General features: G+C 60.5%; 3 protein-coding genes and 2 long non-coding RNA genes across 9 annotated transcripts; 4 read left to right on the plus strand and 1 right to left on the minus strand.

Annotated features, from left to right (window-relative positions):
- Positions 1–273: 273 nt before the first annotated feature.
- On the minus strand, positions 274–10,712 carry ALG12 (ALG12 alpha-1,6-mannosyltransferase). 3 transcript variants are annotated; one of them, XM_023631730.2, is made up of 10 exons: positions 10,572–10,712; positions 7,543–7,758; positions 7,331–7,463; positions 6,010–6,183; positions 4,864–5,058; positions 4,264–4,367; positions 3,485–3,708; positions 1,318–1,487; positions 1,150–1,225; positions 274–1,017 (listed from the first exon to the last, which is right to left on the minus strand). In XM_023631730.2, exons 2-10 carry the CDS (start codon positions 7,708–7,710, stop codon positions 771–773), a joined length of 1,491 nt encoding a protein of 496 aa, XP_023487498.1. In that variant the 5' UTR covers positions 7,711–7,758; positions 10,572–10,712; the 3' UTR covers positions 274–770. The 3 variants fall into 3 exon arrangements, with proteins under 3 accessions (XP_023487498.1, XP_070110174.1, XP_070110175.1); XM_070254073.1 differs by lacking the exon at positions 10,572–10,712 and adding an exon at positions 8,314–8,556; XM_070254074.1 differs by lacking the exons at positions 1,150–1,225; positions 1,318–1,487 and having other exon boundaries at positions 10,572–10,698.
- CRELD2 (cysteine rich with EGF like domains 2) lies at positions 9,488–19,487 on the plus strand. Of its 2 annotated transcripts, XM_070254075.1 has the most exons (12): positions 9,488–9,653; positions 10,103–10,218; positions 10,295–11,210; positions 11,406–11,488; positions 12,037–12,147; positions 12,486–12,577; positions 13,494–13,670; positions 14,453–14,548; positions 15,858–15,941; positions 17,008–17,103; positions 17,762–17,908; positions 19,200–19,487. In XM_070254075.1, exons 3-12 carry the CDS (start codon positions 11,070–11,072, stop codon positions 19,247–19,249), a joined length of 1,077 nt encoding a protein of 358 aa, XP_070110176.1. In that variant the 5' UTR covers positions 9,488–9,653; positions 10,103–10,218; positions 10,295–11,069; the 3' UTR covers positions 19,250–19,487. The 2 variants fall into 2 exon arrangements, with proteins under 2 accessions (XP_070110176.1, XP_023487499.2); XM_023631731.2 differs by lacking the exon at positions 9,488–9,653 and having other exon boundaries at positions 10,175–11,210.
- Positions 19,488–24,672: 5,185 nt separating this feature from the next.
- Positions 24,673–30,584, plus strand: LOC111771038 (uncharacterized). Its single transcript, XR_011433588.1, has 2 exons — positions 24,673–24,818; positions 27,103–30,584. It is a non-coding gene; the product is annotated as an uncharacterized lncRNA (long non-coding RNA).
- A 496-nt stretch (positions 30,585–31,080) lies between these two features.
- LOC102149277 (uncharacterized) lies at positions 31,081–33,493 on the plus strand. 2 transcript variants are annotated; one of them, XR_011433587.1, is made up of 4 exons: positions 31,081–31,263; positions 32,381–32,764; positions 32,875–33,131; positions 33,214–33,493. It is a non-coding gene; the product is annotated as an uncharacterized lncRNA (long non-coding RNA). The 2 variants fall into 2 exon arrangements; XR_011433586.1 differs by lacking the exon at positions 31,081–31,263 and having other exon boundaries at positions 32,135–32,764.
- Positions 33,494–50,136: 16,643 nt separating this feature from the next.
- On the plus strand, positions 50,137–53,925 carry PIM3 (Pim-3 proto-oncogene, serine/threonine kinase). The gene is made up of 6 exons (XM_023631147.2): positions 50,137–50,792; positions 51,016–51,125; positions 51,221–51,271; positions 51,366–51,735; positions 52,539–52,715; positions 52,798–53,925. The coding sequence occupies exons 1-6, from the start codon at positions 50,708–50,710 to the stop codon at positions 52,983–52,985; spliced, it is 981 nt and encodes a 326-aa protein (XP_023486915.2). The 5' UTR covers positions 50,137–50,707; the 3' UTR covers positions 52,986–53,925.
- The last annotated feature ends 13,418 nt before the right edge of the window (positions 53,926–67,343 follow it).

Below are 67,343 nucleotides of genomic sequence, written 5' to 3' on the forward strand. Positions count from 1 at the left end.
CACTCTTGAATGGCTCAGCAGAAAACAGCCTGTCTTTATGCACATGCAGGTTATGTGTGCATGCGTGTAGTATGTGTACACGTGTGCATGTTGTGGGTACATGTGGTATGTGTGTGTGTGCAGCCTCACCCAGTTCTCTGCGTTGTCTTCAGTGCCTGCTGGTACTTAATAAATGCTTGCTCAGTGAAGCGTAAAAGTACCAAAATTATCACTTAAAAATAAAACCTAGGTGAAGGCAGTCTCTGGAAATATCACAGATCATAAGATCGCTAATAACACATTAAAACATTTTTATTCTCATTCCTTTTTGAACACGTTTATCTTCCAAAATGTCATCTGCCATGGAAATGGTGTGCCTGTGACTACGAAAGAGGGCACATCCTGCAGCTTGGGACGAGTGTGGGGATGCACCCAGCAGCAGCTGAGGCTCACAAAGATGGGACTTCCCCAGCGGGTGCCACTTTAGGTGCCCCCAGAGGCCACGGGCAGCAAAGGTGGCATGCCACCAGAGCAGCTCCACAGAACAAGGCCTGCTGTCCTTGCCGCCGCGAGCAGCGCATGGTCCACACAAAAAGGATCTTGTTGCCCACCGTCCCCCTTGGCAGTGGCACTGGCCCCTTGCTCTCACCAGCGGAGTGCAGCATGGACGTGGGGCCCGCCGCCCAGGTGTCTGCGGAGGGGCCCACCTGCTCCCCAGGGCATGTCCGTGGCTCTTCGGTTGTCTCTCTGAACCGTGTCACCTGTCACGGCGCTGCGGAGCGCCAACATTCTCAGAGGGGCTTTGGTCCCCTCCCTGGGAGGAGTCTCTCCAGAAGCACCAGCTTTGTCTGCAGTTTGACGTCGAAGGGAGGCAGTTTGGTCACATTCAGACTCACACCGGTGGTGCCCGAGACGCTGGCCAGGACCCGGTGCGTGTCCCTGTAGAGGGCCAGGTGCCCGGGGGCTGCCTCCATGAGGAGGTGCGTGTAGGCCAGCATGTGCCCCGACCCAGGCTGCACATCTTCCCTCTTCTCGTACCTGCAAGACAAGAGCACAGTCATGCACCTGTGGCCCCTGCGCCAGCCCCTGGCTCCGGGGTACCAAAGGGAGCCTGTGCTCGGCCTCTAGGAGAAGCACCGCCACCTGCAGTCACGTCATAGCGGAGCATACCTCCAGGCGCTGTTGACTTCCAAAAACCGAGACACGCCTGTCTGTGCAGCAGCCACGTCGATGTGCAGAACGACACCTATGGAAAACCACGTCTGCTTGGTTAGAACCGCGAGCCGGGTGCCTCTGGCCAGAGCTGCAGCTGGTCCCTGCACAGCCCCGAGCACCCACCTGTTTGGGGGGGCACCAGCTCGTGCAGCCTCTGCATCGCCACGCCACCGGGATAGTTGAAGTGGGACACGTACAGGGCCGTGGCCGAGTACGTGGCATTCACCATAAGGTGCCCAATCACAAGGAGGGACCCCACTTTATACAGCCAAGACTTCTTATAATTATTCAGTCTGGAAAAAAAACAATCCATTTCACAGAAAGGGTATGGCGGCAATTAAGTGGAGGATACATCATCAGGCACATATACCTGTTCCTCCCCTCCCCGCACTGCAACGAGCACATCACCCAATACATCACCATCAGAGACAGCGGGTAAAGGGCTACCTTGAAATTTTTCTCTGTGAAATTCTACCCAGATGCCAATTTAAAGTTTATATGAGACTTTCAAACGTCCCGAGTTGCTCCTTGGATCAGAGAATGGCCTGTGGGACAAACCCCATGCACTGCCCTCTTTGTAAGTGACACCAACGGGACACAGTTGGCTTTGCGCCTCAACGGCAGAGGTGGAGGCTGCGACAGAGACCGTGCAGCTGCAGAGACAAGAATATTCACTATCTGGCCCTTCACAGGAAGGTTTGCTGGCCCCTGAAAACTCAGGATGGACCCTTGACCAAACTCATCAGGCCCCACTGAGCCCTTCTCCACCAGGCCCCAGCCTTGGCCTCGGGGGACTGCAGACCCTCAGCACAAAGGATCTCGCCCACCCGACACTAAGACACTGGAGCAAACTCAAAGCTGCACCCCTAGGGTGGCCCCAGCCCCTGAGTGCCTGCCGGAGAAAGCTCCAGGCTGCCAGGAGAATTTACCACATGTTCCCCCCAAAACCTGGGGATGGGCAGGTGGCCTTGGACCCCTCCAGAGCAATGATTTTAGAAAGCTCATGATTAGAATCCTTTCTCTGCCCTTTAAGATGCAAATCTACCACCCAAATCCCTTTCAGTCAGGGAGACTAGCAGAGCGGAGCCTGGTGAGAGCAGCGGGAACAGGCTTTATTCGGTAACAAACCACTGAGTAGAGAAGAGGGTCCTGCGTGAGCTGCGCTCGGCTTCCCTGAAGCACAAGACAGGGGACTCCTGGCCAGGCTGCTGGGGGAGGGGAGGGGCAGGGCCTGACGGCCCCCTGGGCCTGCTCCTTGCCCACCCGGGGAGACGCAGACAAACTCTGGTTCTTAGGGCAGGAGGCAGGGGAGCAGGGCCCTTTGCTCCCTCAGGGACAGAGCAGGGTTAGCCCCCAAACGTTGGCCTTTCAGAGACAGCTCTTCCCGGGTCCTGGAGGAAAGGGTCAGTCTGCCTGCCGCTCTGGGTCAGGGTCTGTCTACATGGCTCAGAGCACCCGGCCGTCCCTGGGCCGGGAGGAAGCCCCAGGCAAAAACACAGCAGCAGGGAGCTGGGGACAAGCTGTGAGTTCCTTCACCCGTGTCCCAGGGCAGCACAGTGACAAGCTGCCTCCCGCCCTTAACAGGTGTCCTTGGGAAAGTGAGGGCCATGAAGGGGTGACCTGCCCTCCTCCTGGCTCACAGGCTGCCTCAGGGCGCCTCTCCCACCTGCGTCCCTTGCGCCCCCAGCCCAGCCAAGGGGCTGGCCTTGGCCTCCTGTTCCCACCACAGGCAGTGACCATCCTGCCTCAGCCCCAGGCCTGCTCCCTGGTGAGCTGCAGCCCCACTCCCACCACCCCGCACAGCCCAGGGGCACCCTCCTCAGGGCTACCCGCGCCCCCTTCATTCTACTGCTGGGCAGTCTCCCTGCCTCCCTGCTTCCCTGCCCCACACCACTGCCTTTGTGCCCCCGAGCCTCGGCCTCCACTTGCAGCTCCTCTTCCTCACTCGGCTAGTCACCCTCAGAACCTCCCTGCCCTGCACCACGGCTACCTCCTAAGTGTCCTTCTCCTGAGTGACTGAGCCCTGGACAATTAGCACAGCTGTGTGCAGACTGGCCCAAGACACACGTCCCAGAAACCAAAGACCAGACAGAAAAGCAGAACCATGGGTTGGCAGGTGGCCAGTCCCATCCTGGCCTCGGCCCAGCGGCTTCACCGTCTCCACGGCCAGGCTGCCCTCTTTCAACACAGTGCCCACAGACACGTGCGTCTGCCTTAAAAATCTCCCCCTTTACGAATCAGTAAACCCGTGTCCCCTGAAAGCGAGGAGCATCGCGGAGGGAGCACTCACAGGCAGGCGCAGCCCCGGGCGGCCGCGATGTTGAGCACGGGGAAGACATAGATGACGAAGCGCAGCTCCTTGTGCGGGAGGAGCGAGTACAGGGCCACGAAGCCCAGCGCCGGCAGCAGCAGCGCCACGGCCCTCCTGTCCAGGAGGCCCAGGGGCACGAAGAGCAGGCTGCAGCCCAGGCCACGCGGCAGGGCCGAATAGAAGTACCACAGCAGTGGGGAGGTCGGAGCGGGTTAAGGAGCCACACGGCCACCCCTCAGCCAAGCCCGGGCAACCGAGACAAGCCCTGACAGCTGCCCCGGCCTGCGGCCTCGGCCCACGGTGACGCCCTTCCCACGCGGACAGAGGCCAGGGTTCCGCATCAGCACCGAGGCTGCACTGCTCCTCTCCCGGTCCCTTCTTTTTTCACTGTAAAAAGCATCGCCCTGGGGTGCACTGGGGACTCATGATGCTATTCTTCCTATTTGTGTCTATGTTTAAATGTTCTACAATAAAACGTTTAAAAAAGCCTATTACCATGAGGACTGCAAGAGAAGTTGGGGCTACGAAAGCAAGGTGGTGTTTCCAGAGGGGACAGACTGCTGGGTGGGGGGACCTGCCTGCCACGTCTCCCGGGCAGGCTTGGTCCTGGTGCCACAGCCGCTGCAGCAGCTCCACCCCGTGCTCCTGTCCCTCGAGCGCACACCTCCCGTCAGGGGCGACACCTGGGAGGAAGGCAGCTCCTCGCGCCTCCGGCTGTCCTGCCCCACGACCACCTTACAGAGACACCTGAAGGATACGCCCCAGTTGGAACTTTTGTTCAGGACGGTGTTGTACCAAAGCACTTTTCCTTCCGGCCACACAAGATACCGCCAAAAATAGGAGTCCACAGCAACCGTCAGTCCTAGTAAGATAAAATAAAGAGTTCCTCAGGAGGGAACACGGCCACCTGAAAAGCTCAGACTTCAAGGCTGCTGGGTGAAGGGCAGCCCCAAGTCCCAGGTCCCAGGTAACCGTCCCCACAAAGCAGCCCTGTCGGCACAGAGGCCAGGAGCCACCAGCAGCTTCACATGAAGGAGCTGAGACATCGGGGTCCCCGCCCCCTAAATAAGCACCTTCACGCCGGTCCCCTCACGAGCACCGGTCCCCTCATGAGCCGGGCGCAGGGGCCGGCTGAGCTGCAGGAGGAGACCGGCGCACGGAGGCCCTGGCAGCCGGGGGGCGCTCAGGAGGAACAGCAAGGAGAACCACGTTAAGAGGTTTCAATACTGCTAAAAGTTAAAGTAATTTTATTTAATGAGAAAGAAAAACCAAAAAAACTCCCGAATTTCTCTTCATCTTTGTAAAATGAGACAAAGCACAGCCTCCGGGCAGGATGGCCCCTGGCGACTCCGACTCACCCAGGCAGAGACCCCCGGCCGGCACGGCGCAGCGCAGCGCCTTCCCCACGGAGAGCCGCCCCGTGCTCAGCAGCAGCAGCAGCACGAGGCCCAGGAACAGGCTCAGCTCAGCTCTGAAGACGAGGATGGCAAAGGCCGAGAGCCGGACGAAGCGGGCCCCCTTCTGCTGCAGCCAGGCCGTGAGGGCCAGCAGGACTGCAGGACACAGGGCGGCAAGAGTAGGCTGATTACCTTCTCAGTACAAAAGCAACACAGAACCCTCCAGAAGACAGCAAACACCACCAAGAACCAGATCCCCCACACGGGGCCTGGGCTCCATTGTAGACGCCGCCCACCCCCGCCGGCCACAGGCCCGCGGCCCACACTGTCACACAGCTTGGGGCCACTTCCAGTGGGCCTAACTGTGCCAGACCCCAGACGCCTGAGTCCTGCTTCCTATCTCCTCCGGAGCCTCAGGCTCCACACGCCCAGTGCCAACCCTGGCCACCCTCCACTCTTCCCTGGCCATTCCCAGGCACTTGGCACGGCCTCTGAGCTCCACTTGGGGTTCATCTGGAATGGCGCCCTGCTTGCCATGTTCCCCGCCACGTCCCACAGAGGTTGCTTCCCCGGGCTTGGTGAGGGCCAGGCCACACCTCTGCCCCAGTTGGCACAGACCCCCAGGCCCACGCCATCTGCAGCCTCCCCTCCTACCTACACTTGGCCTCCCTGTGGCTCCCAGAGCAGGGCGGCTCTCTGCCTGGGGCGCCTGACAACACCTGACAGAGCTGCCCCCATCTGACCCACATGAGGCTTTTTCCTCCCAGCACTCACTGTCCTCAGACCAGGGCCACTCCCACTCGGCCCAGCCACTGCAGGTCCTGCACGAGGGAAACCCTCCCAGGGGACCTGTGAAACAGACTCGTGCCCACCTGGCATTTGCTGGAAAGGACACCTCAACGCAGCACTGAGAAGAGATCCCCCTTCCTGCCAAGGCTACCCTGGCGCTGAGTGTTTGAGACACTCAGTGGAAAGCAGCTTTCTCCAGGCAGGCACACCTTGGATGGATACCCACTCACCTGTCCCCAGGCCGGTGTGCCCTGAGCCCAGCGAGAGGCATGGGGGGCCAGCACTGGGTCCAACAGACACGGCTCGGCGGCTACGTACCCACAGGCAGAGCCAGCACGTTGGGGAGTGTCCGCGTGCAGTAGAACATCAGGTGGAACTGCGTGGCCGTCACCCAGCAGAACATGGCGGCTACCGTGGCCCCAAACTGCCGTCTCACTTCTTTTTGTAAAGTCCAGAGTGCAAAAATCACACCGAGTCCGAGGACGGCTCTGACTAAACAAAGACGGCAACACACGTGCAACCATCAGTGTGGACAGAAGCTGGGGCAAAGTGGGTCTTTGAAATGGTGGCTTGCAGTGGTCAGTTAATGACTAGGTGACAGAAAAACAGCCCTGAGACAGGGAGTCCTCTTTGGCATTAAAAATGGACTGGACATGGCAAACCGACAGCCTGGACCCCAGGCCCCTGACTCTAAAGCTTCGCTGTGAGCGCACGGCCCAGGGCAGTGGGCAGTGTCCGTGCGACAGCGCGACGAGTCCGGCACTAACATCAGGGGCCCCACCACACGGCTGTGACAGCTCCGGGGCCACATTTACCGAGGGCCTGATGGTCAGACGTGGCCCAATCTCCTGTCTGGGGCTCCAAGGCCCCACACGACCGGTACAGCCTGTTCCGCTGCCCCCGCGATGGGGGATTTCCATTTCCTAATCTGCCCTTTCAAGCAGCAGAACCACTTCTCCCCAGGAATGCGTACTTTCTCAAAGCTCTCCGTATGGGCCAGACCAACGAGCTACGTGAATGTGTCTGAGTCGGCTGGGGGAATCAGAATACAGTCTGGGTAGAGATGCAATAAAAATTTACTGAAATGGAAAGACGGTGATTGTTGGCTAAAAAATGAGGTTGCAGAGCAATATGTGCAGAATGTTCTAAATTTGGTTTTAAAAAATATTCACGTAGGCACAGAGAAAGGTCCAGAAGGATTTGCACAAAGGCCTATCTGTAGCAACCTCTGGGAGGTGGGAATGTGAGGCCTCCCCAGCAGATGTGCGGCTCTGGAATAATAAAGCCCTGCTCGGGTGCATGCAGCCAACCAGGCAGGGCTGGTGGCTCCCCTGCAGCCCAAGCGTGGCCCCGTGGGAGGTGCCTCACTCCTGCCTCATTCCTCCTGTGCCAGCCTGGGGAGGAAGGCACCATTGTAAGAGCAGAAGCAAGAGGCGCTCAGCTACGCGTCCCAGGTCACAGCCCAGAAAGGGCCGATGTCTGACCTCAACCTGTGCTCTGTACCACCCCGCTGAGTGGCCAGGGACAGCCAAGATCCCAACAGATGGATGTTCCTAGAGGAGGTAACTCAACCTGGTTGACTGAGCTCATCGATTACACCGTGGTTCTTCATTTTGTCCTCAGGTGAAGAACCCCTTACCTACTAGCTGAGAGTAAAACTTGGACACTTCTAACAGCGAGAGCACACACACGGCAGGGCTGGAGAGAACCGCAATCACCACCGGCCCGAGGAACGTCCTGGGCACCACTCCGGGGAACTCGAGATGGTCATACTGCAGGGAGAAAGGAGGGTCAGCCAGAGAGGCCCTCAGGAGTCGGGGTAGATGCGCGGTCCTGGACACACGTCCTCACCTTCTCCACGTCCAGCTGGTGGTAAAGCAGGTCATGCACGGCCTGCAGGCTGAAGCTCTCCTCCACTTTGGCATAGGGGCAGGTGACGAGGTGGACAGCGGCTACAGCAACCAGCAGCACCAGCAGCCGGCGCTGCCTGCCCACACCGGATGGCCTCTTCCCGGCCATTCTGCGCTTCAGCTTCACGTGCCTTCGTCGACTGTCAGCACCGCCACTCTGCAAGCATTTTGAAAGAATGAAAACGTAGATCCTCAAGTTTCCAAAATCACCCTTGCATTAGCATCTGGGAGACGTGGGTGAAGGGTAAGTGAGAGTTCTTTGAACTACTGTCATAACTTCCATAAATCCGAAAACACATCAAAATAGAAAGTTCAGAGGAAAATCATGCTTGAGAAGCTTTCGTATTTTAACCAGCTATCTTATGCTTTAGGTGGCATAAACATTCCTCCAGGAAGAAAGACTTTAGTTGCAGAACCCTGAGATAAGTCCGTGCAGCCAGGCCCTGGGCCGTCCTGGCCTCTGGAGCACAGGAGGGCGGCCCCTGCATCTGAGAAGCTCAAATCTGGTAGGAGAGTTGGGTAAAACCTGAACTGGCCCCCATGGTACTGGCTGAGAGCCTGGACCGGAGGCTGTGAGGTAGGAGGGTGGGAGGGATGCACCTGGAGGATGAGAGGGGCAGGTGCAGGAAGGCAGGACGTGGGACGCAGGGCTCAGGGCAGCCAGCGAGGTCCCTGTGCTCAGGGACGGTGGGCTGGGGCTGTGGATGCCTACCCTGCTGTGTCCTGAACTTCACCCTGGGAGCCCCAGGATGGCGCCACGATGGTCATGAACATGAATACGTGGGTGACAACAAGCACGAGTGTGTCCTTGAGGGGTTCAGATACATGTGCCTGCGATGGATCTCCCAAATGCCAACACGACGATCTGGGGGGAACCCTGTTACGAAGCTTCCTGAGAAAACCCCGGCAGTGTCCAGTCCACTTCCTGCTCACGAAAGACCTAGATCTTTCCATCCTGGAGGGGGAGGAAAGATGGCAAACTTGTCTTCGTGTTCCTGGCTTCTCTTAAAACAGGTTTGACTTTATTTGATAGAAGGGGCAGAGGAGAGAGCCATGGTGCTTACTGCTTGTTAAAAGTACCTTTTGATTAGAGGGAGATTTAAGAAGTCTGTACTCTCCCAAGATGGCAAGTGAAGGAGAACCTGCAGGTCAGAAGGAGCAGGACTCCCGTCTGATACAGTGGGGGAGGTGGGGGCAGCTTTAATAATTAAGAATTACCAAAATAATACGCGGTTCCCCTTAGAAGTCACCTAACTTTTTTCCTTCCCAAATATAAAAAACACTGGATGGAGACAGGTGCTTCTAGCTTATTTGTCTTCCTCTTTCTAAAACGTAAGCTCCTCGAGGACGGGACTTTTCTGTTTGTTTCTTCCCCACCACTGTAACCTCAGCAAGGAGGACGCACTCTGGGCATTACAGGAGGCGCTTGCACGTGCTGAAGGAAAGGTACGTTTGCCTGTCTCCCCTGCTGGGCTCCGGCCTGTCCCGACTCCCCACTCACTGCTGCATCAGCAGAGCCTGGTGCACAGCAGGTGCTCAACAAACTAGCTGAAGAACAAAGTATGTAAAAACTTAAGCATGGATCTCACGCCAGCTTACGTTTTCATTAAAAATACGTTAAAGCTTTAGTTTCCAGTGAAGCCAAAGAGGCCACGGAACATTCATACACTACTCTCTGTTCCTCTTACTGTCATGAAGGAAAAAAAAAAAGAGTTTTAAGAAATAGGAAGCATCTACACAGCTAAGCCGTTGAAGCAGCTGCACAGTGCTGCTTGGCAGGAACCCGACACGGGCTCACAGCTGTCCCCAGTCAGCTGAGAACAGGCCTGTCCCCACACACCCCACTCGATGCCTCTGCCCAGAGGAGTTCCCCTGCAGGAAAATCCACACTCTTATCTCACAAGCTGTGGGGTGAAAAAGTATGTGCAGAACTCGGAGCCCCCTCCTGGCCCCGGGGATTCTCACTCAGATAAGGGTGTGCTCTTGCTGACACTGAGGGCAGAGACCAACCGGCAGAGCAGCTCAACCTGGAAGGCAAGGGCCCCAACGGGGGTAAGCAGAATGCTTCTCCAGGACGACGGGAAGACAACAGGGCATAAGCAAGTACAGAACCCACGGTCACCCCACCACTGGGGCTCGAGAGGGCCAGGGGACATTTCTCTACACCCGTCCAGCCCTGCTTGCAGGTGTTCGGATTGTTAATCTGAGGCATCAAACAGGCCAGACTCAAAACAGGTAGTTTACAGAGGGCGGCATCTCAGACCAGGGAATGGCCTACAGAGGCCTCCTGTCCCCAGCGATTCAGAGTCTAGGCCTCGACTGAAACTGGTCAAAGCAGACGTTCACACTATTAATCCCCTGGCTGGAAACACAGGGGATCTGGCACAAATTGGGCGGCTAAAGGCCAGGGAAAAGCGGGCGTCATTGTACTCCTTCCTTTGGCAGCTATGTCCTCTTAGACTCTACATAACGCTCCTCTTACTTCTCCTGATGCAAACCAGGACTCCCTGCCCACCCACCGCCTCGGGCACGTGGGCAAATGCAGATTCCTGGGCCCCAAAGAGACAGATCACGCCCCAGGTGAGCAGCCCGGCCCCACATGAAGAGCCCACCCCATGTGAGAAGCCCGGCCCCAGGTAAGAAGTTTGGCCGCCAGGTGAACAGCCCGGCCCCAGGTGAGGAGCCCACCCCAGGTGAGAAGCCCGGCCCCAGGTAAGAAGTTTGGCCGCCAGGTGAACAGCCCAGCCCCAGGTAAGAAGCCTGGCCCCCAGGTAAGCTGCCCGGCCCCAGGTGAGGAGCGCAACCCCCAGGGGAGCAACCCGGAGGCCTTCCCGCGTAGACACGCTCCGTGAGGCCGGAGGAGCGCTGCGGAAGCGCTGGTTTGGGGTCCCCGCCGTCCGCCCCGCGAGCCAGGGTCGTCCCCTCCCGCCGCCCGCCCCGAGAGCCCTGGACGCGGCTGCGCGCGCTGACCTCCCGGCCCCGGCTCCGTCCCTCGGAGCGCGGCCGCCCGGGCCGCCCTTGGCCGGAAGTGAGGTAACGGAAGCCGAGAACGGAGGCGGAGCCCTTGCCCGAACCTAACACGGCCGCCTGGCCTAGCCATCGCAGCGGGCGCGCCCCTGCCCGGAGTAAAGATGGCCGCAGCGGGCCGCGCGCGAGGTGCGCTCGGATCTCCACGCCCCCGGCCCCACCCCCTCGCGGCGGGACGCTGACCCGGGGCCTTCCTATTGGTCGCTTCTCGTGGCGAGCCTGGATTGGGCCCCGTGGAAAAGGGGAGGGTCCCGCTGACCAATAGCGGCGCTAGGGCTGGCGGGGGCGGGGCCCCGGCCGACGCCGTCAAGTATCCCCGGGAACGGCCGGCGCGGCGGAGCCGGTGGGCGCGCGGAGGCCGGAGCGCTAGCCGGTTCTCGCTGGGCCTCGGCCCGTGCCCGCGCGGGTGCGTCCTCGCAGCGCTGCCCGCCTCGGCCCGCCATGCGCCCGCCGGCCCCGGCCGCGCTGGGGCTGCTGCTGCTGCTGCTGCTGCTGCTGCTGCTGCTGCCGCCGCCCGATCAGGCCGCCAAGAAGCCGACGCCCTGCCAGCGCTGCCGGGAGCTGGTGGACAAGTTCAAACAGGTGGGCCGGGGACCCGCGGACCTGGGGCGGGGGGCTGGGGACACGAAGCTGGGGGGCGGGGGGTGGGGGGCCGGGGGCGCGGACCTAGGGTCATTCCCTCGATGGACAGCGGCATCCCTCCGTAGACCAATCACCCTCGCGATGGATGGGGTAGGGGCAGCAGCGCTGAGCCCCCTGCCCACCGTCTCTCCACAGGGCATGGTGGACACAGCGAAGAAGAACTTCGGCGGTGGGAACACGGCTTGGGAGGAAAAGACGCTGTCCAAGTATGAATTCAGGTGGGCGCCCGCCCCTGCTCTGAGAGCCCCAGCGGCCTGCCTTTAGTACTTGATGTGTTCCTGTGAACCTTGTCACCCACCCTGATGACAGAAGGGTCCCTTTGGTGCGGTCACCTGTCCTCTGGCCTGGGACTAGTGCACTGGCCCCTAACTGATCTTTTGGCTTCCACACTTGTCCCTACATCCACTCTCCAAACAAAAGTCACGGTGGTCTTTTTAAAAAACACGCTGGAAGGTGAGTCCCCCCCACCTGAAATGTTGCTGGCTTCCCCTACAGGTGGGATTACCCCCTCCCCCTCTGCCCGGAGCTCCGGCTCCTCCTGCCCTGCTTCAGCTTTCCGCTGGTGGACCCCACACCTGACCACCCCCCTCTCTGAGTTTAATTCTCTGCATAGCACTGGCTACCCCATCCCCAGTTGATGTGTTTGTTGAGAGTCTTTTTTACACTAAGTGGCACCAGGTGGGGCCCCAGGACATCCCTGTAGCGTGCACTGACCACCAGGCACGTTCCCCCCCGCCTTGCAGTACTGACGGACCTTCTGTTTCAGTGAGGTCCGCCTCCTGGAGATCATGGAGAGCCTGTGTGGCAGCAGCGACTTCGAGTGCAACAGGCTGGTGGAGGAGCAGGAGGAGCACCTGGAGGCCTGGTGGCTCCGGCTGTGAGTGCCCACAGACCCGCAGCTCTTCCCGAGCCTTCACTGAAACCATCACAAATAGTTTCTTATCTTTTAACTTATAATTTTAAAATAACTTCGGACTTGGAAAAGTTACAAGAATGGCACAAGCGTTTCCACGTACGTGCCTGCCTCCTTAGCCACGTGTCACCATCTGTTGTTAGCATACTGCCACAGAGCAAGGCAGCCAGCCAGGGAGGTTCCCACCTACACTGCTGTAGCCCAGCCCTTAGCATACGCGGGAGCACGTGTGATAGTAGATGGCTTTTGTTTTGAACAAATCTGTCCTGTGAGATTTAACGAATGCTTTTTTAAATCCCTAGGAAGAAGGAGCACCCTGACTTATTTGAATGGTTTTGTGTGAAAACGCTGCAAGTTTGCTGTTATCCGGGGACTTACGGGCCAGACTGCCTAGGTATGTCTCTCTCAGGGAGATCTCGAGTGTGCCACGTGGTCCCCGTTATCTCTGTCGTGGGTCTGGGTGGGCAGAGCACAGGCGGGAACTGGGGCCGTGGGCTCCACAGAGCCTGGCGCTGCCTCCGCGCCGTGGGGCTGCGGCGCCACAGCTGCCTTCCCGCCTTGGGGACCTTCTCCGTGGGCCATACAGCTCTGCGCATCTGATCCCAACGTGCTTCTAATTCAGGGGTCCACAGACCCACGGCAGCCCTCACCCACCTGCCCAGGCGTTGCCCTCTGAGTACGGGGAGGTGGCTTCCGTGGCCCCCAGCACAGCTCTGCCTTCAGAGTAGCAAAGGCCGTCTGTGAAAGGCCGGCGGGGGGGCAGTGGGTGTCAGGCTGGACGCATGGCATTCAGCCTTAATAGGGGAAGCAGGCTCTTCCGTGAAGAGGTAGGCGCTGAAAGTGAAGCCATAGTTTGCTGTCGGGGCATTACCAAGGGTATTCACATTGACCAGCGGGGTCAAGTGGCACAGTTTTCAGGTTCAGACCCCCTCACTGGTCCGAGCACCTCCTGCCTGCCTCTTGGCTTTCCCACTGGTGTGTGGCCACAGCAGGATATTCTCACTCTTCCAAGCACCCCATGTGTGAGCATCTTTGTCCCATGTTTCAGGGAAGGCTCCCATGCAGGTGATCCACTGGGCCTGCAAACCCCAGCAAGTCAGCTTCCCAGATACCCTCACAGCCTCGCATGCCCCTCAGATAGATCCTACTTGTTCCAGGGGCAAAGTAGGGCTTGGGTCTTGGTGAGAAATCCGAAGCTGTTTTGATGGTGAATGAGTCGAGTGAGTGAAGAGGCATTTGCTCTGTGTGAAAACATGCCCCTGGCCACCTGCTGGGGTGCACTCTGAGTGGTGGGTTTATGTTCCCCACAGCATGCCAGGGCGGTTCCGAGAGACCCTGCAGTGGGAACGGCCACTGCAGTGGAGATGGCAGCCGACAGGGGGACGGGTCCTGCCAGTGCCACATAGGGTACCAGGGAGTGCTGTGCACCGACTGCACAGACGGCTACTTCAGCTCACTGAGGAATGAGACGCACAGCATCTGCACAGGTACCACGGATGCTGGCATCCAGGGCTCTGTCCTGGTCCGTGAGGCATGCAGAGGCAGCCTTTCCCGGAGCTGCCTGCACAGATGGGACGGGGGACCCATTGCCTTCTTACCCCAGACCTTCTGGGAGCTTAGGAGGCCCAGGGGACACTGGCCCTTGTAAAACATGTGAGGGGAAACAAGACCATGGGTGGTCTCGCTCTCGTCCCTAAACAACCCCCAGAGGGAAGAGGAGTTGCTCTTCTCCTGACGTCCTGGAGGACTCGGGGTCGGCAGTGCCGTTTGTCCACACTTGTGGTTCTCTGTGACCTGGCACCTGGAGTGTCCAGACACAAGACTGCCCACCCCCGTGGCTCTCCCGGCAGGACAGTGGCCCCTGAGTGCCCTGCTGGTCAGTGTCCTTGGGTGCGTACGGCGTGCAGCACGCATGGGTTGTGACCGCCACGTGCACATCAGGCTGGGTGTGGGCTCAGCGTTTGGGAGCCGCCTTTGCCAGATTATGAGAAGCCCCTTGGAGTCCTCATTTGCTAAGAATTTTTATCATGAATGGGCATGGAAAGCCCACGTATTGTGTTTCTTAAGCCTGGGAATATTATGAATCACACGAATGGATTTTTTCTGTTGAGCGAATCTTGCTTTGCTGGGATTTTTTGCTTGTTTGCTTTCAATTCTTGTTTTTACCTTGTTGAATGTAAACCCCTAATTTCTGCAGTGACCTTTGTGTCACGTTCATTACTGAGGATGGCATGCACACGTTTTGACGGATGTCGCCTCTGCCTTCCAGCTTGTGATGAGTCGTGTAAGACGTGCACTGGCCCAACCAACAGAGACTGTGCCCAGTGCGAAGTGGGCTGGGTGCGCGAGGACGGCGCCTGCGTGGGTAAGGTGGCGGGGCTCCTCTGTGTGGGGGGGACGTGTCAGTCCCCTTCGTGTCCTCCTCCCCTCCCTCCTCCCCACTCCCTCGGGGGTCTGCGTGGCCCCTGCCATGCTCAGCCCCCGCCCCGGGCTCCCTTCAACAGCCCCGTCCCAGGCTGTCTTCACAGTCTCACTGTGCAGGCCTAGGCTTACACTCATGTGACCTCGCCCAGGGGCTGGTTGCTGAGTGCGGCCCGCAGCTTTCAAGAAGGATCCTGTGTGGTTTCCATCTTGCCCTCTGCAGCCTGAGCCCTGGGCTGGGAAGGCGGACGCCGCACCAGCCGTCCTTGCTGTCAGGTGGCCCAGGGTAGTTTGTTGGCTCAGGCCCCAGGAGGGAAACCTGGGATGTGCCCAGTCATGTCTCCTGGTGCCCTGGTTTCATAAAATAGAAGGATGGGGAGTGGAGGGCTTCTGGCCGGCAAGCAGGCCGGTGGAGACTCCAGAGCGGGCAGCCTCTGACTGGGGTGGTGACAGGGATGAGTGGCACAGGCAAGGTGCAGGCAGGTCCTGCTGGTGTGCAGTCACAGGCTGGGAAACTGAGGCACAGACCTCTCCTTGACCTGGACAGTCTCACAGGTGAGCCCAGCAGCCATGCTAGTCTGGCTCAGCTGCAGAGAGGAGGCACCTGCCCTGGGTGCCGTGCGGACTTGAGGCTCTGGCCCCGGCGCCGTGTGTGCAGTCCTCTGCGTCCATCCCCACCCAGCAGCCCATCGTTTCCTTTGAGCTCCAGTCTGTCTGTGAGCTTACAAACGCAGCCCTGCCGCGTCTCAGAGCCCCAGAACCGCGGGCTGTCGGGGGCCCTGGGGAGGGTCTAGCACTGGCTGAGGTGCTTTTCTGCAGGCCCAGGTGTTGGCAGGCAGGTGGGAGGGTGGCAGGTGGAGGCCGGGCTCCCTCCCACCACGGCATCAGTTTTGGTTTCACCCTTCACAGCTGCTTGGCCTCAGGCAAATCAGGGCCTCAGCCTTGGGCCCCGGGCCCCACCTTGAGTGGTGGGCAGCAGCCCTCCATGACCTGGACTTGAGGTTTGTGTGAGGCTCTGTGGAAGCACAGGGCGCTCACGCATCGGCCCTCGGTCCCTCACAGCACCCTGGGCACTAAGCATCCCGCGTCCCCACCCCTGCACACAAGAGGCCTTTAAGGACGACCAGCAAAACATGTCCTCCACACAGTGGTCACTGTCCTCTCCAGGCCGGCCCTGGCCACGGGTGTGTCAGGCCACCAACTGTCACCTCAGAGGTGGTGGGGCCGCTCACGGCTGTGCTGTTGTGTTCCAGATGTGGACGAGTGCGCGGCGGAGCCACCCCCCTGCGGCGAGAAGCAATACTGCCAGAATGCCAACGGCTCGTTCGTGTGCGAAGGTGCCTGGGCCCGGCACCCCGAGCACCTCTGCAGTCATGCCTTGGTTCCTTTTCTTCCCTTTGAACGTTGTTGGTGCTTTGTCAGCATGACTGCTGTATATTCTGCCTACTTAGAAATATCCTAGTGGCAGCACAAGTGATATTTGCTGCGGAAAAAGCAGAAAATGCAAATAGGTTGAAAAGAAGATAATAACAAAATCCCTTGGTTCCCCAGAGAGGGCACCTCTGCTCATGTTGTTAACACACTCCCGTGGACTCCTTGATGCTCTCGTCAGTTTGACGTGACGCCTTGTTGCCTGTTTTTTCATACAATGATGTTGTGACCATCTTTGTACATCACATTTTTTTACATCACATTAGTGATTTGGAGCATGCCGTTACTCCATAGTTATCCTCAACAGTCCATGCTGTTGGATATTTAAATTACACTAATTTTTCCACAGTTATACACTTCAAATATCCTTGAAGGTAAAGCTTTTCACATTCTTCATTATTTGCTTTTATTAGTTTCCAAATTACTCCAAATCCCATTCACACGAATGTGGATGTTAGGGCCACACCCCTACAGGAAGGCTGTGCCGGCTCCTCTGCCAGCAGTGCGGGCGCCTCTCCCATGTCTGCGCCCACACCGGGGGCTCTCAATGCCTGTGGCGTCTGCAGTGGTCGCTTTGACGATGAGGTCTTAGGCCAGTCGCAGCCCACGTTTCTCTCTTGTTACTTTTACTGAGCTCCTCGCAGCTGAGTGAAGCAGTGTCGCCAAGCTTGAGGTGGGTTTTGTTTTGAGAAAGGCTGCCGTACCCGGTTTTCACTTCCACAAACGGGTTTATAGCGGGATTGCTTTACATAGCGCCCCTTCCGCTCTATTGCTGTCTTGCAACTCTTGAGGAGCATGTCTGCTGCATAAATTTAGGCACATCGTCCTTTGCCAGAAGACAGAGGTGGGTGAAAAGAACATACTGTCTGCAGCCCCCCATGATTGGCTCAGGGAACACGCGCGTTTCAGATCCCTTTGTGCTCAAGGGGAGGTGCTCTGCTGTCATCATCATCTTTCCCCTCTTGTTTCCAGAATGTGACTCCACCTGTGTGGGCTGCACGGGGAAAGGTCCAGGACAGTGTAAAGAGTGCATCCCTGGCTACACTAAAGAAAGCGGCCAGTGTACAGGTCAGTGTGCTGCACTAAGGCAGAACCTTCCAGAGGGACCACGATGTGAATGGCCACATGAAGAGGTGGGGGGGGGGACAGGGCACTGGGCTCAAACGCTTCCTGCAGACCCTGCTTCTCTAGCTTCTCAAGCTCCTGGGAGTCTCAAGAGACACAGAAGCAGCAGGTGGGGTCGAGTGTCTGCCCCAGCTGGCCCCCAGGTGTGCCTGGTGCTGGTGACGCTGGAGCAGGTGCCCGCGGCCTCGTGCCCTGGTCCAGCCTCATGTGCCCAGGCCTCCCACCTCCCGCCCACCTTTCCCTGTCAGGTCCTGGGCAACGGGGCCCCAGGGCTGGCCGTCGGGGCCTCTGTGGTGGAGGCCAGGCTGCAAGCTGCTTGGTGAGAGGCAGCGAATCTGCTGATGCCCCATGGCATGGGTGTCCACTGCGCTTCCCGCCTTCATGCATCCTGGACTGTCCTCTCCGCTTCTCTGCCTGTCCAGGGCCTGACTCCAGAGACGTGTGTTACATTCCCCATCTCGCTCCTTTCTCTGATGTGACGTGTATGGTCTTTGTGCTTTCTGTACGTGCGTATTTTGTGAGTGAGTGACTCTCATGATCCATGACACGTGTGTGTTTGCTAAATGAGGTGATTTGTTACAGTGGAGTATTTTTATCTCAGATATAGATGAGTGCTCACTTGCAGAAAAAGCGTGTGTGAGAGAAAATGAAAACTGCTACAATACCCCCGGGAGTTATGTGTGCGTGTGTCCTGAAGGCTTCGAAGAAACAGAAGACGCTTGTGTGCAGACGCAGACAGCGGGGGACGGTGAGTGGTCGGCTCTCCTGCCTCTGGCACAGAGGGAAGATTCTCGATGGGGCCTGCCCTCCCTCTGCAGTGGGGTTTGCCTGCACTGGGAACCCCCGAGAGAAGAAATTCACACAAGAAGTGGCCTGGGGATTCCGGGAAGACGAGAGGGTAAAACTGCTCCTGGGACAAAGTCCTGACAGGGGCCACGGCCCAGAAGGTGGGGAGACGGCAAGCAGTCACTGAGATGTAAGGGTCAGCCACCCAGATGGCTGCAGAGAAACAGACGTGGGGGGAGGTCAGGATGGCAGGAAGGCCTGCAGGTTGTCTCTGTGCTAGCTTCCTGGGCGGCTCCAACAACAGAAAGGTGCTGTCTCACAGGCTGGAGGCCAGAAGTCTGGGATCCGGTGTCACAGGGCCTGGCTCCCTCTGAGACCTGGAGGGAGCGCCCTTCCCTGCTTCCTCCAGCTTCCAGTGGCTGCCAGCTTGGAGCTCCTTGGCTTGCAGCCACATGTCTCCAGTCTCTGTCTGTGTCCAAATTTCCCTCTTAAAGGACACCAGCCATTGGAGGACAGCCCACCCCAATGACCTCATCTCAACTTGATCATCTGCAAAGACCCTATTTCCAAATAGAGTCACGTTCACAGGCCCTGGGGGTTGGGTGCCATCTTTTTGGGAAATAATTCTTCCCATGATAGTCTCATAGAAGAATATGGGGGGTGTGAAAGGCAATGCTCAAAAAGACAATGGCTAAGAATCTTCCAGAATGAAAAAGACGTGGCTCATATTCCAGAAGCTCCCTGAGTCTGAGCAGGATAAAGAAGCAAATCCACGTCAAGATGTGCTGTAGTAAACCATGTAACACCACAGACAAACGGTCGGCGGAGAGTGAGGACATGGCAGAGGATGGGACGTGGCCAAGCGTCACCTGGCTGCTCCTGGGCCTCCACCCGCCCTTTGCCCCCACGTTTCCTGGGGTGGCCCTTCCTCACCCACCCCTCATCTTCACTCAGGCTCTTGTCTCACCAGGTTGGCTCAGGGCGCCTCACCAGCCCCCAACCTCCCACCTTCCACACCCGGTGCTGTGTGGCAGCTCTGAAATGCCATCTGGCCGCGTCACCTGGGTGGACACCCCTAGCTGTGGGGGGCCTGGGGCCACAGTGTCTATAGGGAGCCTGGGTGCCGTCCCCAGGGCCCTGGGTGAGCAGTCCACCCCCTGCACTGCGTTGTCCCAGTGGAAATGTCGTGGCCATGTCCTCAGGGCCTTTTGTCCTGGGAATTTACTGAGTGACCTGCATTTGTTTTCTGACAGAAGTCACACAAGAAAGCCCAACAGAGCTGCCCTCCCGAGAGGATCTATGACGCGCGTCCAGCGTCAGGAGCCAGACCTGCCCCTTAAGTTATTGAGACTAACATCCTGGAAACGTGACCCTGCCCCCATTCCTCAGGGGACCGCTGGAGGGAGAAGCTGCCTTTGAAGAGGTCACTGCTCATTTGGCCCTTTAAAAACTGCATTTTTTGGTTGTTCTTAAGCAGATTTGTCTATTTTCATACCATTCTTTCTAATAAAATTGACCATTGAAGGCAGCCAGGCACAGAACACGTGTTGGGTCTCACTGGAAAAGGCTGGATGCTTTAAAGTGGAGTTTGCTCGTTCAGCTAGCACCTGTGGGGCAAGAGCCAGGAGATGCATGCGACAGGGACGCTGAGGCAGACGCAGCCCTGCCGTCCCTGGTGGGGCTCCCTTCCCCACCTCCCCGGAGCAGTCCCACCTCCCTTGCAAGTTCACTCAAAGTCTTGACCGGCCTCTAGAGTGAGTGTTGTCGAGGGACCCACACAGAGTAAGGGACCCTTGGGTGGGAGACAACCATGTTGAAGGGTTGAGCTGGAGATAAAAGTCAGCTGTAAACCTCAGGGCCAGTTCCTCACGTAGGAATGAAGTGCCAGGAAGAAGACAGGCTGTGGGGTTGAGGCCATGGCGACTGAGCCACCGGGTGGCGCTGTCTCCCTGTGCATGGAGGCGTCACCTGGGTGGCTGCTCCGCCTCCACTGGGGCTCTGTGGGCGCCAGCGGCCCCTCCCCCACACAGGTGGCATCAGTAGGTGTCCCCAGGGGCCAGGCAGTCACCTGACGGGCGGGGGCAGACCTTGCCTTTTTGGACACTAGGACACCAGACCGTGGGCCTGAGGCCTGCAGCTGGTGACCCCAGGCCTGGGGGGGTCCTCTCTTGGGCCCCTCCCCTGCCCTTCTGCCATGGGCACCTCCATGGGCTCCATGGGCCTGGGGGGCCTGGGAAGGGACGACACAGGCATCTCCATGCTGATGGCAGCTGCGGCCACAGGCCCAGGGTGCCCCGTTGGCCCTCACCTCGGCCTGCTCTGTGACCCCCCACTCCGGGCCCCCTGGGCCCTTCAGTGCTACACTGACCCGGTTCCTCAGATGTGCCCAGCTGGTCCCACCTCAGGGCCCATGCACTGCTGTCCCTTCTGCCAGCAAATCCCAGGTCTGGCACCTCTTGTTCCCTCCCTCCATTGGGGTCTCTGCTCGGCTGAGCACCACCCCCACCCCCTTCCCACCCCCTCCCCAAGGAGGGTTGCCACTCTCAGCAGGGGATCCCCACTTCCTTCTCTGAGGCTGGGGCCTGGGGTCAGTGGTGCGGCTCCCTCAGCCTCACTGTTCTCATCTGAAAACAGGCAGATGTTCCCAGCGGAGAGATGTGGGGCCAGATGAGATCGGGGGGCACTGCCTGGCCCACGGTGGGGGCTGGACAGGGGTGCAAGTCCGGCAGGAAGGGTGGAATGGACCCCAGCGGGACCTTGGCCCACGGTGGCTGAGGCCCACGTGCCGAGCTATGGGGACAAGGGCGCTGGGGGCTTGAACGTTGGTGCCTCTGCAGGGAGTCCAGCTCTGCCTGGTGCGCAGGGGGCGCAGTGCAGACGGGACAGGAACTCAGCCCAATCCCCTACCTCCAGCAGCATTCCTGTCCAGGACCTGCAGCCTTCCCTCTGGCTCAAGTCAGGCCAAGCGGATGGATAGCCAGGACCACACCCCTCAAGTCTGGCCCCCTGGGTGGAGCGGCCACTGGGCCTGGCTGGAGGATTGGGTACAGCCGGCAGGTGGCACTGCGGGACCACCCCGGTGGCCCTCTGCCCGGACTGTGCTTCTGGCCAGAGTTCTGCAGGGTGCAGGCAGCACTGGGTGAGATGCCCCTGGGCCCAGAGGGCCAAGGTCCCAGAGGACACACTGTGGCCAGGAACCAGCCCCCAGTGTTGACGAGAGTGTGGTGCTCCCAGGGTCAGAACTGGAGGGGACAGGCAGGGAGAAAGCAGGCCCAGGACACAGCCAACATGAGGCCTCACGGCCCCACAGGGACCCCAAACCTAATGACCCTCGGAGTGACCCAGTTCCCGTGCGGGCCATGACTTCTGCTCCCTCATCCCACATTGGGTGCTGTCGGGGTAGGGGCTCAGGAGCGCCCAGCCGGCCCACCTTCACCACTTGGACACCTCCTATCTCCTCAGGACCACGGGGCGCAAATTCCATCCTCGCTGCCCCCCGAGCCGGGCAGCCTGCCCCTACTGCGAGTCAGGTCAACGACCCTTGCTCCTGGTGGCGCTTCTGCTCGCCCTCTGGGTCCTGGCACAAGGGGCCTGGAGGTCCAGGCGGGGGCTCCTTGCCGTGTCCCTTGGGGGAGCCAGGACCTCGGCTCTGCAGGGCCAGGACTGACTCCCGGGGCTGCTCCCACCCTACACTTGGTTCCCGGACCCAGGTGTCATCCTTTGGGGATGCAGCCCCATACGCAGGTCCTGGATGGCTTCCATCCCCACAGAGGATGGCCTTCCACCTGGCCTTAGCAGGCCGCTGCATGTCCTGTGGGGCTAGAATCTTCTGGAAGTGCAGAGTGAGTCCCATAGTCCCAGCCCAACCTTGCCCTGGCTTTGCTGTAAAGCGGGTCCCTCGGTCTGACGCATCACTACGTAGGATCCTGTGCCGTGGGGTCAAACATTCTGTAAGCCAACAGTTCTCAACACGTGGACCAGGGGACCCGGGGCCGTGTCTGGGGACATTTCTCACAACTGGGTGAGGAGATGCTACTGGCTCAACAGGGTGGAGGCCAGGGACACTGCTCAACACCCTCCAGTGCCCAGGATGGCCCCGTACAGGGAATGACCCGGCCCCAAGGGTCAGCCATGGCAGAGAGATGCTGACTGAAGCCCTCGGACTGTGGCCTGGGGCCTGGGCCTCTGTCCCCTGGGGAGGACATCCTGTGGACACAGGTCTGTTCCTGTAAGTATGGGTGGCTCCTCTGCCAGCTGTCTCCTGAGGGGTGGGCCATCCTGAGCTCCCCCATAGACGGGCGTATGAGTGGCCTTCATCTCTGCCATCTGTCTGTGTGCCAGTGTGCTGCCCAGGGCTGATGACAGGCTGGCCGCTGTCACCTGCCTGAGTCATTCTGTCTACCTCGAGCACAGTGAGTATGTTGTGGTGGGTGTTACAGGGGATTTAAAACATCTCCATCTGTGTCCACCCCACAGTCCCCTGCACGCCTCTCTTCAGACCCCCTTGTCCCTGAAAATTACCATTTTTCTCCTCCCAGCCCCCCAACCAACCAGCCAGGCTGCTTGGCCATGGGTCCGTTTCTCTTTCCACTGAAATGGATGCCCAGGTCCACCACCCAAAGCCCCGAAGCCTGGGAGGGTCGCCCGTCACCCATCTCTCCCAGATACTGTCCACTGTCACCTTGTACCCACACACTGCACTGACCATCCCTGAACCTCGACTGGGCTCCTCCCCACCTCAGCCGGTCACAGGAACCCTTGGGAGGCCACGAGGGGAGCTGCAAGGTGGGTAAAGGTGCAGGGGAGTGGGCACCACACAAGGGGGGTGGGGCACATAGGTCTGGATCACCTATGCGTGCAGTGCACTGCTGGCCTCCGGCCAAGCTCGTGTTGTGACACCAACATGTTGGGTGGTGCAGACTGCCGCCTGGGGACCCAGCCCCCTTCAGTCAGTGGGTTCTGGGTCTGAAACCTGCCTCAGGCCTGGAAACTGGGCAAGGGGTCACAACATTTCATGGGGCCTCCTGGTCATGAATCCTTGATTTCTCCTCCGCGGCCGCCTGTCCTGTGCTGCAAACACTGTGTTCTGGTAACCACAGCCTGGGGCATCTGAGGCCTTCAGCCCCACCCCAACCTTGCTGCTCACGAGAGAGCCATGTCCACCTGGCCCCAAGAGCCAGGTGCGTCATCCTGTCCCTGTCAGGTCTGGGCCTGCTGTGCTGTCATTCTCGTGGGTGTACCACCGGCAGCCAGCCTGATGGACCTGGGGTGGGGGGATGTCAGGGACTGTGGGGAGGGGATACTGGAGTCTGGGGTAAGGGTGGAGGCATGTGGCACAGAAGGCCTCACTCCTATGGGCAGCGATGGGGGCTGAAGGCTCGCCCTGTGGTTGGGTGGGACCAAATTTAAGCCTCTGCGGGGACAGCCTGTCACTCAGTCCACGTGTCCCTCTCCCGGTCCAGAGGCCCCTCAAGGCCCTCATTGTGGTTGGAGTCATCCCAGACGCCAGACTGACTGGTCCACAGCAGTGTGAGGCAAGGGGCCTGTCCTGTCCTGAGTAGGGCTGCGGGGAGAGGGGCCGCCCACTTTTTCAGAGCCCTCCAAGTCCCGTGGAGAGAAGTCCTCTGGAGAGGGTTTCCAGGTGACATCCCCAGGGCGGGCCTGGCAGTGAGCACGGGCTGTCTTCCTCCAGCCTGGGCACCCCAGGCCCCTCAGCCACCGAACAGCGTCCAAAGCCAGGCTCCTGTGCGCCCACCCACCTACGGCAGCGGGGAAGGCTCTCCCGCAGAGCTCGGCAGACAGGCGCTCAGAGACCGCGTCGGGAATGAATGGACGAAGCGGGAACCGGTAGCTGACTACGTCCTCCGCTCACCCCTGAAGGCCGAGGGGGCTCGCATCCGGCTCGAGGGCAGCGCCCCCGGAGGCCTACAGGCCACAGAGCAGCCACCGGGCCACCTCCCCCTAGCCCTGCCCTCGCAGGGGTCGTCCGTGGGCGCAGTGTCCTTGCTCGGGACCTGGGCGCGTGGCCCGCCGCCCCTGCCGTGGTGGTGGGTAGGGAGCGGGGCACCCTGCGAGACCGCGCCCGGCGAGGGCGGTCCCCTCGGGGCAGCTCAGCCCCTCGAGACCCCCACGACGCGGAAGGCGCGCCCTGGCCCCCTCCCTGCGCCTGGCCCCCCAGGCCTCCCCATCCCCCAGTCTCACGCTCCCAGCTCCCCAGGCCTCCCCATCCCCCGGTCCCCCGCTCCCAGCCCCCCAGACCTCCCTACCCGCGGTTTCCCGCCTCCCCTCCTCCCCTACTAGTCTTCCGCCCCCGGCCCCCCGGCCCTGCGCCCCCCGCCCCCGGCCGCCCAGGCCCGAGAGCGCGCAGCCTCGTCCTCCCGCAGCCGAGGGAGGGCTTGGCCGCCGCCCCTTTTCCGCCGTCGCAGGGCAGCTTTCGGCGGCGGGGCGGGGAGGGGGCGCACCCTGCTGGCGGGAAGCCGGGCGCGGCCGTGCCGGGAAGGAGGCGGCGCCGGAAGTGCGGCCGGGGTTTCCCGGAGGGAGGGGCCGTCGTCCGCGCGTCGCGTCGGGGGGGGGGCCGGCGGCCCAGCCGCGCCCCGCCCCTCCCCCGGCCCCCGAGCCCGCGCGTCAGGGCACTGGGAACCACCCCCGTTCCCGGAGCAACAATAATGCGTGGTGATGACGCTGATGGTAAAGCCCGAGGTTTCGGGTCGTAGGCGCAGCGCGTGCGCAGTGGGTCACCACCTTCTTGGAAAGCAGTTGGCGACAGGTGGCCACGGACCGGGTGCTCGCGTCCCTCGCTACGTCATTGCGGGCGGGGGGAGTGGGAGGTTCCCGAAGGAAAGAAGCCCGGCGGAAGCAGGCCGGTGAACAAGGTGCAGGTTCAGGGGTGGGGAGCGCGGCAGACCCCCACAGGTCCCTGCCGGTGAGGGTGGGGCGGCCGGAGGGCGGTCTCGGCCTGGGAAAGCGCTCCCTCCACCCGCAGGTGTGTGGGGCCCCAGGACTCCTGCCTAACGTGTGACTGGGGGACCCGCACTCGTACCCCCGCAACACCGCCCCCCGCCCCCCAGCCTCCTCCCCCGGGCCCAGAATGAAAGTGTGTTCCTTCCGTGGGGACCCCTTACTGCCCGGGGTGGCCTGAAGCGCCCCTCGCCTAGGCAGTGCCGTATGGGCGCCGCGGTTCAGTGTCCATTCCAGCCCCTGCCCCGCTGCCCTCCACAGCCAGGCAGGGAGGGATGCTGCCTCCGCCCCACGTGTCTCCCAGGACCTCAGGCCTGTGCTTCTGGGAGGGCCTGGTACTTGTGGGAGAGCCAAGCCAGCGCTGGTCTCAGCAAGGCCTGAGACCCCACAGCTTCTCTGGCCCAGCTCCTCACCCTCCCCTCCTCAGGAAGACAGTGGACCCCTGGACACAGCCCACCTTCTGGAAGGGCATCTGGTGGGACCTCTGACTGGGCCATGATGCTCGAGAGTGGGGACGACGCAAAGGCCTGGAAGGTTGGGCCCTAACTTCACGCTGCCTTCTGAGGAGTTGGGCCTGATCTTTTTGTTTGTGTGGGGGGGGGGGGGGGGCATGGTTTGCCCTGAGCTAACATCTGTGTCAGTCCTCCTCTACTTTGTATGTGGGTCTCCACCACAGCGTATCTGCGGAGTGGAGCAGGTCCGTGCCTGGGATGCAAACCTGTGAACCCCAGGCCACCACTCAGCCACGGACCAGACCCCCGAGCCTGATCTTTTTACCACTAGCTGGGCATCCCTTTGTAGTTTCAAAAAACAGAGAAGGAACCTCTGAGCAGGGGGTGACCCGCCAGCCCAGGCCTGGGCAAGCCTGCCCCCTCCCACCACCTGCATCCCTTGATGTGGCCCAAAAGCCCAGCTGAACAGCCGTCTACTGATCTGCTTGTCCTGCCAGAGGCAGGGAGGGGCCTGCAAGGTCAGCCCGGACCCTGTGTCAAATCCACTTCTCGTCGTGCACTAGAAATGAGTGCTTTGCAAGGAACACATGGTTGGCGTGAGGGCTCAGGGTCCCTTGTGGACCCCACAAGCCCTTTCTCATCCCTCCCCACCTTGTTTGCTGCCACCTGAGAACCAGGTGTGGGAGGCAGATCTCAGCGTGCCTCCTCCATCCTGAGTCCCATCTGCTAGCTTACCCGCCCCCCCCCACCATCTCATGTGCCCCGCCATCAGCGCATCCGTCCTTAGAGTGAAGAGTGCCTGGCAAATGGCCCCCTGGGAGGGTGGGGGCGGGTGGGCACCAGCCTGGAAACCCCCAGCCTGCTGCCCCAGGTGAACCGTAGACCCTGGATCAGCCGCTGACCAGATAACAGTGGCCCTTGTCTGGCCGCCTGGGTGGGGGCTGGGGTACCAGCCCGGGGTGTCTCGGGCAGAGAATGGCGCCCGCCTCCCATCCCACCCGGAGGGTATTGTTCATTCACCCTCCGCCCTCCCTATTGACAGCTCCTCTCCTCAGTGGAGCCGCTGTAAATAGCCCCCCAGCCCCTCACATAGGCCCTTCAGGCGCCTGCTGCCCGGCGCACACAATCGCCCACACATGCCCGCACACTGGCCCACTCAGAGCCGTGCACGCCTGGGCACTGAGCCCACTCCTGCTCCGGTCCACGGCCAGCCGTGTGGGGCTGCACACACCGCCCCAGCTGCCCTCGGTCAAGGCAGTCCCTGCACCCCTTGTGGGTCCACTCATACCAGGGCCAGCAGGAGGGTGTCATTTCTGTCCCTGTGTCAGTCACTGCCTGAGGCCAAGGGCCTGGAGCAGGCATTTTGGCTCTTCCTCCTCTGTCGGGCCTGGCCTGGCCTCCCTTCCTGGGGATCCAGGTGTGCTTGGTCTGCTCCCGTGGGTCCCACTCAGGGCTTTGGGCACGGCTCAGGCCCTCTCTGACCCTCGAGCTTTTCATTTGTGGAGCAGGCACTATAGTGTCTACCTGGCTGAGCATCCAGGGTCAGCTCCCTCAGCCAGCATGGCGACCCCAGCCAGCCAGGAGGGAGATCTCCCTGGAGAGCCCCTGCTGCCCCCCCACCCCCCGGGAGGCCCAGCCGCTGCTGGACACAGCCCTACTCTCTGTCCCAGAGCCTCTGGGTTAGGCCCATCTGTAAAGGGCACCAGCTCAGCGCAGCCCCACTCACTCTGACTCTCTGGTTCTCAAGGAGTGGACCCCAAGGCATCCCACCAGCCCCATGGGATGGGCACCACTGAAGTCCTGTCCCCTGCTTGCCCAGAGCCTCGTCGAAGGCAGCCAAGCCATGACTCCATTCCCAGGATGGCAGGATGGCCCCTGGCCCAGGAGAGCCTCCTCTGAGGACCCTGTGGCTGGTGGTGCCCGGCGCCTGGATGAGGGGCTTGGAGACCTCTGTTATTGTGCCAAGAGAAGAAAAGGAAAACAACACTGTTTACGGAAAAGGCACGTCCGCTGCTGCTGGCCAGGCCTCCCTGGGGGACAGAGGCCCTTTGTTGGGAAAACAGGAAGCAAGGATTTCCAGGACCCGTCGGGCCACCCGCCGGCCGCCCGCCCAGCTTCCGCCAATTCTCAGCAGCTTCTGCCGGCCACCAGCTGCCTGTCTGTCCATCCACTTGTCTGTGTGTCCCTCTGACCACGAGGCCTCAGCTTCTGGCTTTGGGGCAAAGCTGCTATCGATGCTCAACCCCACAGTAGGGGGTCACCTGGAGGCTGCTCTCTCCTGCATGGTGCTCCCTGGTCACACAGAGAAAACACTCGAGAAGCACCCGCTGGCGCCTGGCTTCAGGCAGAGCTGGGAGCACGGTGGCCCCGGCCAGGCCCTCTGAGCATCGCCACCTTGGAGCCGCAGACTCATGCAGAAACCCACTGAGAGACCAGCCCCACGCTGCGAGCTGGCCACGAGCCAAGAAACGTGTGGGTGGGGGTCTTGTCAGGTCACCACAACCAGGGTGCCCTGAGGGCACAGAGAAAGGCAGTGCCAGCCATGGGGAAGGAGGGTTGAGGTGTGGGGCTGGGTGAGGAGGCTGACAGCCTAAGGCCCCTCCTGCCTCCTGGCTCTGTCCCCTCGCCTTCCCTCCCTGCCTGAGGGCCAGGTAGGGTCTTGGGATCAGTGGTCATCATGTCGCTGCCACACAGGCCAACATCCAGCCCATAGCTGACACACTCTTACTAGCTGGACCTGCTACAGCATGGGCAAGTGTGCACGTGTGTGTGCTCACATATGCATGCACACACACGCGCTCATGTGCACAAGCACACACATGTGCAGTCACACACACACGGCTACCCCGTCCCCACATGCAGGACACGAGCAGCTGCACCCCCAGCCCCCACTTCCAACCAGCATCTGCTGGGAGGAGGCGCAAGAAGCATGGGGGGCTGCCCCCAGCCCCACCCCGACTTCGGGCACTGGCCCGGAGCTGGCCCACGCCGGCCGCCCTGTCCCATGCAGCTGTGAAGTGCCACAGGGCACCTGGCGCTGGGTGGGAGCTGGGCCGGCGCTGGGGCAGGGTGACCGTTCCCCACCCACTACGCAGCCTGAAGCTGCCCTTCCCACTGCCCAGGCCTCTGCTCCTTGGAGCCGCTCCCCCTGCTATGTGCCCGGTCAGCTCCCATGGGTCAGAGTCGGTTCCACTGGTCCCACCGCGACCTCAGTGTGTTGGGGTGGGTGCGTACGGGTACAGGCAGGCCCAGGGGCCATGGACCTGGCAGTCAGGAGAGAAAGGAAGTCGGGTGCACAGGAGGCTGGGTGGGCCCTGGGATCCTGGTCCCCTGGCTGCTGCCTGGCACCCGCGTGTAATCCAGCCTCTGACCCCTGCTCACCCTTCCTCCCCTTTGCATGCCCGGTTGTGTCCCTGGGAGTGGGCAAGATGTGATGTTGTCCAGAGAGGGAGGGCCCTGGGCCGGGGGGCTCCCACAAGCCGGGCTCTGCCCAGGCCTGGGCCACTGCCCCCTAGCCCCCAGGTCCTGATACTGCAGCTCCACCATGCTGGCCCCAAGTCCCTGGGTCCTGATACTGCAGCTCCACCACGTTGGAGGAGGCCAGTGTTTGGACCCCCAAAGTCATTCTGGATGTTCTTTCTTTTGTTCAACCGTCTGCTGATGAAAGAATGGTGCTCAGCCAGTTCATTCCAGGCCCTGGGCTTGGGGCCTGAGGCCTGGAGAGTGACCCTCCCAAGCTCGCAGGTGGCAGAGACTTCCACGGCCCTGATCCCTAGGTCTGCACCATCAGAAACAGCCACTGTAGGGGCTCAGAGGCATGGGGGGAGGTAAGATGCTCTCACAACCCCGACCAGGTGGCCCTCCGCCCAGCTCTGGCCCTGGCATGTCAGGGCTGAGGGACAGAGTATGGGACACGGAAGACAGCTGGGCCTCCAGGGGCTGAGGGTCCCCCCAGGAGACCCCTCCCTCACCTGCCCTGCCTCTACTGCCCACCTCAGTCCCTGGGGAGTGGTGGGCGCCAGGGAGGCCTTTTAGGGGTGAGGGAGGGGCCACACAGATGTGGGATACTGACGGGGGTGGAGGGACAGACAGTGCCAGACCTCGAGGTAGGAGCCTGTGTGTTGGAGCCAGGACGGCAGGAGCAGAGCATGGGGAGGAGAAGGTGGGAGGAAATGGGGCAGATCCAAGGTGGACAGAGGACCGCTTCCACCTCACGGGGTGGGAGCCGGCGGGGTTCTGCACAGAGGGGCGTGATCTGACCAAAGCTAGGGGACCCCTCTGCTGCCAAGCCGAGCATAGTGAAATTCCTGGCCCGGAATGAGGGGGTGTGGAGCGTTGTGGAGGGGCGAGCAATGATGGGATTCTGCGTGTATTTTAACATGGCATTTGCTGAGAGCCTGGGGTGGCTGTGAGAGTAGGGCAGCTCCAAGGTTTGAGTCGGAGGGCCAGGTTCGGGGTGGGGCTCAGTTTGGACGTGTTCCCCATGGTCTGGGTCCAGTGTCATGTCCCTGTGTCCAGGTCTCGGCATGCTGACACGGGTATGTCCTCCATGGCCGTGCTGACAGGCCACAGGCCAGGCTACTGTCCGCTAGCCTGGGCCCCCTGCAGGGGAGCGGCTCTGGCTCTCCCACCAATGGGACCCAGCAGCCCCACTGAGCCAGGCATACAGCAGCTGCTCAGGGCGGCGTGGGAAGTGACCTTGCCACTGTGTTGGGCTTGGAGGGACACCTGCATGGGCCCCACTCCTCCTCCAGATCTTTCCTGAGCCCACAGAGTCCACGTGGAGGGCAGGCCCCTCCTATCCCAGGAGAGGAGCACACTTAGAGGGGGCCGCTGGAAAGGGCACAGCAGCTTCCTGAAGACTCAGAAACCTGTAACAGATGAGGAAAGGGAGGGGGCAGAGGTGTCCTCGATGGTGCCTGCTTGGTGAGGGGCAGTGAGGCCCCCCCAGAGGTGCCACCTTGGCCAGCCGGATGTCTGCTTGTGTCTGAGAAGAGGGCACCCAGGGGCCTGGCTTCAGGAGACCACATCAAGGATGTCTCAGCTGGAACCCCCACCAGGGAATGTGTGTGTCTATGTGTCCATCTGTCCGTGCGTCCATCTATTTATCTGTCCATGTATCCATCTGTCCACCTGTTCATTCGTCCATCCGTCCAGCCATCTGCAGTGCTGCAGACTCATAGGCTCTCAGAAAGGTTTGTTTAATGATGAATAAATGAATGAACCCACCCTTCCATCTAGCTGGTGCCCTCCCTCCCAGCAGCCTGACCTGGCCTGGCAGAGAGCGGCTCTCAGAAGATCTACTCTCTGAATGACAGAGGACTGAATGAACAAGTGAGTGAAGGACTGTTTGATGAGCGAGTGAATGAATGTGTGAAGGCATGAATGAATGAGTAGGTGAATGAATGTGTGAAGGCATGAATGAATGAGTGACTGAGAGAGTGAATGAATGCACACATGAATGAACTGGCAAGCATGGATTGGCCACCCAGCCCTGCATCTGCTCACTGCTGACCCTGGGCCTTCCGAGCTGGCTCACCCTCCCAAGCAAACAGAGGCTGCGTGTGGGAAAGGGGAAATGGCCCAAAATGCTGTGCATGAACTTCTCGAAGCCACAGGCAGCGCCAGGGTGTCTGGGTGTCTGAGGCCGCCTGCCTCCCGCCTGCTGAGGACACAAAGCCGCAGCTGTTCCTGCCACAGAGGGCCCCAGGCTGGGCGGCGGTCTACCTTGAGTCCTGCCCAGGGCAGCCGGGCCCAGGCTGGGCTCCGAGGGGTGTGAGGCATCCCACCAGGGACCCCTCTGCCCTGGACCATGGGCTGAGTGATGTGAGGGCCCATCGTCACCCACCGGAACCCCCAGACTTGGAGTCGGCCTCACTCAGGTCTGGGCTGACTGTCACAGCAGGAGGTGAGGCGGGGAGGGGACGGCCCCTGCGTGGGTGGGAGGCTGCTGCTGCCCACCCAGGTGTAGACCAAGGGGGGGCCCAGGGAGACTCAGGGGCCGACTCCTCACAACTGGAGGGGTGCAGGTCAGAGAGGCCCTTGGAACAATCTCGGGAACTTTGAACATTTTGTCTGAAAATCGCTGTCCCTAAAGAGTACCCTCAGGTCTTGCCCCCAAAACCCGCACACCCAGAGCAGAGCCCCCGAAGCAGCAGCCGTGCCTGGGGGCTGGCGAGTGGGTGGCACCGTGGGGCTGGAGGGGCACATGGCTCCAGGACCTCCATGCCTGCAGCCCTTGGGCCCCAGTGCCCCGCGTCTTCAGGGAAGGACCCACAGGCCTATCGAGAAGGGAAGTTTCCTCCATTTACAAGGATCCCTGCCCTTGGGACACCCTGGTCTGTGACTCCTCCCTGACCCAAGCCTTCATCCCTGAGGGATCCGGCCTTGGTGACCACGTCCACTCACGGCCACGCTGGGGAGTGGGTGAAAGCAGCCCTCTCTCCCACCCTGTGGGACTGGCCACCCCTAATGACGCGGCCACTCTCCTCACCTGCTGTTCTTCGACAGTTCAGCTTGTGTTTCTCTGGCACCTTGTGTGTCCCTTGGTGAGACTGGGCCTCTTGGGGCACCAGGACCGTGGACCTGCAGAGCCCAGAGCTGTGTGGACAAGAGCACAGAATCTCTGTGTGGTCACTCCACGGCGAGGGCCACTCATTCTCCCACCCCTTGGACCCTGGGCACAGCGCCACCCAGGTCCCACTGAGGGTGGCAATGCCGTGCCCCGGAAACCAGCACCCTGCTGTGACTCTCCCTCTGTGAGGTCAGCAGGATGTCCTGAGGGCTGCAGACCCCAGGCCTTATCATGTGAATGCAGGAGAGTTAACATGGTCCTGGAGCAGAACTGCACTGTCTACATGGTCTGTTCCCTGCGAGTGCCATTTCTGGTCTTCTTTCTTGATCGGCATAGACGAGAACACACTCACCAAATTGACACCATGGATGCGGTACTGAGGTCTGTGGGGGCTCTAGCCCTGCTTCCACAGAGGTCTGCGCTGAGCCTGCACCCATCTGGTCACTTTCAGGACCCAGCAGGCCTGCGGGGGCCGGTGAATTAAATGGGCCTGCAGGAGGACCAGCCTTGCATCCTTCAGAGCTGCCCAGTGGCACTCATCTCTGCTGCATCGCCGCCAGGGACGTGGCCTCCGTCATCTGCCATCTCGGCGGTCGGGGGAGGAAGCTCCCGGAGTCCCTGCTTGGCTGAGCCACCATGACAGCTCTTCCCGGCAGGCTGAGCCTGCGGTGCAGGCGGCCCAGGGGCCGAGTGCATCAACCCCAGTTATACATTCGGGGACTGGGGTAATGACCACTGTGGTTTGTGGACCCACCCGCCTTCACCAGGGCGCCACTTGTTCCTGACCCCACGTCCCCAGCTCTAGTAGGGCTGCGAAGCTGCTTCAGGTCTCCAGGTACCCATGCCAACACAGACCCTGTGTCCTCTCCCCAGGGTACAGCACTGGGGTGAAGGGTTGTGGGCCCCTGTAAGGGGTGGGGAATCATCGAGTGTGTCATGATGCAGGGCGGCACCATCCTTCCCCCGGCACTAGCCGCCTCTTCAGTTGGTGAGCCGGCCGTCCACCACTGCGTTGCTCCTTCGCTGGCTGGGAGCTGCTGGGAGCCTCAGCTGGAGGCAGCGCTAACAATGCGAGAAGGCCATCAGGAGGACTGGGGGCGGAGTGGTGGCAGGATGGGACTCAGGTCGTCTCAGGCCCTCTGGCTGCCCTGCCAGGGGTGGAGGCAGAGAGGTCAGCGAGGAGAGGTGATCTGGTCATCCAGGTGAGACAGGACGTGACAAGGACCAGGGGCAGGTGGTGCGCTGGGCAGATTCTGCACCCCACCTCCTCCTTTCGCACCCCAGCCATCCCTCCCCTCTGGCGGGCCTGGTGGCTGACTTCTGAGGCTCTGATGGAAGCTGCCCATGGAGAGGCCTCATGGTGGAGCTGAGGGAAGCCCCATCAGTGAGGCCCTGAATCAGCTGCACCACTTGAGTGAGCTTGGAAGCGATCCCACCGCTGTCGACCCTTCTGATGACACCGCAACCCCGCCCACTATCTCAAAGCAAAGGAAACCACTGAGCCACACCTGGACTCCAGACGCACAGACACCATTGGACAATAAACCTATGTTGTTTTAAGCCACTAATGTTTGGGGGTAATTTGTCACACAGCAAAGGATCAGCCACACAGTGTTGAAGGTGGAGCTAGCTGTGGGTGTGAGAAGTCAAGGGTGATTCCAGAGCGTCGGCCTGAGGCATTGGCGGGTCGAACCGGCAGCGCCTGAGACGGGAGGGTGAGCCAGGCGCTGGGTTTGCCCATGTTGCTGGGAGCTGCTGGTTGGCATCTCAATGGAGTGCACACAGGTGCTGGGCCTGCGCATCTGGCCAGGCGAGGGTGGCATTGGCAGCCCAGGGACCCATTGCAAATGCCAGGAAGGACCCTCAGAAGGACCGGGGAGAAGGCAGCCATCCCAGCCTTGAGTCCTGGGCCACGTTCTGGTAAGAAGAGGAAGGAAATCCCACAGAGGAGATGGCGAGGGATAAGGTGGGCCTGAGACTGTGGGGCCTCCAGCCCCAGGAAAGGAGGAGGGCTGGGAGGGAGACCGCAGGGAGAGGTGAAGAGCAACCCAGGGCGCTCAGGAGAGGAGGGGCGGCGACACAGACCAGCCCTCCAGGAGAGGCCGAAAAGTCCCCTGGCTAGCGAGGGGCCCCAGAGAGACTTGTAGGCTGAGAGAGGATTCCACGAAGGTATCTGTCAGACACTGTCGGGGAAAATGACAACGAGAGAAAGAGGACTCTGCGAGGGGCTCACTGAGCTGGCAGGGGCTGGGGGGTCTGCTGTGACATGGGCAGAGGGAAGGGCGGGAAGGACAGGGAGGGGGTGTCAGGATTTGGGAAGGGAGGGGGATGGCGCGGAAGGAGTGGGCAGCTGAGTGGGTGTTTCTCCAGCCACATCCTTCTGCCCCGAGTCAGGAGCGAGAGGGGCTGGGGGGAAAGGGGCAGTCGGTGGTGGCTGGGGATCTGGGCTGGGTGAGGAGGAAAGTGCGGACAAGGAGGGGGAGTCGGGCAGGGGAAACCTGGGGGTAAAGCGGACGGAGACCATCCTGAGATCCCACCCATACCCATCAATAAGGCCATTAGCAAAAAATCGGGAAATACCAAGTGTTGGCCAGGATGCGAAGAAACCGCACACTGTGCACTGTTGATGAGAACGCAAGACAGTGCCGCCACTGTGGAGAACAGTCTGGAAGGCCCTCAGAATGCTACATGAGGAGTTGCCATATGACTGAGGATTCCACTCCTGGGTATATGCCTAAAGGAACTGAAAGCAGGAACTCAGACAAAGATTAGTATGCCCAGGTTGATAGCAATGTTATTCACAGTAGACAAAAGGTGGAGAAAACCAAAATGTCCATCAACCAGAGAATGGATAGAGAAAATGTGGTCCATCCATACCACGGAATATTATTCACCCGAAAAAGGAAGGAAATTCTGACACATGCTACGACATGGATGAACCCTGAGGACATTATACTCAGTGAAATAAGCCAGTCACAAAAGGACAAATACTGATGACTCCACTCATATGAGGTCCCTAGAGTCATCAAATTCATGGAAACAGAAAGTAGAATGGTGGGTGCCAGGGGCTGGGGACCAGGATGGAGTTAGTGTTTAATGGGACAGAGTTTCAGTCAGGGACGATGAAAAATTTCTGGAGATGGATGGTGGGGATGGTTGCACAACAATGTGAAAGTACTTAATACCACCGAACCGTATACCTAAAAACGGTTAACATGGTAAATTTTGTGTTAGTAGATTTTGCCACAATGGAAAATAAAAACAGCTGAGTTAGTGTGGAGCAGTGTTTCACTCTTGTGGTGAGAACGAGGCCCACAGGCCCACAGGATCTGTGTCTGAACCACGTGGGCTCAGGGTCTGCACTGAGCTCGACGCCCTGACGTTTGCATTCAGAGAGCGCCGTGCACAGAATAAAGATAAATGGCAACACTCATGATAGTGATTTTATAATTTAATTTTTTTTTACTTATAACAACATCAAATAATAATCAAAAAACACTGTGACAACACTTGTCAACACCATGACAAGAGACAACGGAAAAAAGGAAAAACTTCGTGTGTTAGTTCCTTCAATGTCACTTCTCCCTGCCTTTTGAGCAAGGGGCCCTGCGTTCATTACGTAGCCACTGGCCAGCCGGGCCCACCGGTGGGAAGGAGAGGCGCACAGGGCTGGAGCCTCCGGCCTCGCCCTGGCTTGGCGTGCCTGCTGGAACCCGGAACCGCGCAGTGACGTGGTTCTGGGAAGGGACGCCATGGAACTGTGTTGACGCGGCGCCACGTGAGGGCCGCTGGGGGTGGTTGACAGGGCCGCTCTGCAGGAGGGACTCCCGGCCTGAGGTCCTGGCCGGCCCCGCTGGGAGACCTGGGGGGCGCGTGGTGTCTTGTCGTCACTGTTGTTTAAACTGCACGATATTCTGTGCTCCTTCCTCCAAGTACGTTGCATTTGACAATTTCAATATTAAATTGTGTTCTTTTTAAAAAAGACAGTTCCAGGGCATGTCCCACCACCACCTCCCAAGGGCCCCAGCCCCGGACTCAGAGATGTCCTGGGGTCACCAGGGGCAACCCGTGGGTCTCTAGTGGGCTTTCTGAGTGTCCAACAGGCTCCAGGAGGGTCCCCAGCAAGGGTCCAAGCTGCACTGTCCAGAAGGTCCCTCCAGGGCTGCCCGAACTGAGCTGCCCGCAGTGTGGGAGGCACAGGGGTCTTAGGGCTCAGGAGGAGAAAAGATGTAAGCTGCCTCCTTAAGGTCTGTTTACAGGGACTGCAGGTTGAAACGATAACATTTTGGAGAGACGGGGTTAAATAAGATGAATTGTTAACATTAATTTCATCTCTTTCTTGCTATTTTTGATTGCGGCTGTGGCCGGTGTGTGCTTCTGAGGGGGCAGTGCTTGTCCAGAGCACTCCTCTCTGCCAGCACAAACCACCATCAGATCTTTGTCTTTTTTTATGTCCCTTTCGGAGGGGTCTGCCAGGGAGCAGAGGGCTGGCGGGGGGCGGGGGGCGGGGGGGGTGTCCTAGAGCCAAGCCCACCCTCTCTAGAACACAGCAAGGCCTCTACCTCCCCTCTGGTCCCTCAGCCCCATCTGACCCCACCCCCAGCAGCCAGATCCCCTCCCAGTCCAGTCCAACCCAGGCTCACGGCCACCTGCCCCTCAGCACTCCTCCACCAGTTCCCCACCAGGCAAGGGTCCTCCACACCTGGGTCTCCCCAGGTCCTGCCACACCACCCGCCCACGCTCTCCCCACCTTCCCACCTCCACTTGCCTGACCCAGCCAAGTCTAGCCATCTCAAGCCCATCCCAGAAGTGGACAGAGAACCTGGGCAGAAGCCCTGGGTGTCTGCTTAGAAGCCCCCACCCACCCCATAGCCCTGAAGGCCCTCGGCATGGGGCTGTGGCCCTGTGAGGGCAGGGGAGAGAAGGCCTGGGCCCGCATGGCAGACACTTCCTGTCCCACTGACGTGTAGAACCATCACCAGGGCCGAGGGACACCGAGGACATTGGGCAGTGATGTCTCTCAACCTGGATGAGACGAGGAAATGTTCTGAGGCCTGGCTGGGTATAGGACCTCAGCTTTGTGGCCCAGAATGGGGCTCTCCCTGTGAGCAGCAGGCTGTCATCAGCTGGGGGTGTAGGCATGGGAAGGGCCAGCCTGTGAGGACAACCGAGCTTGGGGTGGCTGTGCAGCCTAATGCAGGGGGTGTTGTGGGCCTGTGCAGTGTGGTCAGGCCTGGGTGCCCCCAGGCATTAACGTGCACACACACACACACACACACACACACAGGCTTCCTGGGCAGAGCAGCCTTCCAGGGAATCTATTTGTCATGCAAATTCCCCCCATCCCCCCCCTCCCCCCCAGCCCCCTTGGCCCTGCCAGCTTTCCTGAGGGGGTTTGAGAGCCATATCCTGTGCAGTATGGGCCCCAGTGGGTCATGCAGCTCCCTTCCTCACAACGGGTGGCAGCTGAGAGGTCCCACCCCCCACGCCCCCGGCAGAGGGGCCCCAGCTGCAGACCCAGACTGGCTTGGGACTCAACCTCCACTACAGCCTCAGTGCCTAGGCCACTGCCCAGCCCCACTCACAGAAGCCCTGGGGCCACCAGGCTCCCTCCTGGCTTCCTGGAACACCCCTGGGTCAGAGGAGGCAGTCTTTTTCTCTTTCCTTGGCTGCCTCCAGGGTTGTGAGCCAAGAGGTAGGGGTGCTCAGCCCTGTGTCTGCCCCACCCCACAGAGCCAGGGCACAGGCCTGCTTAGGCCCCTCTGCAGCCCACCAGCTCTTGGAGCTGAGCCTGACCAGGCTCTCTTCCCACAGGATGTGTCTGCCCCCTGCCTGCTCCCTCCCCATCCAGGCACAGCCCAGGGTGCCTGGTGGGAGCCCAGGGAGGCACATGAGGTAGACCAGGCAGGCAGGGTTGGCTGCTCATCGATGACATGTGCCCTGGCCCTGCTGCAGCCCTCTCACTGGCCGAGCGCCACAGCCGGCAGTCCAGGACACGGTGTGCAGCCGGAGCAGGGCGTGTGTTTGCTCAGGGTGCCCAACAGCCCGCACACGGCGCCCCGGAGCTGTGGCCTCAGGACAAGGGCCCATTGTGTCCCCAGCCCCCATCTACCCCACCCCCACTGCCCCGCCCCTGCCATCAGGGCCACCCCCCAGCCCCATCCTCCACTCCCCCACCTCTCCCCCTTCGCCCCAGCCCCACAACCTCAGCCACCCCACCGCTCACCCTCTGTTCTCCTGGCCACCTTGCCTCTTGGCCCACGTCCTTGCAGTCCCCACAATGCCCACTCCCCCTACCCGACCTACTGTCCCCGCCCTCATCCCCCTAGACCTGTGCTGCCCACTGCCCCTCCACCACACTCCCTGCCCGCGCCCCCTAGCCTGCCCACCCAGCCCGGATCCCTGCTGCCAGCGCCCCTGACTCCCGGCCGCCCTGTTGGGCCAGGTTTCCCAGAGTCATGGGATCGGGATTTCTGGAGCTGCTCCCCCTCCTCTATGTGGCCCAGCCTACACATTCACGCTCATGCTCCAGGGGCCAGACAAGATGAACCCAGGGCCAGACACCCTCCCTGCCAACCACCCCAGGTGGACTGAGAGGTGTCCAGAGAGCAGAGCCCCCTCAGGCTGTAGGGGCGGGCTTCCTGTTGGAGGAGGCCTTGGAGGAAGGATGGTCGATGGCCAAGGAGGTGGCATGGGTGCTGGGAATCCCTTGGGTGGGTCTGAGTATCCTAGAGGCAGGTACAGCCCTGGGACCCCACTGTCAGGCCAGGGCTGTGGCCCTCTGGTTGGTGAGCCACAAAGCTGCCCAGTGACGGTGGTGGCCCAGCTGCACTGGCCCAGAGATGAAGCCTGTGGCAAGGCTGCTCCCAGGCTGTGAGGGCCACAGCTGCCCAGGCATCTAGGCTGCTGGACCTTTCAGTGGAGAGCTGGATTCAGGGAGGGCCACCTGTATCCTTCTGCGGATTCCAGTTCTCAGGCCGGCTGGTCAAGCAGGACATGGGCTACTATCAGGGCACACACAAGGATCCATATGGGCCCTTCCTGATCGTGACTCAGCACCACATGGGCCCACCCAGGTCATAACACACAGGCCCACAGGCATCCACACCCACCATCCTGCACACAGGCATACCTGGGCTCGAGCGCAGCTCTTCCACACCTGCGCGTGCTTGCCGCCCCCGCACAGGCACCCACTCCTCCTCTGCCCACACAGGTGCCCACACATGTCCAGCACCGCAGGCAGGTTCTGGGGCTCTCACAGTGTGCTCTCCCAGGTGTCCGTAGGACATGCCCAAACTGCTGGGCAGAGAGTTGGAAGAGGTCAAGAAGGGCACCCATGGGCCAGGATGACCCAACGGCTCCAGTGACAGGTGGGAGCAGGTGTCACCACCAATCACAGGGGAGCACAGAGACAGAGTGGGATGTGGGGCTGGTCTGGGCTGTGCTGTTGATGAAAGAGTCATGTGACCAGCCAACTAAGTATTGGGGATGAACCAGCACAGGTGCCTGCTGGTAGCTGCCTCGGGGTCCCACAGGGCAGCCTGCTAGGCCTACTCCACGACTCTCTCTTGGGCTCTTTGGAAGCCCCTTGAAGGCCCCATGGGCCGAGTGACGAGATGAGTAGGAGGTGGTGGAGGGTGCACTGCTGTACTGGACCTGGCTGGAAGGGCCTCGGGGAGGGGGCGGCTGCACCTCCATAGCCTCCTCCTGCTCTCCACCCCCCTGCTGTGAGATTCCTTCATGTTCCAGCCTAGCGAGGGCCTCCGGTGGGGAAACCAAGGCTGGAGGCAGGGGAGGGTGAGGACAGCCACGGGGCAGGCTTGGCCATGCAGAACTGGTTTAACCAGCTGTGTGTGTGTGTGTGTGTGTGTACGTGTTCACGTGCGCATGTGGGTTGGGACCTGGCCAGGAGGCAGGCGGAACAGAGGCCACAGCCTGCGTCATAGGCAGCACCCTGGGGCACCTGCCCAGCAGCGGGTGGCAGAGCAGGTACCAGTGACAGAGCCTCGAAGTCTGGGCCACTGGGTGGGGGATGGGCAGACCAGCGGGCTGCTCCTCTCCTCTTCACAGACACAGAGATGGGGACATGGGAGGCCAAATTTGGCTTCAGGCTTGGCCACTGGGCTGTGCCAAGACCCAGGTCTGCGGCCCCACCTACGTCTGCCCACCTCACCCTCAGCCCACGGGCAGCCTGTCCAGTGCCCTCCAGAGCCCTTGAGCTTGCCCAGGGCAGGGCCCATCTCAGTGTGCTGGTCTGACAGGCTCCCTGCTCCAGCACATCCAGGGCGACTGTGGCCAGGCCAGCCTGATGCTGGCCCCTAGCCCCACCTCTGAGAGGCTCCACCCCAGGCAGGCAGCTGAGTCACCTCTGCTGGGAGCCCCAGGGTCCTGGCAGGTGGGACTTCAGGAGAGCAGAGCATCTGCCGAGGCCCCTTTGACCCCACTCAGCCCAGCCCTATCCTCCTGTCCCCCATGTTTGTTCCGTCCCTCCTCTGAGGCTCGGCTTCTCCGTGCACCCTTGGCCTGGCCGGTGCAGTCCCTCTGCCCTCCCCTCCCCTCCCCACCCCCTTGATCTCAAATCCTCCCCACAAGAGACACCCTGACCTCTGCCCTCAGAGTGCCTGCACAGGGAGTGGGCACGCCCCGCCCCTCCTGCCTGGCCTCCTGGCCCTGGACTGAGCCCAGGCCTGGCCTTGGGCTCTGGGCCGCCCAGTCCAGCTCCCCTACCTCCCTGCCCACAGCAGCTCCCATCCTGGTGACACCCAGCCTTGGTTTTCTAGCCTGTGAGCTGGGCAGTGCTGTCCAACTTGAGCTGGCAGCTGGGGCCTGGCCAGCCACTTTGCATTTCTGAGCCTCAGTTTCCCCATCTGTAAATGAGGATCAAGAGGAGGACCACAGGCCTGCCTCTGCCCTTAGAGCCCCATCTGGGGGCAGGGGTGGTGGGCAGGTCCTGAGCATGGGGGTGGGCTCTCTCCCTTCCCCTCCCTGTCCTTCTCCTGCTCCCCGATGGGACAAGCCACGGCGTTAGGAGGCATGCTAGCGACTGAGATCCAGGACCTGGAACAACACCCCCGGGCCTAAGCTAGTTCCTGCAGCTGTCCCCAAGGTCAGCACAGTCCGGTACACATCCCATCGCTAGCCCAGCCAGCCCTGACCTAGCCCGGAGACTCTGGGCCTTTGGAAAAGGCAAAGCCTAGACGAGGCTGAGAGGTGGCACAGGGATGAGTGCATGCCAACACCTAAAGGTGAAGGGTGGTTGGCCGAGGGTTTGTCATGCTGGGAAGGGGTGGAAGAGGCAGGAACAGGTCACACTGGGCTTCGAGGCCCCACCGGGCACCCGTTCCCTGCCTGGCGCACGCAGGCACCTCCTTGCCACTCACACCTTCCCTGAGAAGTCCTGCGGGGGCAGGAGGTGCTCCCTGGAGACCCCTTTTGGAGCTAAGAGAACAAAGGCCCAGCAGCTCTGCCTTTCTTCCACAGGCAGGAGGGAGCCACGCGAGGCTCCTGAGCAGGGGAGTGGTACATTTAGAAGCAGGTTCCAGAAGCTGCACCAGAGGGAGGGGTGCAGAGGGCTCCTGAGGACATCGAGAAGTAGGAGGGCCTAGGGGCGCAGGATGGACACCGGTGTCAGTGCAGGGCGGGTGGCCCTGGGTGAGCTTGCATCTCCTGCTGCCTGCGGGGCAGCCTCAGCCATGGTCCCAGAGCAGCTGACTTGCCTGGGAGGGACTCCAGGGCCGGGTCGAAACTGTGCTGGCTGGCGCGTCCCAGAAAACGGGAGTCAGCAGTTCCCCTCCAGCTGAAGGGCCAATGAAGCCACAATAGGATCACACAAACGGGGTGTGGCAGAGACAGGGAGATGGCAGGGGAGGGCAGAGGGCCAGTGCCTGGGGGCCTGGGGAGAAACACTGGGTCCCCTCGCCCCCGTCAGATCCTCTTTGGCAGCACTGGGGAGTGACTGAGGCTGCATTTCACAGATGGGAAGATGGCTCGGTGCCTCTACGGGGACCCCGGCCATGCCCTGCCCCCCAGGGCCCAACATGCTGTTGATCAAGGAGACACACGAGTGTCTGAGCCTGGACATTCAGGCACAACTCACTCTGGGCCCCTGTTCTGAGCCCGCCCAGGCCCCCAGAAGGAGGCAGAGCAGGCTGGCACAGGGTCTGCTCTGAGCCAGGTTGGCACCTGGGCTGGCCCTTGGCACCCCAGCTACTGCACACCCCCACCCAGGCCAGTAGGGTCCTCTCTGGTGCCGGAGGAAACTGCCCCCTGGGAACCAGGGCCGAGTCAACAGGAGGGTGACCTGTGTTCTGCATCGCCTAGCGCCCCGGGTCCGGTGTGGCAGGGCCCCGATGCTCTCCGAGGGCAGAGGTGGAGGTCCAAGGCAGAGGCTGGAGGTGGGAGCCAGGCCCCCGCTGGGCAGTGGGAAACGGAGGGGGTCTGTGCAGAGAGGTGCTAGTGGCTCAGGAATTTCTTGGGGGTGGGGGAGCCCAGCCAGAGAGTGAAAGTGCAGAATTCTTTCCATTCTTCCCATTTCTCTGTGATGACTCAGCAGCTCCACCAGCTGCACCCTGCACCGCAGTCCTGCGGAAGGCCCAGGAGTGTGCCTGACTGTAGTGTGGGTGGGGCAGACAGCATGGCCTCCCCAGGCCTCAGGCTCCCCACCTGGACAGTGGACAACTAGGCCAGACCCCAGGCCTCCAGCCCTTGGCCACACTCAGTGCAGCCCACTGGACTCCCTCCTCCAGAAGGAGTGGGAAGGCTTCCCCCACACCCTGGGGGACCAGAGGGCCGGGGCTGCAAGTCAAGAGGCCGTCCAGCCATGGCTGTGGTATCTCATCTGGGTGGGATGGCCCTTGGGAGGACGGGGAAGGAGGCACCAGGGCAGCACATGCAGCAGGGGTGGCAGGAAGGGCGTGCCTGCCAGGGCGCCCCTGTGTGTATCTGCATACCACCTGCCCAGCTCGCACGGGCCAGCTGGCTGTGTGTGCATGTGCCTGTTCACAGGTGAGCGCACAGGTGTGTTCACAGGTGAGCACACAGGTGTGTTGCTGCCTGGGCCCTGACCAACCACTGGGGAGCTCTGGGATGTCTTCCCAGCCAGATTGGGCCCCACCCCGCTCCTGGGCCCTGGAGCACCCATGGCACCACCACCTCCTCAGGAAGCCCCTCTGTGGCACAGTCCCACTTGGGGGAGAGTAGGAGCAAGTCTGGGGCATTTAGGGATGAACCAGGCAACAATCTCCTTGCCAAAGCCCCACTCGGCTCCTGGGCTGCCCCCCACCCCCACCCCAGCCCTTCCAGGGAATAGGGAAGTGGCTCTGAGGCTGGAAACTAGCTTGGCCACTTCTTCTGAACCGGATGCTCTGCACTGGCCACCTCATGGCTCCGAGGTCAGGACACCTGGGAGAACCTCGGGCATAGACGGGACAGGGCAGGGCCCCTCCCCTGGGCCTCTGTGGCGCTCTGGTCTCTTCTAGTCTGCAATGGAGCCTAGACTCAGGGGGCTGGCCCTGAGCTCCAGCAGCCCTAAACCCCTCCTCCCTTAGCCATTCTGGATTCCGTTCGCCCCCAAGAAGGCCTCCAGCCTGGGGTCATGGCTCAGGGTCACCACACTCCCTGCTTCCTCCCCCACAGGCCTAGCCTCTGAATGTTGACATCACCCTGCTTCCTGGGCTGAGGGCCCTGAAGCCCCTGTGCCCTGCCCCTGCTACATCCTGGGATCTGAATGCCCGGGTGCTTCTCAGCGCCCGGCCCAGGCTGGTGCTGTGGACGCTCCTGGGAGCCAGACCAGGTCCTTCTGGCAAAAGCCACAGAGAAGAGAGTCTAGAAGGTCCCACAGGCTGGAGGGGAGCCTCGGCCTCCTGGGGCTCGTCTGGCAGACTTGCCTCCTGCCCTGGCCTGGCTCCATGTCCAGGCTGTGGCTGTCAGGATCCAGCCCCTGCCCACAGGCCTGGGTCCACTCCCAGCAGGAAAGGGCCAGCTGAGGCCCGGGGCTGGGCAGCCTCGCGCACCAGCGTGTGCCTCCAGGGTGCTGAGTACAGACGGACCTCGGCCAATGCAGTTCTCATCCTTTCTCCATGAGCAGAACTTTCCGTCATGTTGGACCTTCCTTGGAACCACTGACACCCTCCCACCCCCACCCCCTGCCCAGGCGTGGGCGACTCTCCTCACGGATCTCTGTTTCTGAACCATTAAAGGAGGGGACCCACAGGGACTGGGGCACCCAGGCTTGCAGGCTCTGAGCCGTGTGGGTGCTACCTGGGGCTGGCAGAGTGGGGCCAGATCAAGCCTGACCTGAAGCCATCCTGCCCTGCTTCTGTCCAAACTTGTCCTATTCTTGGCAGGGCTCATGCCCTGGCAGCGACACTCTCCTATCTGCCTGTCTAGTCCAGTTGCTACCCGGGGGCTAATCCTTCACCCCCACATCCCTGCGGGCCATTGCTTTCTCTGTGACATGGTGTGAAAGCAATACCCCAACAAAGGCGGAGGTGGAGGTACATGAGTGTCCTGGGCAGTATGCAGTAAGTATTCACTAAATGCAGGTCTCCAAGGCCGTTATTGCATCCTGAGCCCATGTTTACAGTGACCAAGCCCTCCGGAGGTCCATGCTCTGGAGACCCTGAGGATCCATTTGTAGGGGCGGTTCCTCCATGGCCTAAGTGTGGTCTAAGTGTGGCCTGGGCCAGCCCTGGGACTGAATGAAACTCTCTCAGACAACATCATCGCTGCCCCAGGCCCCCAAAGCCCCTGGGACTCTGGTCATCAGCCCCTTCCCCTCTAGAGAGACCTCCTGGCTGGCTCCAAATGGCACAGCCCTGATCCTTGGCCCTGCTGTGGCCCCAGCCCGGCCCCTGGTGGTCACAGGTGCTGAGAGCCCCCTATGCCCTCCCTTGTTCTGGTTCACGTGGGACCAACTGTCTGCACGGCTCCTGGAGCCCAGCCTGTGGGAGTCACATGCAAATCAGAGGCAAACAGAGGCCTGCCCAGCTTCCGGCTCCTGGGGATCCCCCTCCTCTGCCCCTTCCACATCTCATCTTCATCTGCATGCTGGGGGCTGGGGCAGAGCTGGTGAGGGGACTGTCCAGCCTGGGCACCATCTACAGAGGCCGCCTGACTCCCTGCCTTGGGTCTGAGGGGCTGCACCAGCTCCTGGGGTCAGGGTGTGGGACTCCTGCAGAGGGCAGCCTGGCTGTACCAGCCCCCTGTGGACTGGCCTCCAGGGCAAGCAGGAAGGGTACAAGGGGGCAGCCCACCCAGTCCTATCCAGGCTGGACTCCTGGACCTGGAGGGTCTCAGCACAGAGCCGGTGGAGCTGCCAGGGTCTGATGGGCCCTGCCCCAGCCCTCCCCCTCCCAGGGAGCCCCTCAGATTCTATCGCTGAACTCTGGGGGCTGTGCCCAGAAGGACAGCCAGAGCCTCCACCGCCACATCTAGCGGGCACCTACTGTGTGGCAAGAAGCACTCACAGACACCACATGGGATCCTCCTCCCAGCTGCAGGGGCGACCAGAGTCCACGGACAGGGAGACTTAGCCTGGGAGAGGTCAGGGACGTGCCCATGGCTCTGTGGGTCAGTGGCAGAGTGAGGCTTTGGCCAGGAGGTCGGGGGGGCCCAGGCTGGGGGTACTGAGGCTAGGTTAGAGGATGGTCCTAAGAGAAGGTGGGAGAAGGCACCACAGGGAGAAGGAACAGGGGAGGGGGAGACGGCAAAGGGGGTGTGAGGCCACAGAAGAGTATCTGGGGAGCTGGTCCAGGGCACACACTGTGCCCACCGCCTGGGGCAGCCTGGCCCCGATTCCAGGCCAGAGGCCCTGGGTGAGGTCAGGACCTCTGCAGGCCCAGACAGATCCTGATGGGGTAGGTGGTCACGTTCCCATCACTGCCACACCAAGGCTGGGTTTGGGGGCTCCAGTCCAGCTGCCTTTGTGGTCAGCTCCGCAAAGCTCCCAGCTTCTCCCCGGGTTAGGTCTGGATGCTCCCATGGCATCTTCTTTGGTTTTTCTGGGCCTTCTTGGCCAGGAGTCCAGGTGGCCATTGCCAGGCTGCAGGTGGCTCGTGGGGTGAAGGCTCTACAGGGGCAGAAGATGGGGTGCCGAGAGGGAACAGCAGCTCTCGAACACAAGCCAGCCTTGGCCTTGGGCAGGCCAGGCTGGGGACTCCTGGGCAGGGAGGCCAGAGTTCATACAGGTCGCTGCCCACTGGCTCCAGGTATTTGTGCCCCACCTAGCCCAGGCCCCACCCTAGGTAGCCTTTGGTGAATGTTGCAAAATCTTGGCCCAGCTCTGCTGGCTCTCCTCCCTGACGGGTGAGAGGCTGCAACGGAGGCGAGTGGAGGTCAGAGGGAAGGCCCCTCCCTGCCTTGGCCAGGCTGTGGCCCTGTACGGGCCCTGGAGGGGTACAGGGGTGCCTGTGCTCTGTTGCATGCAGGCTGGACCAGGGTCACAGAGCTCCCAGGGCTTGGCATGGGGTCAGGGCAGAGGTGGGTGCCAGTGCCAAGCTGGGCATTGTCTGGGAGCATACGAGCCAGGCTGCTGGACTGGAGAGGGGCAGACCTAGGAGGGCCAGGAGTTCCTACAGTGGGAGCAGAGGCCCGAGGAGACTCAGGGTGATGGCTGCGGCTGTGGGCCGAGTCACTGGGATTGACCCTGATGGCCCAGGGCAGCCTTGGAGGATTGGAGGCAGGAGAGCGACGTGCTGACAGTGGGAGTTGGGAAGACCTGGCAGGCTGAGGGCGCATGGAGAGGGGCTGAGATGAGGGGGGGAGCAGGAAGGGCGAGGGGCTAGGATGGGTGGGGGTCCCCCAGACATGGCCTGGGTTGGGGTGCACCAAGACGACTAGGACAGGGTCAAGCTACCCCTGGAAAAGGGCTGAGTGAAAAGGCCTTGGTCTTTGGCATGGGGACTGGGGTGGACACAGGGAAGAGGGCCCAGGACAGGCCTGAGGGGGCTCAGCAGGACAGGCAGAGGCCCAGGAAGCCAGGGGACTGTGGGAGCATGCCCCTGAGTATGTGCCCACCCCTGTTCCTGGCAGTGATGCCCCAGCTCTGCGGGAGTGTCTGTAAGTGTCTGATGGTCTCTGTGTGTCTGTGAAGGGTGCATGTGTACACATGCACACGCCTGTGTGTAAGTATTGGAGATAGAGGGTGAGTGGTCCAGGCCACCATCTGTCTACTCTCTTCTTCCTCCCTAATCTGGGGAGGCCAGCCTGGCTCCAGTCACCATGGAAACAGGGCACCCTTCCTCCCAGCAGGATGGGGTGCCCTGGTGTGGCTAGCTGTGCAGGGCAGGGGTGGGGTGGCGGTTCGGCCCTCTGGGAGGATGTGCTCTGCTCCCCATTTGGGAAACATCTGCTCTGAGAGGACGGGAACTTGAAGAGGCCCCTGGCCCTGGCGTGAGGGTACTCCTCTCAGCAGGACAGCACAATGCCCAGAGGTGCCCGCGCCATGCTGGCCTGAGCCTCGGGTACCCAGAGGGGTGGTGAAAGGCCAAAGGACAGTCAGTGGGGCAGCAGGACAAGGACCTGGCATGTCAACCCCAGCTGAGCCCTCCTCCTGGTGGCCTCTCCTTGCTGTTTGCAGGAGCAGCCCCAGCTCTGCTGCCCGTGGAGGTGTTGACCTGGGCTGGGCCTGCCTGTGGGTCCCAGAGCTATTTTTAAGGTCCACCGGATGGGCCTTCCAGGAACCAGGAAAAAACAGGCAGGGACTGGCATCCTGTACTGCTGGGGACGTGGCTGGGGGTGGGTGGGTCAGACTTGCAGAGAAGGGGTGGCCTGGGGTCACTTACCACAGGCCATGCCCAGGGAAGAAGGGCAAAAAACTCTTGGGTTTCAAATTCAGCTTTGCAGCCCCCACCCCCATACAAGGAGGGCAGGGGCTCCACAGCTGGGAGGACCCCTCAGAGCCTCACTGTGCCAAGCTCAGAAATGGGGTGAGCTGTGCCCACCTGCAGGGTAGGGCAGACTGCGACAGGTGGCACCCTGCCTGAGTCCCGCACCCTGGGCAGGGTCGTCTGGAGTGCTGGGGGCCCCCAAGGCCAGCGTGGACACGGGGCTGGGTGGCTGCACAGGCAGAGACAGCAGGCCTCCTGCTCAGCCTCCTTGGGCTGGATGGAGCCTGAAAGAGACCCCCACAGCAGGACAGCCCCTAGTGGGGGGGTCCAGGTCCATTCTGACCCCTCGTGGAGCACACAGTCAATGCAGGACATGCACAAACACACAGGCTCTCACAATGGCACAGCTACCAGAGTCTGGGAGAGACTGGGGCTCTAGGGAAATCCTCCCCACAGGAAAAAGGCTGCCTTCTGCTCCGTCCTCCACTCCCAGATCAGGAGGGGGACACCCCCCACTCCCAGAGCCCTTGGAGGCCTCCACAGATGGCCCAGCCTACCTCCAGGGCTGGGAAAGGAGGAGCTGTTGACAGCGGGACACACACCCTGCCACTTTCTGAAGGAGTGCGTGCACACTACTCTGAGTTTGGGGAGACTCAAGGTCATCGGATCAGATTCAGGAGCTGGTGGGGCGAAGGGGGGTGCCCTCCCCCAGGACGTGGGCCTCCCAAGGCTACCCCTAAGGCCAGGGACCAGCCGGGCACACGGGCCAAGACACCCGAGGAGGACTGACCTGGAGATTTACACACCGGGCTGAGGGGCCCACTGGGGAGGCCACCGAGGACCTCAGCCCCTCTTAGCTGAGTCGGATCTGCCCTCAGAGCCACATCTTGATGTGCTCACCATCTAGACCCGGAACACTCTCCAGCACGCCCATCCTTCCCAGCTCCAGGACACGCTGTAAGGTCAGGAACCTTAACAGCCTGACCTGAAGACACCCACTGTCTGGGAGAGGGCAGGCTCTGAGGACCCCCCTGCTGGCCTTCTGGAAGGACCTACAAGTGGAAAACAGCCCCTCCTCCTTTGCAGGTGCTGTGTGGATTCCGCTGAAGGGGTGGGCTCCAGCATCCTACCTTGGATCTGACCCCATTGGGATCCCTGCAGTGGGCTAGGACCCATGATTAACCTGCCAGCCCTGGCCCTGTCCTCATGGACCCACACTGCAGGAGGGTGGTGGACAGAGCTCCAGTAAGGCAAGAACCTAAGAGCAGCACCAGTGGAGGGTCCACTTTCTGTCCTGGGACAGTGACAGTGGCAGTGAAGGGGTGTGACTTGGGGGAGGTTGGGTGTGCTGAGGGCCAGCAGGCCAGCCCAGGCCTCTGAGGCAGGTGAGTGTGCATGCTTGGGGGTCACACATGAAGGCGACCCCAGACAGGCCCAGGGATGTGGCTGCAATGGTTAGATCCTGGCCTGGCCTCCACAGGCCACCAGGAGCACCTGCAATGCCAGAAGGATCAGCACCATGGCCTTTTGGCTCCCTCAGCCCTCTCTGGGCCTGATGTGAGAGGCAGTGGACGCCCAGGGCTCAGCCCTCGGGGCTGGCAGAGGGCTGCTCGCACCTCACAGTCCTGAGCTGCTCAGGCCAGTGACCTTGGGTTGAGGTCGGCAACACGTTGGGTTGGATCGGCCACACAGGTGAGTCTGCATACTACAGGAGACTGAGGGCAGGCTCAGGGCCAGACCAGGGCCATGTGGACTCGAGCTAGCTCAGGCCCTGACTGTAGCGGTGAAGGTGGACTCCTTGGTGGAGGTGGACAGGAGCTGGGCCTGGACGGCAGCCAAGTGGGTGGAGAGCAGGCGAGGGCGCTCCAGCACCAGGACAGCAGGGCAAAGGTTCCGGGAGGGGAGGCGTGATCAGGGAAGGACTTCGGGCTGCGGGCGTGAGGTCAAGCCAGGTCAGAACGGCGGCCCAGGGGTGGGCAGGGTCGGCCCCCCGCCCGCGCCGGGGCTCTGAGTCCCGGGACGCTGCCGCCGAGCGGGGTCCCCAAGGGGGCGGTGCCGCCTCCCCGCGCCGGGTCACCTGCGCCCAGGGGTGCGGACGGCCGGAGACGCACGCGCACACGCAGGTCCGGGGGTGGCCTCCTGGACTCCCGCCCCCGGGACCCCGTGCCAGCACCCAGCTCCAGCCGCCCACTTCGGACCTGCTGGGAAGGCGCGCGTGTAACCGGTGACCTTCCCGGCGCGGCCTGGGGCGGGGCCCACGAGCCCCCGCCCCGCGCTCGCCGCCATTGGCTGGGCCACGGCGCCCTCCGGGAAGCCCGCGCCCATTGGCTCCCGCGGCCCCGCCCCGACGCCTCGGCCACCGCCCGCGCGGAAGCTGCGCATGCGCGGGGCGTCTGCGAGCAGAGGAGGGGCTACGCCGCGCCGTGCACCTCCGCGGCTCCAGCACAGCGAGCTAGTCCCGGGCGGCTCTCCGCGACCCTCGTCCACCGGCCTCCGCCCGCCCCGGCCGGGGCGCTCGGCCTCCCGCCGTCCCTCGGCGGCTCGCGCGGGCTCCCCGGGGCCACTCGGACACGCGGACCCCAGAGGAAGGGGGCGGGGTCTCGACTAGCCCCGCCCCCGCGGAGGGATACGGGCGGCCGCGGCCCAAAACCCCGGGGCGAGGCGGCCGCGGCGTGTGAGCGGCTTGTCCTGCGGCGCGTCCACGCGGTCCGCGCGGGCTTGGCCGGGCCACTGCGCCGCGCCGCGCCGCGCCGACGGCCTCGCCCGAGCGCTCTTGGAGCCTCGAGGGCCGGTGCTCCCGGCGTGCCCGCCCGCCGCCCGCCGTCCTGAGCTCGGGGCTCCGCGCGGTCCGGGGAGGCCGCCCTCCCGTGTCCGCGGCCGCGCGGGGAGCCGGGCGGCGAGAGGCGGCGCAGAGCCCGGAGGCCGCGAGTCCGCTCCCGCCGCCGCCCGCGATGCTGCTTTCCAAGTTCGGCTCCCTGGCGCACCTCTGCGGGCCGGGCGGCGTGGACCACCTCCCGGTGAAGATCCTGCAGCCAGGTGCGCGCGGGGCGGGGGCGTCGGGGGTCCTGGGGTCGGGGGATCAGGGGCTGAGATCTGGGGGCCGGGGGCGCAACGGGGGTTTCGGGGACCGGGAGATCGGTGGCTGAGATCTGGGGGCCGGGGGCGAGTCCGGGGTCTCGGCAGTCAGGATTTGGGGGTCGGGCGGCGTCGGGGGCCAGGGCGCGCCGGGCCGCACCAACCCCGCCCGCGGTCCCCACAGCCAAGGCGGACAAGGAGAGCTTCGAGAAGGTGTACCAAGTCGGCGCCGTGCTGGGCAGCGGCGGCTTCGGCACGGTTTACGCGGGCAGCCGCATCGCCGACGGGCTCCCGGTGAGTCGGGCAGCCGGGCGGACCCGGGATTCTCGCCCACTGCGCGCGTCGTCGCAGCCTCGCAGGGCCTGACCACTCGCGTCCCCCCCCTCCAGGTGGCTGTGAAGCACGTGGTGAAGGAGCGGGTGACCGAGTGGGGCAGCATCGTAAGTGCGGGGGGCCGGGCGGGCGGCGGGCACTATCGGCCGGGGTCGGGGGGCCGCCCGCCGGCTTGTGCGCGCTGACCGCAGTGTCCCCCAGGGCGGCGCGGCCGTGCCCCTCGAGGTGGTGCTGCTGCGCAAGGTGGGCGCGGCGGGCGGCGCGCGCGGCGTCATCCGCCTGCTGGACTGGTTTGAGCGGCCCGACGGCTTCCTGCTGGTGCTCGAGCGGCCCGAGCCGGCCCAGGACCTCTTCGACTTCATCACGGAGCGCGGCGCGCTCGATGAGCCCCTGGCGCGCCGCTTCTTCGCGCAGGTGCTAGCCGCCGTGCGCCACTGCCACGGCTGCGGGGTCGTGCACCGCGACATCAAGGACGAGAACCTGCTCGTGGACCTGCGCTCGGGCGAGCTCAAGCTCATTGACTTCGGCTCCGGCGCCCTGCTCAAGGACACGGTCTACACCGACTTTGACGGTGAGCACGGGCGGGGTGGCGGAGCGGTCCAGCGGCGGCCGGTAACGTCCGTGGGGAGCGGAGGACCCACAGAGGAGCTGGGACTGTTGGAGGACGCGCGCGCCGCGCCTGGGGCATGCTCGCGTGGGGGGCGTGGGCCACGCGCTGCCTTGGGGAGGGCAGAGCCCGGGATCGCAAGCCGGATCGTGGCGTGGGGGCGAGGGGCGGGCTCGAGACTGCCCCCTCCGGTTGTGTCGGGGTGCGACCGCGGGTGGAGGGCGGTGGGGACGGCGCCGGGAGTGCCTGGACCCCCGCGATGTCGCAGCCGGCGCTACCGCGGGCCTCCCCCTGCGTGGGGGCGGGCGCTGCGTGCGTGCGTGCAGAGCTGGGGGCGCCGCGGCAGAAATCCCCGCATTGCGGAGCGCGGGGAAGCCGGGGCTCCCCGCCCGCGCGCCGCCTCCTCCCTCCTCCCACGTTCCTCCTCCCTCCTCCCTCCTTTCTTTTCTCTCCCGGGTTCTCCCTTCCCCGCTCTCTGCGTATCCTCACCTCACATCTGTTTGTTGTGAAACCCGAGCTCTAGCTCATGTGACCCGCTCCGTCCGCTGCGGGGCCAGCTGGGGGGCGGGGCGGGCCGGCGGCCCTGGGGAGGCCACGCCCCGGCGTTTTTCCAGGGTGATGACCAGCAGGAATTGGAGGCGGCTCCCTCCTCCAGCTCCGGCTGTGGAGATGATTAGCCGGGAGCACTGTGTTGGTGTTTGTGTTTGGTACCAGCTTTATGGGGCGCTGGTCCCTTAGTGGCGTCCTGATCTTCACGTGTCCCACAGGCACCCGAGTGTACAGCCCACCGGAGTGGATCCGCTACCACCGCTACCACGGGCGCTCGGCCACCGTGTGGTCTCTGGGCGTGCTGCTGTACGACATGGTGTGTGGGGACATTCCCTTTGAGCACGACGAGGAGATTCTTCGGGGCCGCTTCTTTTTCCGGAGGAGGGTCTCCCCAGGTGTGTGGGGGCACTGGGCCTGCCCGCGGTGTGGGGCGGGCAGCGGAGCCGGCCCTTTCTGACCTTCTCTCCTTCCCCTCAGAGTGTCAGCAGCTCATTCAGTGGTGTCTGTCCCTGCGGCCCTCAGAGCGGCCCTCGCTGGACCAGATCTGCGCCCACCCTTGGATGCTGGGAGCAGACGGGGGCACCCCGGAGAGCTGCGACCTGCGGCTCTGCGCCCTGGACGCGGAGGACGGGGCCAGCACCACCTCCAGCAGCGAGAGCTTGTGAGGCCGGGCCTGGCCTGGCTTGTGGGAGCCAGAAGGACCGCCTTCCCCAGCCCAGCTCTGCGAGAGACCGCAGACGACTCTGCTTGGCCGCCTGCTCCTTGCGAAAGCAGTGATCTCTGACCCCTGGTGACCTTTGCCTCGGGCACTGGGCTGTTTCCTTTGCTTTGAGTGCCTTTTCGAACGCTGCTCTCACGGACTTGGTTTCTCAAGCTCTGTCGTCCAAAGACGCTCCCCTCAAGTGAGGTTCCACCTGCCTTGGGCGGGTGCTTAGACCCAAGACTGTCCCTCTCCTGTGCTCCAGGAGGCAGCCCTGCCGGCCCTCAGCGCCTCCCTGTGTGACAGTGTTGGACCCGGAGCACTCCCATGTCCTGTGGCCTCATCTCCCCGGGGACACCTCCCCGACCCGCCCTGGTCTCTCAGTCTTCGTCTGGGCGTGTCCATGCACAAGCAATGCAACGTTCAGGCCTCTGCTGCCCGCATGCACACTGTGTGCGTGCGGACGTCTGTTATTTATGGTGTGACTTCCGCAGAGGGCTATTTATTGTTAATTTATTTGTTGGGGTTCCTGCCTCCCAGCAGCCCCACCTCCCCCAGGCCCGGGGGGCGGAGAGTGCTGTGGACCCAGGCCCCCACCTGTGTCTGTCGGAAGATGGACTTGTACAGTGGCTAATTTAAAGGGAGTTGGTGATGCCGCCACTTCAAGGCTCTGTGCCCTAGGGGGCGGGTTTTAAATTATTGACCTTGTACAGTCTGCTTGTTGGCTCTGGAAGCTGGGGGGTAGGGGGGACAGAGTCTCAAGCCTTTAATTTATTTTAGCAGCTGTGTTCCTATGATCCGGGTGTGTAGACATCGCAGCTGGGGGTTTCTCTCAGCTCAAGAGTGAGATGTCTGGAGATCATATTTTTTTATATGGTATTTCAATTAAATTGTTTTGTATATAATGGGTTTCTATGTTTGTTGGGCTGGGTGGTCTGGGGTGGGAGAAGGGAGTTCTGGGAGATGGAGCCTCTAGCTGCTGGGGAGCCCCCTCTGGGTCTCCTGTGGGGAGCCAGCAGCGTGAGGGGCCCAGGCTCTTCCCTCCCAGGCTGGAGGGTTTGGCGTGTGGTGTGGCTCTTGGCCTTTTTGCCCCCCATTCTTTGCCCAGGGGAGTGGGCCGCAGGCCTCACCATCAGGGGCATGTGGGAGAGGAGCAGGGAGCTGGGCTCAGGGGTTGGCCTTCCCACCACTAGTCTAGAGGCTTAGGGTGTGGCCTCAAAAGCATCTCTGTGGCCTTGTTTTCAGGGAGGCCCCATCAGGGTGGGAAGAGCAGAGGACCATTGCTCAGGTCACTGAGGCAGACGTGTGCATGGAGGGATCTGTGAAGCCCACAGATGGCTGAAAGAGGTCCTGAAGGACGAGGGCTTTGCCAGGTAGAGGACGTGGAGGGCACTTCAGGTGTAGAGAACTGGGGTGGGTGTGGTCAAAAAATGCTCCAGTGGTCATCCAGGCCTGACAGGTGTAGGGCAAGGTGGTAGGTGGAGGTCACGGCCAAGTCCAGGTGTGGAAATGTGGGCACCAGGCCACTGTGTGAAGGGCAGGCCTGGTGGAGATGGTGTGCCCTATAGCCCCCATGGGGTCCTTTGTTTGGTTGGTCCCCAGGGTGGGGCAGTAGGGCACCTGCTGAGCCTGCAAGGAGGCCGTTTGGGTCCAGCAGGGCCCAGACACATGGCTTGGAGTCTCCAGAGACCTGTCCTTCTGTTCCACAGCCCAGGTGTCTGGCCACATGCCTGTCTGCAAAGCACGCAGACCCCTGCCTGCCCATGAACTTGCTAATGGCCCTCGGGACCACATTGTCAGACAAAGTGTCCTGAGCCCACAGGCAGGAGCAGAGACAGGAAGTTTTGGAAAGTGATGCTGAAGGAAAAGGACAGGCGGAGGCGCTGAGGGGGCTTCTGGTTCAGTCTCGGCCATTCACGGAGTCAGTGGGGTTTGCGGCTGGCCTGGGCCTGGAACACGTTCTGAGGAGCTGCTATGGAGAGCCCGGAATTTCCAGGGGTGGCCCCACTCACTGTAGGCAGATGCCTCAGAGGAGTTGGGGGACTGTCGGGAGACAGCCCGCCTGTTCCCACGGCCCTGGGCTGACCAGCCTGCCCAGAGGCCACCCTGGCCGGCTGGGGTTCTCCTTAGCTTACCCTGCCCCCTCCCAGGAATGGAGCCCTCAGGCAGCAACCCCAGGCCATGGGCTGGAGCTCCATGGGGGAGCCGTCAGAGAGGGTTGAGGACAAGTTCAGGCCCCTGCACCCCACTCTGGTGACAGCTACCCACATGTAGTGATCCCAGCTCCCCTCCTTGCCAGCTGAATGTGCTGGGCTCATTTGGGCACTCCTGCATCCACCCATCTGTCCATCCATCTGTCCTTCCATCCGTCCACCCACCAGGCCATACGGTAATCACTCACTGAGCTTGTCCTTGTGTGGGACCCTGAGTCAGGCCCTGGGAAGGCACAGGGGCTCGTGGAGTGGGACGGAGGGCAGTGCTTGTGCAAAGTCAGGAGGGAAGTGGTCAGGACAGGTGGGGAAAGGCTTGCAGCCTTGGTGAGCGCGTGCGGTCTTGAGCGCATGCCAGCACCACAAGCGGGGTCCTGAGTTCTCACATTTATCAACTCCGTGAGCTCCACAGATGGGGAAGCAGAGGTGCGGAGAGGCGGAGAGGCTCCCCCAAGGCCACTGGCCACCTGACTGCAGGCTGAGTGTCTGTCTCTTAAGAGCAGCCCAGAGGACAGTGTTTCCCGAGGTCTGCCCCTGGAAGGGGAGCTCAGCCCCCGCTGTCAGCAAAGGCCTGCCATGGAGGCAGTTTGGGAAATGCTGCCCTCCAGCCCAGGCCCTCCTCAGAATCACCGCTGGTCAGAGGCTCTGCCAGCCCTCCTGAGGCCTCTGGGCCCTGGGCCCCCGTCCAGTGACGCCTGCGCAGGTGGCGCTGGCCGCTCTGGCAGTGGATGGACAGGTCTGTGGGGGTGACCACTGATGGGTTTGAGGGACGCAGAAGCTGTTGCCACAGGTGACAGCTCCTCTCCTGCCTGGGGGTGGGAGGCCTGGCTCTGACAAGAGTGACGGGTCAGCAGGGAGAGGGCCCCACTTGGTGTAGGGGGAGCCCATGCCTGTGTGCATCGGGGCCGGCGGGGCGAGTGGACTGGGGCTGGGGCCAGAGGCTGGGCCCCGGGGTCAGGGTCTGGGGGGCTGGTATGTGCTAGCCCACGTGGCATATGCAAGCCAGGGTGGAGGGCTGAGCTCCCCTCACAGAGCCTGCCCTGCAGGGCAAGAGGGAAAAGACAGAGAGGAGACAGACAAGGGGAGCGGGTGGCCACCCGACGGCCACGCACCCCTTCTGTCTCAGCTTGACTGCACAAGCCTGGGCACCCCACAGGCACCCCTTCCCACCCTGTCAGCCAGGGCTAGCCCAGCCTTGGCTGCTGGGCGCTGCCAGCTGCCGTCCTGGGTTGGACATGTGCACATGCCCCAGCCCCAGCGCCACTAGGGAAGGGCTCTTGCCCAGGTTGCCCTTGGGGAAACTGAGGCCCAGAAAGGGAGGGACCTTATGCAGATGCCAGAGCATGAGTGCTGTGCCTCACAGATTAGGGAGCTGCTGAGGGCCAGCCTGGACATTCCTCCTGGTGGTTGAGGCCCATGGGGGTGGGGGGCTGGGTCCAGACTGCATCCAGGACCTGGCTGTGGGCGCAGGGTGCAGGCCACAGGAGAGGCCCAGGACACAGCACACTGTGAAGGGTAGCTTTCCTGGACCCTGGGGCGCCCCCACAGTCAGATTTCAGAGAATCCCCATGTTTCAGAGACCCAGCAGAATTCCAGAGCTCTGGCTGTGAGGCCTGGATCCCCTTTGGAATGCCCACCTGCAGCCCTGGCCCAGCCCTGCCTGCTGCCCCTCGGGCTCTGTGGGGCTCCGCTGGGCCACTCGGCTTGGGGCGCTGGATGGGACAAAATACGCAGATCCCCTGTCCTCTCCTTGAGGCCACTCCAGCCCCTAGGCTCTCTTCTCTATGTCTGGGTGCCCCCACCTCCTGCCCCACAAACCTGGAGCTCCGTCAGGATCCGAGTGGGGCCCTGCCCCTCCAGGTTCCCCCAGCCCTGCCGGTCTGGCCCCTCCCTGGGGGAGGGAGGCCAGCAGAATCCATTTCAGTTCCTCAGGCTTTGTGTCTACACAGGGGCCTCTCCCGGCTCTGAGGTGGGATCTGGCGGGGGGTGTTCAGGCCCCTTCCCACAGGTTGGGCCCATCCCACCCTGCCTGGACTGGCCCCCAGGGCTGCAGCCCCTCCTCAGGCACTCAGGGCCAAGCAATCACACATGTGCGCCAAGGCAGGGCGCCCATCTGGATGTGGTGCCTGTGGGACCTGGGGTGGGCCGGCCGCAGAGCCGCTGTCCCACTGTTCCACTCCTCAGGGCTGGGAGCTGCCCCAAGCTGTGCCATCCCCAAGGGTCTATGCCACTCATGCTAAGCTTTGTGGGTCCCCCGTGTCTACAGGACCCTCCTCTGCTGGAGTAGGATCTGTTCTCAGCAGAACCAGCCCCGTCTGCAGAGTCTGTGGGCTGGGGGCTGGGGCCTGAGCGAGGGGACTCCTCTTCCCAGGGCCTCTTGAGGCCCGGATGAGGCTGTACCCACCGGCAGGACCCCCAACTCCCCTGCGGCTAGCACTATTGGCCATGTGGACAGCTTGGCGCTGGAGCAGAGGGGACAGGCTGCCTAAGACCGTGTGGAATGCACGACCCCCAAAACCCTCTCCTGGCCTCCTCCAGGCTGCCCGCTCTGGGACAGGCCTGGGTTTCTCCCCTCCCCTTCACCCACCGCCCCATACCCAGGAGGCTCTGGCTGTTCTCTGCTGGGCTAGCCCCCAACTCCGCTCATCCTTACTATCTTTACAATTTAACCACTCGCTCAAGTTCTGAACAGTGTCCGTCCTTCAGGGACTTTCCTCGGGGCTATGCACAACCCAGAAACCATCGTGGAAAGAACCAGGCTCCTGAATGTACTGCGGCCTTGGTGGCACGTGGCCTCGGCCAGAATGCCCCCTAGGCCCGCCGGTTCTGGCCTCCCTCTGGTGCCGCTGCCCTCCCGGGAGCCTCATGTTGTACCCCACCTGGGTCTGCACTTTGACTGCTTTGCTCAAGGCCAGGCCCCCTGAGGGCTGTGGGGTGCCAGTCATGCCCACGTGGTGGCGAGGCGCCCTTCAACACTGCCTCTCCTGGCCTCCTCACCTACAACTGAGGCTGGCCCGGCTCCCCAGGAAGAGAGAGGCTGGGACACAGATCCGAAATTGACCTTCTGCAGCTGTCAGAGCCCTGCTAAGTTTCCTCCTCCCACACAGCCCCAGAAACGAAACCTTGGCGTTGCTTTGGTGCCAGCACTTCTCGGAAAAGGGAAGTGATCCCTGGCAGGACCCCGGGATCCCTTCCGCCCCTCTGGGCATCCAGACCCCAGTCAGCCAGGGAGCCCTGTGCTGGCAAAATCAGCACTAAAAGGAAATGCCAGGCAGAAGTCTGGACAGTCCAAGGTGGGCAGTGGAGGCCTGGACAGGCAGGGCTGAGGGGCCGCAATCTCCCGTGTGACCTGCAATCATGGGCACTGTGGCTGTGAAGGTGTCAGCCAGGTCTGGCACCTGACCATGGAGCAAGTGGATGGATAGGAGCTCCCTGGGCCCCTGTGTATCCCTGACCCTTGGCCATGGCCAAGGGGGTGCGGGGCCCAAGCTGAATTGCCGGCCCTGGGGTTTCTCAATGGACCAGTCCCCTTGATACAGAGGCCTCTGATGGGGAGGAGGGGTCTGCCTGAGCTTCCAGCACATGACTTCCAGGCCGGCCAGTTTTCCAGGCAGCCTTGGCAAAGCCCTGAGCTTTGATTACACAACTGACTCCCCCCTCTACCCCCCAGAGTTCCTGGCAGTCAGGCCTGGCTGGGTAGGGTGGAGGCAGGGCCTGCCCCTCCAGCACTGGTCCACAGCTCTCCTTCTGGCCTGATCCTTGCAGGAAAGCCCTTCCCGGGGCCTGGGCCCCAGATGTTGGCCAGGATAGGGTGGTGTAGGGGGTCCACTCCTATATGAATGAGTAAGGGGTCTTCTTTGGGGGTGGGTTACCCATACCTAGCCCTGAATGAGCTAGGTGGGGGAAACTGAGGCTCTGGGAAGTCAGGGACCCACCCAAGGTCACAAGCAGCCAAGGGGGCCCACCCTACCTGGGGAGGGGGATCTTCCTAACATGGGGCCCGGGGAGGTGAGCTGGCTCTGACCTGGCCTCTGGCCCTTCCTGCCCACCCTCTTACCAGGAGGCTGCCTACCCTGATCTGAGGCTCAGGCCCTGATGTCACTGGCCCCATCCACCTGTGGGGGAGGCTGGCACCTGGCCCAGGGCCTCTGGGCTTCTCCGCCCCACCCCGCAGTTGCTGCCCCTGAGCCAGGTTCCTTGGGTTCTTCACGCAGGAATACTGTGCTCAGTGACCCCCACCCCAGTGGCCACCCCAGCAGTGGGCAGAGGGATGGAGAGGAGAGGAGCTGGCACCAGAAGCGTCAGGCCAGGCCCAGCCCAGAGCCGTTTTCCCCACTCCTTGTGGCCCTTGAGGCCCTCAGTGGGACCTGGGCTGTGGGGGCAGGGCTGGACCATGAGGCTGACTAGGTGACGCTCCTGTCAGGCTGTGGGGCCTCTCTGGGTTGCAGATGCCCTAGGTCCTGGGACCCAGTGACCAGGAGGGCCAGGAGGCTCCACCCACTGGGCCAGGCCAGGCAGGGGGTCAGGGATCCTAGACCACTGGGGTGCTGCCCTAGGCCGTGTGACCCTAAAGCCTTAGGAGACTTCTCATCTCACAGGTGGGCAGTGCAGGAGGCCAGGGACCTGGAGATACCCCGATTGCGGTCTGTAACCTGGGATGGCCTGCCCAACAGCTCCCCACAGAGGCACCTCCATCCTACGGAGCACGTGCAGAGGGGGTCTACACACCCACCCCAGGGAGCAAACAGAGGGGTCTGCCCCAAGGCCCCTGACTCTCCTCTGCCATCTGGTTTCTGCTCACCAAGCTGTCTCATGGAGCTCAAAGGGCCCTTTTCACTCTGGAGAGAACCAGACAGTCCTGACCCCTCGGGCTTACCCCTGCCAATGGGCAGTGACCCAGACAAATTGGCATGATAGTTTCAGGATGTGACAGAGACGTGGAGGTGGTGTTCTTAGGGTCACCATTGACCTTTCTGCTGAGTGGGCTTCTGAGTGGGACCTGAGAGATGGCACAGGCAGCTCTGCAGAGATCTGGGGAGGGGGCTCCAGCAGGGGGAACAGCAGAGGCAAAGGCCCTGAGGCAGGCAGAGGAGCCCAGGCCCAGCTTACTCAAAGGAGGAACAGAAGGAGAGGCACGGGAGGCCTGCAGTCTCCACTTAGCACACACGTCTTCTGGGCTCTTCTCCTGGTTTGCCCCATAGCCCTGACTTCCCCAGCGGTGGGCTGAGGGGAGGGAGGCAGGGGCCTCAGAGGCCCTGAGCACAGAGCTCCTGGCCCTCCGCTGCTCCTCCTACTGGGAGACAGGGGTTGGGACAGAGCAGGGTCACAAATCTGTAGTGTGTGGGTGGTCGAGGACCCTGGTGCAGTGGCTGGTTCAGTGACCTCAACAGGCCAGAACAGGAGTGCATCCCACACTAGGGGCCAGAGGAAGCCCCCCTGCTAGCCTGGTAAACCGTACCGGCCCTGGAGCAGGTCCGAGCTGCTATGGGGCCCTGTAGTGTCAGCTCTGCCCCTGCCCAGTCCCGGCCATTCAGCAGCCACCTCAGTCTCCCTCCAGAAAAGGCCCGGAGGACCCATGCGGCCATGGAAAGGGTGCTTGTCTTTGAGTGTGTATGTGCACGTGCACATCTCTGTGTACCTGAGAGTGTGCATGTAGGGATGTGTGGGTGTGTAAATATGCGCTCCAAGCACGCGTGTGTGTCAAGGTGTTTGTGTCTGCACATGCATGCACGTATGTGCATGTGTGCCCACACAAGTAGATCAGTATGCATGTACATGTATGTGTGATCCAGCATATGTGTGTGCATGCATGTGTATCTGTGTATATGTGCATGGATGCATGTGTGTGTGCACCTGTGTATGTCTGTGCATGGCTGCTCCAGTGTGTGCGCCCATGTAGGGCCCAGTCTAAGCAGAGCCTGGTGCCAAGACTTGGGCGTCCTTCCGCACATGCCGTGGCTGACACTGCTGTGTGACTCGCCTCCTCGAAGGGCACAGCAGCACGTGGGGGAGTCCCTGTGACTCAGCGCTGTGGGGAGTGGGGGGTGGGGAAGTTGGTGACAGAAGAGGAGCTCGGAGCTGGGAGGGGGCAGAGGGAGGAAGGGTGTGCCTACCAGCCCTCCTGTCCCTCCCACTGCTCGGCTGCGACACTGACCAGCCATGGTGGCAGTGCAGTCACACATGTGTACTGGTGTCAGGGCACACAGACACGTCGGCCCATGTGTAGGAACTGCCTGAGGCCCTGGAGGGGGGTCAAGAATATCCCTGGGCCCCCACAGAGCCCACAGTCAGGGGGCCACTGTGAGGGCATCGGGAAGTGAGGGGTCCCCAGAGGGCCACTGGTGCTGAGATCTGAGGCTGGAGGGAGTCTAGGAGCCAAGGGCAGCTGCAGAGAGGTGAGCATGTCTGGAGTGAGGAGAGGTCCTGGAGAGGCCGCCAGGCCAGCAGGCCAGATCTCCCAGGAAGGGGGAGGGTGGACGCTGTCAGAGGGGGATGTGGAGTGCCCAGGGGCAGGCCACCCTGGGGCCAGAGTCTGGTGGGGGGCTCAGTGCCCAGGCAAGGGGGAGTCCTGCAAGACCACGAGGGGGTCAGTTCCGGATGGTTTGGGAGGTAGAAGGTCAGTCGGCCCCAAGGAGGAATGGAGGCTGGACAGGACCCTGCCCACACACCCAGCAAGCCCAGGGAGAGCACAGTGAGTCCTCTCTCTCCAAAGCATCCCCCCATTAGTGCAGGAGAGCAGGCCGGGCCGGTGCTGACCCTGGTCTTGAGGTCGCCTCTTGCCCTATGGTGAGGGGGGAGCTCGGGGCCTGGAGGCGACTGAGGACTCAGAGCTGTGGTCCACTGGCCTCCCCGCCCCCACACCCTGGCCCAGCCTCTGGGACATTCTGTCCCTGTCCTCGCTGCACATGATCACCAGGCCCGGCCACTCTGTCTGCCCGGCACCTGACTCCCATGCCTGGCTGCTGCCGGCACCGCTGTGCCCTAACGGTCAGATTAGCTGTGGGCACCCTGAGCCCGCCGGCTGGGACGCTGGCTCCAGCAGCTGGTGGGCCAAGGGAGACTGGGCTGTAACCATGGCCATGGGTGGGAGGAGGGAAGAGAGGGGGCCAGGGCCCTGGAGCAGAGGTGCACTGTCTCCAGGATCACAGGTCCAAGCTCCTGTGGGGGCTTCCCAGCCCACAGAGCCCGGTCCTGGTTGGGCTGCTCTGGGGCCACTGCAGACCATGGGTACCCGGGCTGGGTTTCCATCTACGGGCCTTGGTTTCCTCACCTCACTTCCTCCTGGACAAAAAGGAGCTGAAGATGGACAGTCCCCAGGGCCATGGGGCGCGTCAGGTGTCAGGAAGGCAAGGGCTGAGCTCGGTCCAGCACGCAGTAGGTGTGCACTGCCCGGTGGGAAGGGGTGGTGCCATCTTTCACCCTGGCTACTCCTCAGTGGTCTCTTCTCTGGGGAGCTCAGAGCACAGAGTGGAGGAGCCCTGGCCTGGGGGCGGGGGTCTCATGGACAGGCAGAGCCCAGCGGTGGGGTGGGGAGACACTTGTGGGGCTGGCCCAGCCTTGCCACAGCACCTCCCTGTGGTCCTTTCGTCTCCCCCAGACAGTCCCCCAGCCTCCCTCTGGTCCCCAAACGCGCTGTGATTCTCCCCAGCTCCTGAGGGGCAGCGCTGGCTCCAGGCCTTGTGTGGAGGGATGGTGATGGGGGCCCCACCAGGGGACAGCCCCAGGGTCAGGGTCCGGGGCAGGCTTTCTCTTTCAGCCAACTAAGTGTTTAATAAAAAACGAAGTTCCTCTTAAATTAATACTCGGAGCCACTTTAAACATTTCTCAGAGAGTTAAATGGAAATCTAATAAAATCCATGAAAAGTATTTTTAAGACAGCTTTATTGAGGTATAATTTACATACCATAAAATCCACCCACTTTCAACGATTTCAGTGAGCCACCCACAATTCAATGATTTTAGTAAATTTTCCGGGTTGTGCAACCATCACCATAGTCCAATTTTAGAAATTTCCATCACCTCAAAGATCTCTTGTGCCCATTAGCCATCACTTCCCCTCCCACCCCAGCCCTAGGCAGCCATTCAGCTGCTTTCTGTCTTCACAGACTCACCATTTTTGGATATTTCACAAAAAAGGAATCCTACAACTTGTAGTATTTGGTGTCTGGCTGCTTTCACTGAACACAATAATGTTGGGGTTCATCCACGTTGTAGCCTGTGTCAGGAGTTGGTTCCCATAATAATATCCCAGTGTATGGGAGGACCACATTTTGTTTATCCATTCACCAGTAGATGGACCTTTGGGTTGTTTCCACATTTTGGCGATTGTGAATAAAGCTGCTGTGAACATTCACGTACATATGTGGACATATGTTGTCATTTCTCTTAGGTAGATACTTAGAAATGGAATTGCTGGGCCATATGGTAAATTTGTGTTTAAGGTTTGACGAAATTGGCTACACATTTACATTCCCACCAGCAACGTATGAGGGTTCCAATGTCCCCACATCCTTGTCAACGCTCGTCACTGTCTTTTTGTTGCAGCCATCCTGTGGGTGTGAAGTGGTGTGGCATTTGGTTTCAATCTGAATTTTTCTAATAACTAATGATGTTGAGCATCTTTTCAAATTTGATTAGAAATTTTGCCAAAGAATGTATCCAGCTTCCCTCCTTCTTTGATTATATGTCTAATCAAATTTTTTGCCTCTTTTGTATTTGGGTTGTTTGTCTTGTTATTTTAAAATTTATATTTATTTTTTATTGTGGTAAAGCATGCATGACAATTTTAAGTGTGTGTTTATCTTATTTTTGAGTTGCAAGTGTTCTTTTTTGAGTTGCAAGTTCTTTTTTACATACATGATTTGGAAATGGTTTAGACCAATTTTCATTTTCTTTCTACTGTTGTTTGAAGCACAAAATTGTTACTGTTGATCAAGTCCAGCATGTCTATTTTTTCTGTCACAGATCCTGTTTTTGGTGTTGCACCTAAGAACACCGAAGAACGCAGGGTCGCAAAGATTTTCTCTTATGTTTCCTTTTTAAAGTTTTATGGCTTTAGCTCTTACATTTAGGTTTACTGTTGATTTTGAGTCAAATTTTTTTTAAAGATTGGCACCTGAGCTAACAACTGTTGCCAATCTTCTTTTTTTTTCCTGCTTTTTCTCCCCCAATCCTCCCAGTACATAGTTGTATATTTTAGTTGTGGGTCCTTCTAGTTGTGGCATGTGGGACGCCACCTCAGCATGGCTTAATGAGTGATGCCATGTCCACGCCCAGGATCCAAACTGGTGAAACCCTGGGCCGCCAAAGCAGAGTGCACGAACCAAACCACTCGGCCACAAGGCCAGCCCCCTTGAGTTAATTTTTGTGTGTGGTGTGAGGTAAGGGTCCAGTTCCTCTTACATGTGGACATCTGATTGTCATCGCACCATTTGTTGAAAAGAGTATCCTTTTCCCCTTTGAAAGCCTTGTCACCTTTATCAAAAATCAATTGGCCAAAAGTCTATGGGTTTACTTCTGGACTCTCAGTTGTGTTCCATTGATCTATATGTCAATCTTGTGCCAGAACACACTGTCTTTATTCTTGTAGCTTTATAGTGTTTTAAAATTGGAAACTGTAAATTCTCCAACTTGGTTCCTTTTCAAAATTGTTTTGGTTATTCTGTGTCCTTGCATTTTCATAGAAATTTTATAGTCAGATTGCTAATTTCTGCCCACCCCCCAAAGATCCACTCACAGTTTGGTAGGGATTGCATTATCAACTTGAGGAGTATTGCCCTCTTAACAGTACTGGGTCTCCCATCCGCGAACATCGAATGTCTCTCCGTTCACTTAGAGGTTCCTTCATAGCTCTTAGAAATGCTGTGTGGTTTAGTGTATGGTCTTGCACTCCTCTTGTGAAACTTACCCCTCAGTATTTTATTCTTTTCAATGCTGTTGTGAATGGAATTGTTCTCTCAATTTCATTTCGGGTAGCTCATTGCTGACATATAGAAATGCAGTTGGTTTTTGTGTATTGATCTTAGATCCTGGAACCTTGGTGAACTCGCTTATTGGCAGCCTTTTTTCCTCTACATCCTCCTGCCATTTGTCCGCAAATGCATCACAAATGCAGAAGTGGACGGTTTCTGGTGAATGAAAAGGGAACGTCAGGTAACTGGAAAGTACCAGGAAAATAATGGAGAGGAAGAAGCTCGGGGAAATGACCCCAGAGGTTTAAGTTGTGGACTCCTGTGTTCACACAACTCCTCAGGGTGAATCTGACCCTCATGAGCAGATCAAACCCTCTGAGAACCCATCTGACAGGTAGACTTCACGTACGTCTCAGAGTGACCACTAGGTGGTGCACATGCAGGACAGACCTGCTGAGAACGGCAAAGACTGAACATTGAACAGACACGGAAGCCACAGCCCAAGGGACTAAAACAGAAGCTCACCCCTCTCCCTGGGGCAGGGGAAGGCCCAGAGTCTCATAACATGGTACTCAAAATGTCCAGGATAGAAACTCAGATCACTTGGCATATGAAGAATGTGACATGAGCAAAGACAACGGACACCAAGGATGTATCGACACAGGCGTCTGAGTTGCCTGACAGAGACTTTAGATCAGCTACTATAAAAATGCTTGAACCAGAAACTGCAAACAGTCTTGACATAAATATTAAAATTGAGTGACTCAGCAAAGACACAGAAAGATATAGAGAAGAAGAAATGGAAATTTTGGAACTGAAAAATACAATAACTGAAAAAAAAACCCTCACTGAGTGGATTCAGTAGCAGAATGGAAATGACAGGGGAAAGAGTCAATGAACTTGAAGACATATCAATAGAAATTAATCTGAGCGATAGAGAGAAAAAAGATTTTAAAAAATGAATAGAGTTTCAGGGACCTGTAGGACAACAGTAAAAGCGCCAATCTTTGTGTCATTGGAGTCTGGGAAGGAGAGGAGAAAGAGTATGGGGCTGAAAAAATATTTCAGGGAATAATAGCTGAAAACTATTGGTTTGGTGAAAGCCATAACCCTACAATCCAAGAAGCAGAGCAAATCCCATCTAGGTAAACTGGAAGAAACCCACACCAAGACACTTCGTAAGCAAATCGCTGAAACCAAAACCAAAGGAAAAAATCATAAAAGCAGGCAGAGAAAAATGATGTGTTACGTATAGAAGAACAAGGATTCAAATGACTGATTTCTCATCAGAAACCAGACACCAGAAGGAAGTCATACAACATTCTTCAAGTGCTGAAAGAACCGTCCATTCAGATTTCTACATCCAGCAAACGTCCTTAACCGATAAAGGGCATTGACAAAAGTCCTACAGCTCACACAATACTTAACGCGAAAGCCTGAATGCTTCCCCTTGACAGCAGGATCAAGTCAAGGATGCCACTCTCGCCCTCTTATCATGGAAGTTCCAGCCAGTGAAATAGGGCAAGAAAAAGAAATAAAAAGCATACCAATTGGAAGGGAAGAATAAAACTGTCCTTACTTGTAGACAACACAATTGTCTATGTAGAAAATCCCAGGAATCTATATGTATATTAAAAAAAGAACCAAACTCCTAGAACCAATAAGTGAGTTTAGCAAGGTTGTAGGACACAAGGTCAACACATAAAAATCAATTGTATTCCTATAGGCAAGCAATGAGAAACTGGAAAACAAAATTTTAAGAATGTTACCATTTATAATAGCTCCCCAAAATGTATAAGTGTAAATCTAGCCAAACATGTACAGAATCTGTGTGCTGAAAACTACAAAATGCTGTTGGAAAAAAATCAAAGATCTAAATAAATCAAAAGACTTACCGTGTTCATGGATTTGAAGACTCAGCATAGTTAAGATGTCAGTTCTCCCGAAAGTGATTATAGGTTTAACACATTACCAGCCAAAATTCCAGAAAGATTTTTTTGTTGATGTGGACAAGCCAATTCTAAAATTTTTGTGGAAGGGCAATGAACTCGAATAACTAAAACAATTTGAAGAAGAACAAAGTCGTAGGAATCTCGCTGCCTGATTTTAACACTTCCTGCACAGCCACGGGACTTGAGACAGCATAGTGTTGGTGAAGTGACAGGTGCAAACACAGATCAATGGAACAGAAGATAGTCCAGA

This window comes from Equus caballus, chromosome 28, assembly GCF_041296265.1.
Source record: "Equus caballus isolate H_3958 breed thoroughbred chromosome 28, TB-T2T, whole genome shotgun sequence".
Classification (NCBI taxonomy): Eukaryota; Metazoa; Chordata; class Mammalia; order Perissodactyla; family Equidae; genus Equus; species Equus caballus.

Coding starts and splice junctions, on each gene's coding strand:
- ALG12 (XM_023631730.2), bottom strand. CDS start 7,710: ATGGCCGGGAAGAGGCCATCCGGTGTGGGCAGGCAGCGCCGGCTGCTG. Junction 1,488..3,484: donor GCCCGGGGCTGCGCCTGCCT/GTGAGTGCTCCC, acceptor TTTTTTTTCCAG/ACTGAATAATTATAAGAAGT. Junction 1,226..1,317: donor GCTGGTGCCCCCCCAAACAG/GTGGGTGCTCGG, acceptor GGTTTTCCATAG/GTGTCGTTCTGCACATCGAC.
- CRELD2 (XM_070254075.1), top strand. CDS start 11,070: ATGCGCCCGCCGGCCCCGGCCGCGCTGGGGCTGCTGCTGCTGCTGCTG. Junction 11,211..11,405: donor TGGTGGACAAGTTCAAACAG/GTGGGCCGGGGA, acceptor GTCTCTCCACAG/GGCATGGTGGACACAGCGAA. Junction 17,909..19,199: donor GACGCAGACAGCGGGGGACG/GTGAGTGGTCGG, acceptor GTTTTCTGACAG/AAGTCACACAAGAAAGCCCA.
- PIM3 (XM_023631147.2), top strand. CDS start 50,708: ATGCTGCTTTCCAAGTTCGGCTCCCTGGCGCACCTCTGCGGGCCGGGC. Junction 50,793..51,015: donor GGTGAAGATCCTGCAGCCAG/GTGCGCGCGGGG, acceptor CGGTCCCCACAG/CCAAGGCGGACAAGGAGAGC. Junction 52,716..52,797: donor CCGGAGGAGGGTCTCCCCAG/GTGTGTGGGGGC, acceptor CCTTCCCCTCAG/AGTGTCAGCAGCTCATTCAG.